This window comes from Elephas maximus, assembly GCF_024166365.1.
Source record: "Elephas maximus indicus isolate mEleMax1 chromosome Y unlocalized genomic scaffold, mEleMax1 primary haplotype SUPER_Y_unloc_1, whole genome shotgun sequence".
NCBI lineage: Eukaryota > Metazoa > Chordata > Mammalia > Proboscidea > Elephantidae > Elephas > Elephas maximus.
Window position 1 is genome coordinate 2,415,707 of NW_026060237.1, and position 72,089 is coordinate 2,487,795.

The 72,089-nt window shown below is 40.4% G+C and overlaps 1 pseudogene; it reads right to left on the reverse strand.

Moving 5' to 3' along the window:
- Positions 1 to 24,694: 24,694 nt before the first annotated feature.
- On the reverse strand, positions 24,695 to 26,083 carry LOC126069890 (lysophosphatidylcholine acyltransferase 1-like; annotated as a pseudogene).
- Positions 26,084 to 72,089: the final 46,006 nt, after the last annotated feature.

Genomic DNA, 72,089 nt, shown 5'->3' on the forward strand with positions numbered 1-72,089 from the left:
GGGCCGCTTGTTCACTGTATTCCTGTGGTTGTAGACAGAACATTCTCTCACCTTCTCTTCCCACCTTGCTCAGAAGAGCAATGATCAGATTAGACCCTATGTTCTCAAGACACTTTTATCAATGCAATTCTTTGTTTCTAAAGAAATTTTTCATCAAATAACAATAGAATTAAGTTAATTATTTTTTAATGCAAGTTTGGATTAAAATTTCAAAGTTTCCTGCTGGAACAACCTAAAGGCTTGTGGTTCAAGCCCACCCAGCAGTACTGTGGAATAAAGACCCGGCACTCTGCTTCCAAGAAGACTACAGCCAAGAAAACACTGTGGGAAAGTTCTACTCTGCAACACATGGGGTCGCCATGAGTCAGAATCAACTGACAACTGTTTTTGTTTTTTTAGGTGACATAGGTGGAATTCCTGGGTGATATACATATATAAATGTAAAAGGAGCCCTGGTGGCACAGTGGGTAAAGCACTCAACTGCTAACTGAAACGTCAGCAGTTTGAAAGCACCAGCAGCTCATTGGGAGAAAGGCGCGGCCATCTGCTTCAGTAAAGATTTATATCCTTGGAAATCCTCTGAGGTCACTATGAGTTAGAACCAACTCAACAGCAGTGTTTTTTTTTATATGTATGTATGTATATATAAAAATGTATGTACCTGTATGTGTTTCGTTGTTGTTAGGTGCCATTGAGTCAGTTCGAACTCACAGTGACCCTATAGGAAAGAGTGGAACTGCCCCATAGGGTTTCCAAGGAGTAGCCAGTGGATGTGAACCACCCACCTTTTGGTTAGCAGCTGAATGCTTAACCGTGGACCCACCAGGGCTCCATATATATGACATGTGTATGCTTGGCTGCTAACCAAAAGGTCGGCAGTTCGAATCCACTGGCCACTCCTTGAAAGCACTATGGGGCATTTCTACTCTGTCTTATGAGTGAGAATTGATGCAACAGCAACGGGTTTGGCTTTTTTTGTGTGTTTATATTTACACAGAGAGAGAGAGAAGTTTATATGTATACACATAGATTTATTTCTACATAATATTTACATATATAAATAATACATATCTGTGTGTGTGTATATATATATCTAAAAAAACAAAACACAAAGTGCTGCTGTCAAGTTGATTCCAATTTATAATGTCCCTACAGGACAGAGTAGAACTTCCCTATAGGGTTTCCAGGGCTGTAATCTTTCTTCAGCTGAGCAGCTGGTGGTTTCGTACTGACTTTTCAGTTAGCAGTCGAGTGCTTTAACCACTGCATCACCAGGGCTCCTCATATACATCCATCCATACATAAATACGTATACTCAGATTTAGGACTGGAGTTTCAAAAACCAGGTCAACACACCAGAAACAGACTCATTTTCAAGGCAGCGAGCCTGAAAGCCAGTTATTCAGGGTTAAGTGATGATTAGGTCAGTTAGAACAGGTTTCTTCCCACGTATTTCCTGGAAAACCTTGCTTTAGTAAGATATTTCAAATACCCTGAAAGCGTTTGATTCAAATATGTGGATACTGAGGTTAAAAGAAATTTGTACCTGCCTCCTGTGTATTACAACTTCCAATTCTCACATTTATTAAAGCAGCCATATTGCTTTTTGTGGATTGATCTTAAAAGAACCAAAAACTCCAAACCAGTGGCTGCCGTGTCAAAGCCAACCCACAAGTACCCTACGTGTGCAGAGCGCAGCCCACCAGGGTTTCCAACATCTGGGACATTTTGGAAGTAGATTGCCAGGACTTCTCACCTCTGGCTGGGCTCGAACCACCAACCTTTGGTTAGTAATTGAACACTTTAACTGTTTGCTTCCCTCAGAGGCTCTATGACATTATAAGAAACAGCTACAAATTTAAATTTAAAAAAAAATCACATACTGTATTTACTATTTCATATATGGAGTTTGACAGCCATGGTGGAGCAATGGTTAAGTGCTCAGCTGCTAATCAAAAAGTTGTTGGCTGGAAGGTATTATGCTGAGCGAACTCAGTCAGAGGCAAAAGGACAAATATTGTATAAGACCACTATTATAAGATCTTGAGAAATAGTATAAACTGAGAAGAACACATATTTTGTGGTTACGAGGGGGGGAGGGAGGGAGGGAGGGAGAGTTTTTTTTTACTGATTAATTAGCTGAAAAGAACTGCTTTAGGTGAAGAGAAGGACAACACTCAATACATGGAAGGTCAGCTCAACTGGACTGGACTGGACCAAAAGCAAAGAAGCTTCTGGGATAAACTGAATACTTCAAAGGTCAGCGGAGCAAGGGCGGGGGTTTGGGAACCATGGTTTAAGGGGACTTCTAAGTCAATAGGCAAAGTAATTCTATTATGAAAACATTCTGCATCCCATTTTGAAATGTGGCATCTGAGGTCTTAAATGCTAACAAGCGGCCATCTAAGATACATCAACTGGTCTCAACCCACCTGGAGCAAAGGAGAATGAAGAACACCAAGGTCACACGACAACTAAGAGCCAAGGAAACAGAGAGGGCCACATGAACCAGAGACCTACATTAACCTGAGAACAGAAGAACTAGCTGGTGCCCGGCCACAATCGATGACTACCCTGACAGGGAGCACAATAGAGAACCACCGAGGGAACAGGAGATCAGTGGGATGCAGACCCCAAATTCTCATAAAAAGACCATACTTAATGATCTGGATGTACCTAGAGGAATCCCGGCAGTCATGGTCCCCAAACCTTCTGTTGGCACAGGACGGGAACCATCCCCGAAGACAATTCATCAGACATGAAAGGGACTGGACAGTGGGTAGGAGAGAGATGCTGATGAAGAGTGAGCTAATTATATCAGGTGGACACTTGAGACTGTGTTGGCATCTCCTGTCTGGAGGGGGCGGGGAGGATAGAGAGAGTTGGAAGCTGGCAAAATTGTCACGAAAGGAGAGACTGGAAGGGCTGACTCATTAGGGGGAGAGCAAGTGGGAGTAAGGAGTAAGATGTATATTAACTTATATGTCACAGACTGACTTGATCTGTAAACGTTCACTTGAAGCTCAATAAAAGTTAATTAAAAAAAAAAGTTGTTGGTTTGAACCTAGCCAGCAGCACTGTGGAATAAAGAGCTGATGATCTACTCCCATGAAGATTACAGCCGGGGAACACCCCTGGGGCACTTCTGCTGTGTAACACGTGGGGTCAGAATTGACTCCACAGCACCCAGCAATATCAAACTACTTTCTGTCTCTATAAAATTGCCTATTCTGGACATTTCATATACGTGGAAACAGACCATATGTGGTATTCTGTGACTGCCTTCCTTCAGTCAATACAATGTTTTCAAGGTTCTTTTACACTGTGTATGTTTCAGTACTGTGATCTTTTTATGGCCAGGTAATACTCTCTTGTATGGCTAGACCACCTTTTGTTTATCCATTTATCCGCTGATGGATGTCTGTGTGGTTTCCCCTTCAACGATGTATTCTATTTATTAGAAATTAGTCTTTGTTGACTTTGAAACCCTGGTGGCACAGTGGTTAAGCACTCAGCTGCTAACCAAAAGGTCTGCGGTTCAAAACCATCAGCAGCTCCATGAGATGAAGATGCGACAGCCTGCTTCCTTAAAGATTTACAGCCTTGGAAACCCCATGGGATCAGTATGAGTCAGAATTGACTCCATGGCAGCCTGTTTGTTTGTTTGTTTGAATTTGGGCTAACTTGAATCGAGGAGTCCCTGAATGGTTCAAAATCTTGGGGCTGCTATCCAAGAGGTTGGAGGTTCAAGTCCATCCAGGGGCACCTCAGAAGAAACGTCTGGTAATCTACTTCCAAAAAGTCAGCGATTGAAAACCCTACGGAGCACCGTTCTACTCAGACACACACACAGAGTGCCATGAGTTGGAATGGGCTCCACGGTAACTGGTTTGGATTTTTATCTGCTTTTAGTGCCATGGCTTTCAGCAGTCCCCAGGGCAAGCAACCCAGAGGGGCTTGGTGGGTCGAAGGCTTTCATGCAACAGAGTGAATTAAGGCCAAGTTCCCATCCATTGGGCCATCAGACTGCTTAGAATCTTCTCACTAAAGGAAGTCACCATCAGAGCCGTGAGAGATAGCGAGTTCTCTGGACGTGGGGCCGGTTAATGCCAAACTGGACCCCCGGGGAAGAACTTGGGGAATGTCGCACCCAGAAGCCAACATCTGGGTAAAGTAGATGTTACAGAAGGCGAAAGTTAACAAAATATGCTGTTACACCTTCATGGATATTGACAAGAATGAAGGTAGGGGGTGGTTTTGAAAATTGCAGTGTGATTGACAATATAGAGAGATTACGGTCGGTGGGTCGGTGGCTCAGCGCTTGGTTGCTAACCAAACATTTGGCAGCCTGAACCCACCAGGTGCTCCGTTGAAGAAAGACGTGGCAGTCTGCTTCCGTAAAGATGACAGCATTGGAAACCCTATGGAGCAGTTGTGCTCTGTCCTGTAGAGTCACTGTGAGTCAGAATTTACTCCCTGGCGATGGGTCCGGTTTGGTCTTTCATGTCTCAAGAAAATAAAAGTTAATCCATTAAGTTCCTGAGTCTCACGGATAGAGGTATTAATGGTGGTTATAGCAAAATAACTCTCGGAAAAGCAACTCATTAATGAAGATGACAGTTTTATTAGTGCAAGTAGTTAAGTGTTTGACTGTTCACCAAAAGGTTGATAGTTTGAACCCACCCAGTGACATCAAGGGGGAAAAGATCTGGTGATCTTCTCCTGTAAAGATTACAGCCTATAAAACCCTGTGGGGCAGTTCTCCTCCATCATATTCACAGTTCCTGTAAGTCGGGACCAACTTGATGGCACCTAAGAACAGCAAAAGTGATTTTTTTTTCTTTCAAAGTTCTCGATTGTTGAGCCTGGCAGTTCTCACCAATAGTTTCCAGGGACCAATTTCTATTTTAAATCCCATCATCTGCCTGAATCTGTCTGCTAGATATTATGTTTTAATTTTACACCTGATTAATCAGAATTTGCCCTTATTTATTTTATCTCATTCCTTTTCATCAACATATCCTGGTTTATTGCAGCTTTTAGAATATCACTTGGTGCTTATCACTGTGTTCCTAACTGCGTATGAACTACAAATGTAATCCTACATAAATGCCTGTTACCTGTTTCATTGGTTAATACAGCGCTTTTAAATTGATGGATCTAACCTAAAAAGCCAGGTGTTATTCCACAATGTTAATGTCATCATTAAAACTATTCTTAAACTCCTTTGGTAGAAATTCTTTTGAAAAGATAATATATAACCTACAAGAAGTAATCAGTCTTATAGGTTTAAAATGTCTAGATTTTAACAAAGACAGTATTTCCCACTTTGCTAATACATGTCACACCTATCAACTGTATGAAGTCCCTAGGTGGTACAAACGATTAACAAGCTCGGCTGCAACCCAGGAGGTTGGCGTCTACCCAGAGGTTCCTTGGAAGAAAGGCCTGGCGACCTACTTCTGAAAAATCAGCCATTGAACACCCTAGGGAGCACAGCTGTGCTCTGACACACGTGGGGGCGCCATGATTGAGGCTGTCTGAGTTAGACCAGAACTCACGGGCTCTGTCTGATATCCCAACTCACTTCCTATTCTGTCTCACTGTGATGCCCACCTCATTCACAGGAGTTGACTCTTCATAAATTTAGTAATTTCCTGGGCTGAAAGCCACTGTCAGAGATTTAAAAACTATATCACGTCATTGAGACAGGAGAGAAAAATATGAGTTGTCTCTCAAAGCAATTTCAATGATATTAAAATGCAGAGACCAGATGGCAGAAGCAAAACACAGGGGATAGTTGACGGCTGGATGGGGAAATGTTGGTACTTACTAACTTTTACTAGTATTTTCCTCCTTTAGCGTCAGGACTTTTTCACTTGTCTCTCAATTGCCCATTAAAAAAAATTCAAACCTAGAGAAAAATAGAATAATACCATGAACACCTGTATGCCCTTCATGGAGATTCACTAATTATTAATATTTTCCCCTTTTTTTTTTCTCCTTTATTAGTTTGTTGTACCTTAGTGCCTTGTATGCTGCTGTGATGCTGGAAGCAATGCCATGGGTGTTTCAAATACCAGCAGGGTCACCCATGGTGGACAGGTTTCAGTGCAGCTGCTGGGCTAAGACTAGGGAGAAAGACCTGGCAACTTACTTCTGAATGTCAGCCAATGAAAAGCCTGTGGATCCCAACAGAACACTGTCCTATACAGTACTGGATGATGAGCCCCTTGGGGTGGAAGCCAATCAGAATACACAGTGGCCACAGCAATGGACTCAAGCCGACCAACAATCATGAAGATGGTGCAGTGTGCATAGGGTTGTCATGAGTCACAGCTGACTAGAGAGCAAGTAACAACACGGAGGTTTGTTTGTGTTCTTTCTTTCTACCCATGCGCAAATACACACACACACGTTGTTGTGAGTGCTGTCCAGAGCCTCTGACTCAATGCAATCCCATGTGACTTAGGAGAACTGCCGCATAGGGCTTCCTAGACTGTAGTCTTTACAACAGCAGATTGCCAGGTCTTTCTCACGCAGAGCCTCTTGTGTGGGTTCGGACTGCTAACCTTTCACTTAGCAGCCAAGGGCTTAACTATTCTACTACCAGAACGCATATATTATATATACATAAATATATATATTTCGTTGTTGTTCTTGTTAGATTCTGTAGAGTTGATTCCAACTCAAAGGGACCCTATGTAGAGCCTAATGAAACACTGCCCAGTTCTGTGCCATCCTCACAATCATTGTTATGCTTGAGCCCATTGTTGCAGCCACTGTGTCAATCAATCTCATTGAGGGGCTTCCTCTTTTTTGCTGCCCCCCTACTTTACCAAGCATGATGTCCTTCTCCAGGGACTAGTCCTTCCTTCCTGATAACATGTCCAAAGTAGTTGGGGCGAAGTCTCACCATCCTCTCTTCTAAGGAGCATTGTGGCTATACTTATTCCAAGACATGTATATATGTGTGTGTGTGTGTGTATATATATATGTACGTATATATATATATGTACGTATATACACATATATAGTGGTATAGGAAACCCTGGTAGTGTAGAGGTTAACAGCTATGGCTGCTAACTAAGAGATTGGAAATTCAAATGCACCAGACACTCCTTGGGAATCCTACCAGGCAGTTCTCCTCTGTCCTATACAGTCCCTAGGAGTCAGAACAGACTTGATGGCAATGGGTTTTATATATACTTTCAAATCATTTAAAAGTAATGCACCAAGACATGTTAAATGCTAAATCCTTCAGGGTGCATCTCCTCAAAGCAAAGACATTCTCCTACACAACCATAGTAAATTTATCACTGTCATGTCTAAGATATTTAAAAATTGACAGCAATAATATCCTCTAATGTAATGTCCCAAATTAAAAATTTTCTGTTGTGTCAAAATTGCCCTTTATAATTGTTTTTTATAAAAACTCCGGCTCTGTTAATGATTGTGCCTGTCTTTTGGTTGTCGTGTCTTTTCATTTCTCTTTTAATGTGAAGTTGTCCCTCTGCCTTTTGGGTTTGTTTGTTTCACAGATTTGACAAGTGTAAAGAGTTCATGCTGGTTATTGCATAGAGTGCCCTTCACCCTGAATTTGTTTAATGGCTTTCTCATGATTAGATTCCGTTTAAGCTTTTTGGAAAGGACATTACGTAGGTGATTTTGAACACATCATTTCAGAAGTCAGATAATGTTACTTTCTGCCTTTGCTAATTGATTATTTTTAATCTACCCAAAGCAAACCCATTGCCAAGGAATGTGTTCTGACTCAACAGGTATGTATATATTCATAGAGCTCTGGTGGCACGATGGTTAAGTGCTCCACTGCTAACTGACAGGTTGGTGGTTAGAACCCATCCTGTGGCTCTGCTGGAGAAAGATCTGGGGATCTGCTCCTGTAAAGATTAAAGATTACCGCCTAGAAAACCCTACAGGGCAGTTCTTCTCTGTCACATGGGATCACCCTGAGTCAACACGGACTAGATTCTGCCTAAGAATAACAACATGTATATATTCACCACACGAAAAGGGATACTGGAAAAAGTAGGCTCCAATAAAACCACTTGTTCTTTTTTCCTTTTTTTATTGTGCTTTAGAAGAGTATTTATAGAACAACGTATCTTCTCATTAAACGATTAGTACACGTATTGTTTTGTGACATTGGTTACCGACCCCATGACATGTCAACACTCTCCCATTTTCGAACTTGGTTTCCCTATTGCCAGCTTTCCTGTCCCCTCCTGCCTTCTAGTCCTTGCCCCAGGGCTGGTGTGCCCCTTTAGTCTTGCTTTGTTTTATGGGCCTGTCCATTCTTTGGGTGAAGGGTGAACCTCAGGAGTGATTTCATTACTGAGCTGAAAGGGTATCTGGGGGCCCTACTCTTAGTGTTTCTCCAGCCTCTGTCAGGCTAGTAAATCTGGTCCTTTTTTTGAGCTAGAATTTTGTTTTAGCACTGATGGGGCAGTGGTTAAGGATTTGGCTGCCAACCAAAAAGTTGGTAGTTTGAATCCACCAGCTGCTCCTTGTAACCACCATCGGGCAGTTCTACTCGAACCTATAGCATTACTCTGTATCAGGGTCAACTCAAGGGCAATGGTTTTTTTTTTTCCTTTGTATAGTATACCCCTTTGCTTTTTCTGTGTTATTTGATTTTTCCAGTGGAATTCTGGTAGTGCGATTTTTCATTCTTTGTTGGAGGTCACCTTCATTTTAAAATCAAATAATCAAAGAAGTTCTCAGTACTTTCGTTTTAATGAAAAATACTATTTGTTAAGTCACAAGATCAGAATTAGCTTTTGATATTTAACCCATGGGTATTCATCTGTATCGACTATAAAAAACAAGCAGTTGTCATGGTGTCAGATCTAACCTATGTGTGTCAGAGTAGAACTGTGCTCCATAGGGTTTTCAATGGCTGATTTTTTCAGAAGTAGATCTCCAGGCCTTTCTTCCAAGGCACATGTGGGTGGACTCGAAATTCCAACCTTTAGGCTAGCAGCCAAGCATGTTGACTGTTTGCACCACCCAGGGACTCCCATATATATCCAAAAAACCAAACCTGTTGCCCTCGAGTCTATTCTGACTCATATACCGTGTTATTAATGGCTGTACCTGTCCAGCTTTGAATCATTCCTGGAACCAAAACCCATCTTTGGCTGTGGGGGAAATGCATTCTTGTACTGTCTCTAAGCCTTTTGATTCCCACAGTTTGTCTCCACGGTGGACTTTTTTCAATGTATTTCGATTGGAATTTTTCATCATTTTAGTCTTTATGTTTGTGTACATAAGAATGTTTCATCAAGTAAGATAAAAATTCCTCCATGATCTGAAATGAAACTTTTTCATTTGCTGATTCAAAGATTTCAATGCTTCAGAATAGATTTCTTTATTCCTATACCATTAGTAGTGAATGGTTTTGCACAAAAGTAAAATTTTCTATTGACTGAAATATACCCTCTAAAACCAAAACCTACTGTCAAGTGGATTCTGACTCATAGCAGCCCTATAGGACAGAGTAAAACTGCTCCATAGGGTTTCCAAGGAGTGGCTGTAGGATTCGAACTGCTGACCCTTTGGTTAATAGCCATAGCTCTTAACGACTACACCACCAGGGTTTCCTTTAGAGACTTTTTTTTTTTGGTCATGGAGTCAACTCCAAGTAGAACTGCATTGCATAGAGTTTTTAAATGGCTGAGTTTTTGGAAGCATCTTGCCAGGCCTTTCTTCCAAGGTACCTCCGGGCAGACTCCAACCTCCAAACTTGATTAGCAGCAGATCATGTTAACCATTTTGACCATCCCGGGACTCCTTAAAGTTCTTAAGGAAACATTCAGCTGTGTTTTTGATAATTTCTCCCAATATTATCTTTATCTAAAACAAAATTTGCTATACTCTTAACATTCAAATCGGTGTATGCCTCCAACCTAACCTCTGATTGCGCTCAACACAGACCTTGGATCCAGCCACTCTGACCGGTTTCCAGAACCTTCCATATGCTTTGGGTTTTCCGGCCCCCCCTATTTAATGCCTATGTTCCTTACACCCCACTCTTCATCTGTTACATGGAATCATCTAGGTATTGATGCCTCCCTATCTTTCACTGAGTGTCAGTTCAAATAGTGACACCTCCACAACCCACCTGTTATGGATGGAATTGTGTCCCCCCATAATGTGTGTCAACTTGGCTGGGCCATGATTCCCAGTTTTATGTCATTGCCCACCATTTTGTCATCTGATGTGATTTTTCTATGTGTTGTAAATCCCGCCTCTGTGATGGTAATGAGGTGGAATAGGCGACAGTTACCTTAATGAAGCAGGACTCAATCTACAAGATTGGATTGTGTCTTTAGCCAATGTCTTTTGAGATATTAAAGAGAGAAATGAGCAGAGAGACATAGGGACCTCATACAACCGAGAAGGCAATGCCCAGGAGAAGAGCACATCGTTTGGACCTGAAGTTCTTGCATGGAGAAGCTCCTAGTCCAGGGAAAGTTTGATGACAAGGTCCTTCCTACAGAGAAGAGAAGAGAAAGCCTTGCCCTGGAGCTGGCACCATGAATTTGGACTTCTAGCCTACAAAAGTGTGAGAAAATAAATTTCTCTTTGTTAGATCCATCCACTTGTGGCATTTCTGTTACAGCAGTACTAGATGACTAAGGCACCACCCAGCTGACAGCCTATCTCTTGTGCTTGGTATTTGTGTGTCTGTGTATGTGTGTGCAGTGTACATGTCCACCATATACGTGTGCACACACAGACATGCACACACACACACGTATTTTCCTCTCTACCTTGAAGGCATGTGGTATAGTGCAAGGCACGTGGATTCTGGAGTTAGGCAAACCTGACCTGAATCATGACTTTGTTACCATGTGGTTAACTACGACCTTCACCTCTTTTGCTTTCTCGTCTCTGTAACATTGGGTCTCTATAACTGACATTAAGGGGGCAGTGTTGGGTCAGTGGTAGACTCCTCACCTTCCATGTGGGAGACTGGGGGTCCATTCCCAGCCAATGCACCTCATGTGCACCCACCACCCATCTGTCAGTGGAAGCTTGTATACTGCTGTGATCCTGAACAGGTTTCAGCGGAGCTTCTAGAGTGACTGACTAGTAAGAAAGGCCTGGCAATCTATTCTGAAAATCAGCCATTGAGAACCTTGTAGATCACAACAGTCTGACCTCCACCTATCTTAGTCATCTTGTGCTGCTATAACAGAAATAACACAAGGGAGTGGCTTTAACAAAGAGAGATTTTTTTTCTTCACGGTAATATAGGCTTAAAGTCCAAATTCACTGTGTCAGCTCCAGGGGAAAGCTTTCTCTCTCTGTGGGCCTTCTCATCAATCTTCCCCCAGACTACGAGCTTCTTGGTACAGGGACCTGGGTCCAAAGGATCTCTTCTGCTCTCAGCACTGCTTTTCTTGGTGGTATGTGGTCCCCCTGTCTGTCTGCTTGCTTCTCTCTTTCATATTGCAAGAAAGTGCCTCAAGACACAATCCAACCTTGTAGACTGAGTCCTGCCTCACCAACACAACTACCACCCATCTTCCCTCGTTAACATCATAGAGGCAGGATTTACAACACGTAGGAAAATCACAGAATACCTGGACTCATGGCCCAGCCCAATTGATACACACATTTTTGGGGGGACATAATTCAATCCATGACACCAACCAAGCGTTGGGATGACACAGGATCAGGTGGTGTTTCCTTCCATTGTGCACGGGGTCACCATGAGTCTAGGCTAACTCCATAGCTGCTAACAACAGCTCTCATGACTCATATAGAAACTATAGGGGTGAGCGGAACTGCCTCATAAGGTTTCCTAGGCTGTACTCATTACGGAAGCAGATTGCCATATCTTTCTCTTGCAGAGCAGCAGGTGGGTCAGAACCGCCGACCTTTTGGTTTAGCAGCCAAGCACCTAACCATTGTGCCACCAGAGCTTCTTAACAACATTACCTTCCTAATATGGTTGCTGTTGAATACATACCATGTGTAAGGGAAGTCTCAGTGCACAAAGCATGGGCCATCCCAGTTCTTCCTCTTTCAGGGAATAAGCTGCACCTTTCCTGTGTTTTGCACCATGCTATATAGATAGAAGGAGCTCAATTATATGTTGTTGTTGCACTCATTGATTTTAAAATTATGCCTCATCAAATTTCAAATTGCATGAAATGAAATATCAGTCTCATTTCCTTCGTTGATAGTGAGACTCAAGTTTACAGAACACATTAGACTGTTTACGCCATCTTTTCTTTTTAAAATAGTTTATTTTACTTTTGCTGTTGTTGAGAATACACACAGCAGAACTTCCACCAATTCAACAGTTTCAGCACATGCCATTCAGTGACATCGATGACATTCTTTGAGTGGTGCAGCCATTCTCGCCCTCCTTTTCTGAGTTGTTGTTCTTGCCCCACTAACATAAACTTACTAAGCTTCCTATCCAACCTTTCTAGTTGCTGTGGTCAATGTGACCCCATATAAAAAAGAAAATCTGTTGCTGTTCAGTTGATTCCAACTCGTAGCCACCTTATAGCATGGAGTAGAACTGCCCCATAGGGTTTCCAAGGAACAGCTGGTGGGTTCAAACTGCTGACCTTTTGGCTAGTAGCTGAGTACTTAACCTCCACGCTACCAGGGCTCCATCTAGACAGTTCTTAAAAGAGCATAACACTCAAGGCAGACAGTCTTTACTAGTTAACTACTGTTTGTTTGCTTTTTTAAATATGATTTAATTTTTTTGTTGTTAATGAGAATATACACAGAAAAACATAGACCAATTCAACGGTTGCTACAAGCACAATTCAGTGATTTTTTTATGTTCTTCAAGTTGTGCAGCCACTCTCACCCTCCTCTTCTGAGTTGTTCCTCCCCGTTAACACAAACTCACTGCCACCTAAGCTTCCTATCTCATCTTTGAGCAGTTGCTGTTGTCAGTTTGATTCCGTACACAGAGCTCTCTAAAAGAACACAAGGCTCAAGACAGACATTCTTTACGAATTAAGCTATTCTTAGTTTAAAGAAGATTTCAGTGGATATTTTTGTTTAAGACTTGAACATGATCTCACGCCAACAGTTTCGGGGGTTCTTACACCAACCTTTGACATTCCCTATAACAATGCATTAAATCATTTCAAGCCCAAAATGTGTCATTTCTTCTTTTCCGTAACCAGCCCTGGAATTGCTCATTCATTCTTAGCATGCTTGAGATCACTCTGAGTCCCATCTCCTCCCTGGCTACTCCCCTCCCCGTTTGTCCTTAAGGCACATTGTTCCTTTAAGTAAAAGCTTCTCAAGTGAGGAAAGAGGAGCTGGTTCCTCTGCCAAGGAAACCCCCTGGCTGCTAGAAAAGCTGTCAGAGTCTCCCAAGTGCGTGCAAATAAATTAATTCACTTTAAGGGTATAGAAGAGGGTCTGGGAGGCTTGTTTTTTCACCAGTCCTGAGAGGCCCTTAATTTGAGCTCACTGAATTGAGCATTGGATCTTGTAAGTGGTGAAGTGCAGCTCAACCTCGGGGCTTTTCTGAACAAGTAACTCTTCTACAGAAACTACAGGTAATTGGAAGGAATGGATTTCGCCTGATTGCCTCTTTGGCCCTGAAAGCAGGGGAAGCCCCCGAGAAGGCATTCTGCTCCTTGCCCCAAAAGGCACCCAGAACATAATGGGAGTGACAGGCTACACAGATCCATTATGGACGCACTGCCAGGGTGCAGCCCCACAAAAACTCCGCAGAGACATTGTGTTTTTGAAGGCACTTTTTAAATTTGCAGTTCGTTTGTGCATCAAGGCAAGGAGGAGACAGCCGTGGGGATGCACAACTGGTATCTGTTCCTTTCTGCAACTCGCAGCGAGTAAGGCTTGTCGCTGCTAAGAGGGGCGGAGGGGTGGCTGGAGGTGTTCCAGACCTGCATGCATAGGCCATCCACCAGGGAAGGGTCCAAGAGGGAGAGGACGGCCTACTGGGAGGGGTGGCTATCGAAGCCTTGCCCCTGGTTACATCGGGGACTGCGGTCCCTGTCCCTGCGCCTCTGTGGCCCTGCGGGGGACATGGAGGGTAATGCGGAGAAGCCCGGTGAACCACGCGGCGCTGCCCGGTGAACCACGCGGCGCTGCCCGGTGAACCACGCGGCGCCGGTGCTGATCAGAGGCGTTATGTATTCTGCCATGGCGGGGCTCCCGGTCAGCTGTTAGGTTTGCTTCCTCGCAGCATCTCGTGTGCAGTGCATAGGGATCACCAGAGCATGGCTGCAGGGATTGGTCCCAGGGCAAAGTGGAGCCACAGCGGCACGGCTGGAAGCTCCTGCGAACCTGGGGCAGGGAAACAGGGGGTCTCCGCGACTGAGCCACTTCCAGGGCCGAGGCCCAGTCTGTGGTGGATCCACACCCAGGATTTCCAGGCATCGTAGGCGAGAATACTCAGGAAAACATACTGATCTTAGTTCCACGGTGCTTTTGTCTTTGTTTTCTTTTTGTCTCTCTCTTCCAAATCCCATTGTGAATACCCCTGCTCTCCTGAGAAATGACAAGAACACACCCCATGACCCGATCACTGTCTTTGCCCCAGGGTAAAGCCTGGAGACCTCTTCTAACGCAGTGTCACAACTGGGGTGTGGGAAGCCATACCCACAAGGTACTGGCCGTGATGGTGTCCCCAAGGAGCCCACCCTTCACCCTTCCATCTGCACACCCAGTGCTCCTGAGCTGAGGCCTGGCCACCACACAGCTCCTCTGCATTTACCCAGCATCGCCCTTTGGAGAATAGATGCAAAGGAATCCTACGGTACGTAACGTAGGTGGACGGTTTACCCTTCCTGGGCACCTTCTTCTGGGCAGTCATTCTGCCTGTCTGGGAATCCCCCCGGGGTGTCCAGTGTAGAACTCCTGCCATCCACCACCTTTTTGCACTAACAAACGGCCTCTGGTGTGGTTCAAGCAGGGTGAGCTTAGTATCCCACTTCTGGCTCTTACAAATTAGGCTGCTATTACACTTTTGTAGGTGGACTTGTGCAAAAAGAGAGCTCCAGCTCTTGATAAAAGCCCGGAGCTGCACTTGTCTGCTGATGTGGTGGTAGAACAATCGTTGCTTTGAGAAATGCTCAGACCTTTTCCACAGTGGCTCCGCCAGCCATTGGATCTGTTAATCTTAACACCCTCACTCCTTAAATTATGACACTATCTTCTGGGTGGACCAAACCATTAAACATATGACTGCTAACAGAAAGACTGACAGTATGAGTCCAGATAGAGGCCCCTCAAGGGAAAGTTCTGGCTATCTACTTCCCAAAGGGCACAGACTTAAAAAACAAAAAACCAGTGGAGTACATTACTACTCTGCAATATCTGGGGTTGCTATGAGTCAGATTCAACACGATGGCAACTGGTCAGTAGTTGTTCCACGTACAATGACTTCCTCTCCCTTGAATATAAATGTTGACCTCCTGGCTGAAAGCACCATTCCTAATTCTTACTGAGATGTAGCATGATTTCCTTATCCCTTGTATAGTGGTGCTGGATTCCTGGCTGAAATCCAAGGCCTAATTCTCAACAGGATATTGACATCAACTTTGATAAAAGAACCCTTCCCTTCCCTCTCTTTAATACAGATGCCACTATGGGGCATGGCTCTGTAACAACCATGCCCCATTACTTCATAGGGTGTTGATTTAGCCTCTTGGCTCTATGAATCATGAACTTCTCTATTAGCAGATTCTGGCTGTAACACTCACGTCATATTCCTTGTTAAAAAATGTGTGCATGTATCAAGCTCTGTGAACGCTGACCTCTTGTCTACCTGAAGAGGATGCTAGCTTTCTAACCATACTGCCTTTGACTATTTCGTTACCAGAATATGGGTCAAGCTCCTGGCTCTATGAAACCTGAACTTTTTTGTTATTCTTTTTCTTCTTGGATATGGTTGCTAACTTCCTTTTTGTAACAATCATGGCATAATCCTTACTATTATGTCAATATTTAGTAAAGACATAGATATCATTTTAAGTCTATGGATGTTCCCTTTCTAGCTTTGTTAAAAATGACCTTTTTCTCACTAGTACATACATTAAGGTTCTTCTCTATGAATCCTGCCTTCATGTTTCTCTGGGTATAAATGCTAATTTCCAGCCCTCACAACCCATAAGTCTTTTTTTAAGTAGGTATTAATGCAAATTTCCTCTCATGGACTCTGACCATCTTTAATCATGAATATGAATACTATCTATCTGGCTGTACTTACTCTGGCCCGCTTTTCCCTTGGCTATGGATGCATTTTTATGGCTCAGGGAACCCTGACCTTCAGTCTCCCAACATGTGAGTTTCTTGACTCTAACAACCACAGCCTCTTTAATACTCAGATACAGTTTCAGGTTTTTACTCAGATTTGCATCTATCATTTGATTGCTTCTTCCCTGGGTGTTGATTATGGATCCAAGTAAAATGAAATCCTTGATAACTTCAATCTTCTCTCCATTTATCATGATGTTGTTTATTGGCACATTTGGAAGGATTTTTTCTTCATGTTGAGGTATAACCCATACTGAAGTCTAAGTGTTTCGAATCCTCTTCACTTTCAGCAAAATAGTGTCATCTGCATATCACAGGTTATTAATGAATCTTCCTCTAATCCTGATGCACTGTTCTTTTTCATGTCATCCAGCTTCTCAGGTTCTTTGTTCAGCTTACGCATTGAATGAATATAGTGGAAAAATACAATCCTGACACATACTTTTCCTGAGTTTATACCACACAGTATTCCCTTGTTCTTTTGAATGACTGTGTCTTGATCTATGTACAGGTTCCTCATGAGCACAATAAACTGTTCTGAAGTTCGCAATGTTATCCATAATTTTTTTATGATCTACACAGTTGAATGTTTTTGCATAGTTAATAAAACACAGGTAAATATCTTTCTAGTATTCTCTGCTTTCAGCCAGAACCCATCTGACAGCAGCAACGATATCCTGGTTCCACATCCACTTCTGATCCTGGCTTGAATTTCTGGCAGTTCCCTGTCGAAATCTTGCTGCAGCCTGTTTTGAATGATCTTTAGCAAAATTTTACTTGCTGTGATGTTAATGATGTTGTTCTATAATTTCAGAATTCAGTTGGATCATATTTCTTGGGAATAGGCATAAATATGGATTACTTCCAGCCAGTGGACCGGGTAGCTGTCTTCTAAATTTCTTGGCATTGAGGGGTGAACGCTTCCAGTGCTGCATCCATTTGTTGAAACATACCAATTGGTATTCTGTCAATTCCTGGAAGCTTCTTTTTTGCCAATGCCTTCAGTGCAGCTTGGACACCTTTCCTCAGAACCATCAGATGCTAATCATATGATACTTCTCGAAATGGTTGAATATCAACCAGTTCTATTTGGTATAGTGACTCTGTGTATTCCTATCATCTTCTTTTAATGCTTCCTTCATAGTTCACTATTGTCTCCATAGAATGCTTCACTATTGCAACTCAAAGTCGAAATTTTTTCTGGAGTTACTTTAGCTTGAGAAATGTCAGGTGTGTTCTTCTCTTTTGGTATTCTACCTCCAGGCCTTTGAACATGTCATTATATACTTTACTTGGTCTTCTCGAGCTGCCCTTTGAAATCTTCCGTTCAGTTATTTTACTTCATCACATCTTCCTGTTGATTTAGCTACTCCATGTTCAATAGCAAGTTTCAGAGTGTCTTCTAACATCAAATTTTGGTCTTTTATTTCTTTCCTGTCTTTTTAATGACCTCTTGTTTCTTCGTGTATGATATCCTTGATGTCATTCCATAGTTCTTCTGTCTTCAGTCATTGTCATTCAACGTGTCAAATCTACTCTTGAGATTGTCTCTAAATTTATTTAGAATATGCTGAAGGTCTGACTTTATCTCAGGTGGACTTGTTCTAATTTTCTTCAGTGTTAATTTGCTTATGAGCACTTGATGGTCTGTTCCACAGTTGGCCCCTGGATTTCTTCTGGCTGATGATACTGAGCTTTTCCACCATCTCTTTCCACAGATACAGTCAATTTGATTACTGTGTATTCCACCTGGTGAGGTTGCTGTTTATGTTGTTGATAAAAGGTATTTGAGATGAAGAACTATCGATCTTAGCAAATTCTGTCATGCGATCTCCAGCACTGTTTCTATCACCAATGCCATATTTTCCAACTAATTATCCTTTTCTTTGTTTCCAACTTTCACATTAAAATCACTAGTAATTATCAAATCATCCTGATTGCATGTCTGATCAATTTCAGGCTGCAGAAGCTGGTTGAAATCTTCAGTTTCTTCATCTTTGGCCTTACTGGTTTGTGCATAAATTGGAATAACAGCCATATGAACTGACTTGCCTTGTAGGTGTATGGACATTGTCCTATTACTGACACCATGGTCCTTCAGGATAGATCTTGAAATGTTCTTTTTGATGATGAATGCGACACCATTCCTCTTCAATTTGTTGTTCCCAGCATAGTCGACCATATGATTTTCCAATTCAAAATTGCCAACACCAGCCCATTTCAGCTCACTAATGCTAGGATACCAATGTTTAAGTTTCCCATTTCATTTTTGACAATTTCCAATTTTCCTCGAATCATGCTTCATACATTCCACATTCCAATCATTAATGGATTTTTGCATCTGTTTCTTCTCTCATTTTCAGTCGTGGCACATCAGCAAATGAAGGCCTTGAAAGGTTGACTCCATCCATATCATATAAGGTTCACTCAACTTTGAGGAGGCAACTCTTTCCCAGTTGTATTTTGAGTGCCTTCCAACCTAAGAATCTCACCTTTAAGCAATATATCAGACAATATTAATTTGCTATTCATAAGGGTTTTTTTGTGTGTATGTGTGTATGCGCGTATTAAAAGAGAGTTTACAAATCAAGTTAATCTCTCATACAAAAATTTATGTACACCTTGCTATGTACTCCTAGTTGCTCTCCCCCTAATGAGACAGCACAGTCCTCCAGCCTGTATTCCCCATGTCCATTCAGCCAGTTCCTGTTCCCATTGCCTTCTCATACATCCTCCTGACAAGAACTTCCCAAATAGTCTTATGTGTCCACTTGAACCACAAAACTCACTTTTAACCGGTATCATTTTTCTGCCTGAAGAATTGGCTTTGGGAATGGTTCCTGTCTTGGGCTAACAGAAGGTCTGGGGACCATGAGCTCCGGCGTTTCTCTAGTTTCAGTGAGACCATGAACTCTGGTCATTTTACAAGAATTTGAGGTCTGCATCCCAATGTTCTCCTGCTCCACTGGGGATTCTCTGTTGTCTTTCCTGTCAGGGCCATCATCAGTGGTAGTGCGGCACCATGTACTTCTTCCGGTCTCAGGCTGATGGAGTCTCTGATTTATGTAGCTCTTCCTATCTCTTGGGCTCATAATTACCCTATGTCTTTTGTGTTCTTCATCCTCCTTTGCTCCAGGTGGGTTGAGACCAATTGAGGATACATCTTAGGTGGCTGCTTGCTAGTGTTTAAGACCCCAGACCCCCCTCACCAAAGTGGGACCCACAATGTTTTCTTAATGCATTTTTCTGTGCCAATTGACCTAGCTGTCCCCTGAAACCATGCTCCCCAGACCCCCACCCCTGCTACTCTGGCCTTTGAAGCATTTGGTTGTATTCAGGAAACTTGTTTGCTTTTGGGTAAGTCCAGTTGTGCTGACCTCTCCTATATTATGTGTTGTCTTTCCCTTCACATAAAATACTCCTTGTCTACTATATAATTAGTGAATGTCACTCCCCCCACCCTGTAGCCATCAAAGAATATTTTCTTCTCTGTTTAAATTACATCCTGAGTTCTTATAATAGTGGTATCATGCAATATTTATCGTTTTGCAACTGACTAATTTCACTCACCATAATGCCTTCCAGATTTCTCCAAGTTATGAAATGTTTCATGGATTCATCATTGTGTAATACTCCACTGTGAATATACCGTAATTTAATTATCCATTCATCTATTGAGAGGTACCTTGGATGCTTCCATCTTTTTGCTATTGTAAACAGTGCTGCAATGAACACTGGTGTGCATATATCTGTTTGTGTGAAGGCTCTTATTTCTTTAGGATATATTCTGAGAAGCAGAATTGTTGGATCATATGGTAGATCTATTTCTAGCTTTCTAAGGGAGTTCCAAATCAATTTCTAAACTGTCTGTACAGCAGTGCATAACTGTTCCAGTCTCTCCATAACCTCTCCAACATTCATTATCTTGTTTTTTTCTTTTTGGAATAATGCCAGCATTTTTGGAGTCAGATGGTATCTCATTGTAGTTTTGATTTGTATTTCTCTAATGGCTAATGATTGTGAGCATTTCCTCATGTATCTGTTAGCTACCTGATTGTCTTCTTTGGTGAAGGGCCTGTTCATATCACTTGCCCATTTTTTAACTGGATTGTTTGTTTTTTTGTTGTTTAGTTTTTGCAGTATCACATAGGATTTAGCGATCAGACTCTGATCAGTATTGTCCTAGTTGAAATTGTTTTCCCAGTCTGTAGGTAATATTTTTACTCCGTTGGTGAAGTCTTTGGATGATCATAAGTATTTGATTTTTAGGAATTTCGCAGTTACCTAGTTTCTATCCTGGTCTTTGTGCATTGTTACTAATGTTTTGTATACTGTTTATGCCATGTATTGGGGTTCCTAGTGTTGTCTCTATTTTTTCTTCTATGACCTTTATCATTTCAAGTTGTATATTCAGGCCTTGGATCTATTTTGAGCTAGTTTCTGTGCATGTTGAGAGGTATGGGTATTATTTCTTTCTTTCTTTTTTTTTTTTGCAGCTCGATATCCAGATATGTCAGCACCATTTGTTAGAAACACTGTCTTTTCCCCATTTCACAGACTTTGGGGCTTTGTCTGCTAGCAGCTACTCATACCTGGATGGATTTGTATCTGAGTATTCAGTTCTGTTCCATTGTTCTATGTATCTGTTGTTGTATAGTTCCAGGCTATTTTGACTACTGTGGCGATATAATGGGCTTTAAAATCAGGTAGTGGAAGGCCTGCCACTTTGTTCTTCTTTTTCAGTAATGCTTTGTTTATCTGGGGTCTCTTTCAGTTCTATGTGAAGCTGATGATTTGTCTTTCCAACTCATTGAAAAATGTCATTGGAATTTGGGTCAGAATTGAATTGTATCTATAGATAGCTTTTGGTAGAATGGACATTTTTACAATGTTGAGTCTTTCTATGCATGGGCAAGGTATGTTCTTCCACTTATGTAGGTATCTTTTGGTTTCTTGTAGTATTGTCTTGTAGTTTCCTTGTATAGGTCTTTCATGTCTCTGGTAGATTTATTCCTAAGTATCTGATTTTCATGGGGGCTATACTTAGTTGTGCTCATGAGGAATCTGTACATTGATCAAGAGGCAGTAGTTTGAACAGAATGAGAGGATAATTCACGGTTTAAAGTCAGAAAATGTGTTCTTCAGCATTGTATCCTTTCACCATACCTATTCAATCTGTATGCTGAACAAATAATCTGAGAAGCTGAACTGTAAGAAGAAGAATGGGGTATCAGGATTGCAGGAAGACTCTTTAACAACCTGTGTCGTGCAGATGACATATCCTTGCTTGCTGAAAGTGAAGAGGACATGAATCACATACTGATGAAGATCAAAGACCGCAGCCTTCAGTATGGATTACCTGTCAGCATAAAGAAAACAAAAAGCTTCACAACTGGATGAATAAATGAAGAAAAGACTGAAGTTGTAAATGAATTCATTTTACTTGGATCCAAAATCAACACCCAGGGAAGCAACAGTCAGGAAACCAAAAGATGCATTGCTTTGGGCAAGTTAGTTGCAAGAGATCTCTTTAAACTGTTAGGAAAAAAAATTCACCTTGAGGGCTAAGTTCTGCTGACCCAAGTGATGGTGTTTTCAATAACCTCATATGCATGCGAAAGCAGGACGATGAATAAAGAAGGCCAAAGAATAATTGAGGCCTTTACATTGTGCTATTCCCAAAGTATATTGAATATGCCATGGACTGCCAAAAAAAAAATGAACAAATCTGTCTTGGAAGAAGTACAACCAGAATGCTCCTTGGAAGCAAGGATGAGGAGACTGTGTCATGTTGTCAGGAGGGATCAGTCCCTGGAGAAGAACATCAGGCTTGATAAAGTAGAGGGCCAGCAAAAAGGAGGAAGACCCTCAACGAGATGGATTGACACACTGGCTTCAACAATGGGCTCAATCATAGCAAAAATTGTGAGGACGGTGCAGGACCAGGCAGTGTTTAGTTCTGTTGTACATGGGGTCACTTTGGGTAGGAGCTGATTCAAGGGTACCTAACAAGGACAACAACACATGGGGCCAAATTGACAACAGTAACTTGAAGGATTATATTGGAAAATTAAGGAAGACTGAGTTTGTTTTAATGGGGGAGGAAAAGTCAGGAAAAGTGGGTGAATGGTTGCCCAACTGGAATGTAATCAATGTCACTCAATTGTATATAAGAACCAGTGGTTTAGCACTCAGCTGATAACTGTAAGGTTGGTGGTCGAAGCGTACTAGCAGCTACACAGGATAAAGATGTGGCACTCTGCTTCCGTAAAGATGGCAGCTTTGAGACCCTATGGGGCAGTCCTTCTTGGCCATATCGGATAGTTATGAGTTGGAATCCACTTGGCAGTAATGTTTTTGAATTGTACACGCAGAAACTATTGAATTGCTGTATATTTTGCTGTGTATATTCTCAAAAGCAACATAATGACATAAAAAGAAAAAAGGCTTGGAGGGGTTACAGAATGAAAGAATAAAGCAACTCTCAACACCAAGTAGGACAAATGCATAGAAGGGCAAAGACTTGTCCAGAGCTAACACTAAACGTGCTCAAACTCAGCAATATAAAGGAACGCATGAGAACAACAACAATAGGAAAGAATGCGAATTCACAGTGACAAAATTGATAGAAGCTCTGAGTAAGTACAGATATTGAACTTACTAGAAAAATAAAGGAACTCTTAAATCCTTAGAAACATGGACAAAGAACTAAAGGAACAAATAAAAAAAAAATCTATGTATGTACTCAATGAGAATACTAGAAAAGTGATAGAAAATATAAAAGGGAGCTTTTGGGAGCTAAAAAGTAAAATTACTGAAGTGAAAACTTTAATAGGGAGTCTCAAAAGAAGATTTGAGTAGGCAGAAAAAGGAATCGATACACTTTTAATGACAGAAAATTAAAATTTTCCACTCATAGAAAAAAAAGCCAAAGTAAGTAGAAAGAATGCAATGCAGTGGTTATGGGTTTGGCTAAAGAGTGGACGTTCTGTAATTTGAACCCACCATCTGCTCTGCAAGAGCAGGATTGCAGTCTGCTTCCATAAAGATTTACATCTTTGGAAATCCTATGGGGCTGTTATACTCTGTCCTGTATGTTCAGAATGAATAGAAATTAGCTTCATAGCAACTATTTTTTGTTTGTGTGTTTAAATTTCTTATGGATCAACATCAAGTATACCAAAATATGAATTATGGGAGATAGGCCATTAAAGGAACAAAAGAAAATTTGAAGAAATAATGACCAAAAACATCATATTTTAAGGGAGAAAAGAACATACACATTTAAGAAAATCAACACACTTTCAGTAACCTCAAAGGGAACCATACTGAAACTCAGTATATTCAAATTGTGGAAACTCAGAGGGGGAATTTTGACTGCAGCATGGGAGAAACAACTTGCCATGAAAAAGAGATTCTCAATAAGTTTAAAAGCTGAATTTATATCAGGGCCCATGCAGGTAAATTGCAGGTGTACATTTGAGATGGTGTATGTTTTGTCATGTGTATTTTTACTCCAGACAAAACAAACAAAATTCAAAAAAATTGGAAATGAACAGTCAGCAAGATGACACATTTAAAGTCCTCAAAGAAAGAAAACAAATTCTGTCCATCGAGAATTCTCTCCAGAAAAAAAATTCCTTCAAGGTTGAAAGAAGCATTTCTATAATTCCAGATAATCAAAAACTGAGGTAATTCATTATCAGTCAACCTGTCCTACAGTAAATGTTCATGTGGTGCTTACGGCACAAACCAAAAGACGCCAGACAGTAATTCAAAGTTGTAAGAAGAAATAGGAACATAAATGTTCTTCAAAAATGTGCAGATATGTACTTTTGCTATGCAACTTCTCTTTATTTTCTATAAAATCTAAAAGGTAAATGGAGAAAAGAAGAATTATGCATGTATGCTAATTGGTACATATTGTGCAATGATACAATCTGTGATAATACAAAAAGAGGAAGGAAATGTATAAAATCAAAACTATTGCCATTGAGTTGATTCGGAATCATAGCTATACTGCAGGATAGTATAGAAATGTCCCATAGGGTTTCCAAGGCTGTATATCTTTACAGAAGCAGACTGCCACATCTTTTTCCCATAGAACAGCTGGTGGATCCAAACCATCAGCCTTTATGTTAGCGGCCAAGTGCTTAACCACCATACCACCTGGGCTCCTTACACACCCCAGGTTTTCTAAAACCTAGGTCTGGAGACAATAAATGTACCAAATGTGGGGAGAAAGAAAACCAGATGCTATCACATGCAAATGAGGAGCTGTAGCCCCACAGAGGGCATGGAAACAGAGCCAGGGAGGTCTGATCTCTCAAGAATTTTCCATTCTAGTCCACTTTCCTATGGAGAGGCTTTCCCCCTGGGGTCAGTGCTTTCCAGGATGAAGTCAGTACAGAGGCAATTCAGGGTTGGAGTCTGCAAAGTTTTCAAACCATGTCTGGACAGGATAAAGATATTCTTCTGCAAAGTCTGGGTACATCTGCAAATCTCTGGAAATTGGCAAATGACATCTTCATCGATGGTGCTGCAAACATCCATCACTGGAAACTCTGCCAATCCCAAGGCCATCTTCAGAGTACAGGACAGGTCCTTCTTGTTTATACATACATATTCCTGCAATGGCTACATACTGAATGCCAGCTTGATGGTGTGCAGAGTCTTGGATGGTCATAGATGATGGAAAAGGGGGTCACATATTCTTGCAGGTCCATATTACCGCTGTTGCTCTTGTCAAATAGTGAGACATGTCCACCAGCATGTTGGAAACAGGGACTACCATGTACACTGCAAACGCCAACACTTCAATCTTCTCACCCTGTCTCAGCTTAGAGTTTTTGGAGTATTCACCTAGATCTTTTTCAAGGTTTTCTGGCTTTAACCCAAGACCCCTGACAAACCTGGCAAACTCTACACAGCAAATGCCCCAGTGGAGACAGAGCTATCCTTCTCTCAGGGCCACCTGTCAGTCTTCACACACCTAATCTGCGATGGAGACATCTGGAGCCTCTGCCATGACGATGCACCTCACATTGCTGGTGTACAGTGCCAGCTTCATTGTCTCCTCCTCTGAAGGGTGGTACACCAGAATAGACTCAATTTCCACCTGATTGTGGAAATGACACAGTGTGAGCCATGGAATTTCCAGTGCTGCAGGTCCTTGCCATGTCTACATTATAGAATCCAGCTTATCTGGGTATTGTAAAACCATGATGGACAGGAACTGTGGGGATACAGGCTTGAAGGTAATGAAGCATGTCCTGTTGGTTCAAGTGCCTTCTGGAAAAATCATGTCTTTATCTCTCCCACTGTTTTCCTGCTTGAATCCTGATCTGGTCAGGACAAAAACACTGGCCAGATGTAGTTGATCAAAGTTCTCTTCATTGGGATGTCCCTGGTCTCTGCCTTCATCACGACAGATGACATGGTTGTGGTCACAGGAATGGCGTGAAAGAATGAGAAGTGTGGTGCTGTGCAGTAGCTGGCACCCCTGGATCAAACCTGTTTGTGCATGAACTGCACTTCAGCACCCTAAAGAAGGCCCAGATTGCCTTCATAACACTGACCCTCATCCCCATGCAACTCTGGTTTGCCAACTTAACGATGCTAGTCACCTCGCCTTTCGAGTTTGTAGCTTCACTGGGATCTGCTGAGAAAGAACCAGAACAGCTGGTGGCTTTGTGGCAGAAAGCGTGGACTTCCTGCACAGGGTCATCATGAAGGCCATGTGCTTTGCCCACAGCTTCCAACCCGTGGTGTTGAAGGAGCAGTAGGCCATCCTGACCCAGAGGCCACCCTCGTTGTACTTTGACGCCACCCCCACATAAATATATAGGAGCAAATTTTTTGTATACTACCTTACACTTTGTCTTGTGGTGAGTTTTGTGTTGCTGTGATGCTTAAAGCTATGCCAGTGGTATTTCAAATACCTGCAGGGTCTCCCATTGTGGACAGATTTCAGTGGATCTTCCAGTCTAGGAAGAAGGAGTAGGCAGTCTAATTCTCACAAGATTGACCAGTGGAAACCTTATAAAGAGCAGTGGAACATTGTCTGATGTAGTGTTGCCCCCCTTTTGGAAGGCATTAAAAATTCCTCTAGGGAAAAACAGCCTCTTCAAAGTAGCGTCGACCTAAATGACATGAATGGAGTAAGCTTTTGGGACCTTCTTTTGCTGATGAGACAAGACTCAGGATGACAATAAATTGCTGCAAACATCCATTAATAAAAGGAACATATAATATGTGAAGTACAAATCTAGAAAAATTGGAAGTCGTCAAAATGAAGTGAAGCACATAAAGATCCACATCTTAGGAATTAATGAGCTGAAATGGACTGGTATTGCCCATTTTCAATGGGGAGATCATGTGGCCTACTGTGCGGGAATTACGAATTGAAAAGGAATGGTGTGATGCTCATCATAAAACAACATTTCAAGGTCCATCCTGAAATACAACACTGTCAGTGAAATGATACTATCTCTACACCTACATGGAAGATGGTTAATAGAACTGTTTTCAAATTTGGGCACCGACTACTAATGCTAAAGATGAATACATTGGAGGCTTGTACCAACTGCTGCAGTCTGAAAGTGATCAAACATGCAACCAAGATGCATTGACATTAATGGTGATTAGTATGTAAAAGTTGCAACAAAGAAGGATCAGTAGTTGGAAAATACAGTTTTGGCAGTAGAATGATGCTGAAGATCAGGACATAATTTTGCTAAACTAATGACTTAGTCATTGCATATACCTTTTTCAACAACATAAACGGTGACTATATACATGAACCCAACAGCTAGAATTTCTGAACTCGAAGATAAATCACTTGGCACTAATGTATTGGGAGAAAAATCAGATAAAAGAATTAAAAAAAATGAAGAAACCTTAAGAACCATGTGGGACTCTATCAAGACAAATAACCTATGAGTGATTGGGGTACCGGAACAGGGAGGGATAACAGAAAATACAGAGAAAATTGTTGAAGATTTGTTGGCAGAAAACTTCCCTGGTATTGTGAAAGAGGAGAAGGTATCTATCAAAGATGCTCATCGAGCTCCACATAAGGTAGATGTTAAAAGAAAGTCACCAAGACATATTATAATCAAACTTGCCAAAACTAAAGATAAAGAGAGAATTATAGGAGCAGCAAGGGATAAACGAAAAGTCACCCACAAAGGAGAACCAACAAGAATAAGCTAGGGCGACTTGGCAGAAACCATGCAGGCAAGAAGGCAATGGGATGACATATTTAAAAAATTGAAGGAAAAAAATTGCTGGCCGAGAATCATATATCCAGCAAAAATGTCACTTAATTATGAAGGTGAAATTAAGACATTTCCAGATAAACACAAGTTGAGGGAATTCATAAAAACCAAACCAAAACTACAAGAAATACTAAAGGGAGTTCTTTGTTAGAAAATCAATAATGTGAGGTATCAACCCAAGACTGATGCACTGGGCAGAGCAACCAGAAGTCAACCCAGACAGGGAAATCCAAAAAACAAAGAAGATTATTTAAAAAAAAAAAAACCCTCAAAACAGGGTAACAGCAATGTTATTATATAAAAGACGGCAACATTAAAATCATAAACAGAGACTAAGAAATGTAATCATACACCTTCCATACAGAGAGGAAGATACAGTGATAGAAAGAAATAAAAGTTAGTTTTTATTTTAGAAAAATAAGAGTAAATAATAAGGTAACCACAAAGGAGGCAAACTACCCTACTCATCAAAATAAAACACAAGGGAAAAATACAGACTCAGCAGAAATAAAATCAACAACAACAAATAGGAGGAAAGGACAATATATAACGAAAATCTACTCAGCACATAAAATCAAGTGGGAAAAAGAAACTGTCAACACACAAAAAAAGATATCAAAATGATAGAACTAAATTCATACTTATCCATAATTACCATGAATGTAAATGGACTAAATGTGCCAATAAAGAGACAGAGAGTGGCAGAATTGATTAAAAAACAAGATCCGTCCCTATGCTCCCTACGAGAGACACACCTTAGACTTACAGACACAAACAACCTAAAACACAAAGGATGGAAAAAATATACCAAGCAAACAACAATCAAAAAAGAGCAGGAGTGGCAATATTAATTTCTAACAAAATAGACTTTAAAGTTAAATCCATCACAAAGGATAAGGAAGGACACTATATAATGATTAGAGGGACAATACACCAAGAAGATATAACCATATTAAATATTTATGCACCCAATGACAGGGCAGCAAGATACATAAAACAAACTCTATTAGCATTGAAAAATGAGACAGACGGCTCCACAATAATAGTAGGAGACTTCAACACACTACTTTCGGTGAAGAACAGGACATCCAGAAAGAAGCTCAATAAAGACACGGAAGATCTAAATGCCAAAATCAACCAACTTCACCATGTAGACATATACAGAACACTCCACCCAACAGCAACCAACTATACTCTCTTTTCTAGTGCACATGGAACATTGTCTAGAATAGACCACATATTAGGTCATAAAGCAAGCCTCAGCAGAATTCAAAACACTGAAATATTACAAAGCATCTTCTGTGACCATAAGGCCATAAAAGTGGAAATCAATAACAGGAAAAGGAGGGAAAAGAAATCAAACACTCGGGAAACTGAACAATACCCTGCTCAAAAAAACTGGATTTTTTTTTGACATTAAGGTTGAAATAAAGAAATAAAGAGATTCCAATGAGAATGAAAACACTTCCTATCAGAACCTTTGGGACATAGCAAAAGTGGTGCTCAGAGGCCAATTTATATCAATAAATGGACACATCCAAAAAGAAGAAAGGGCCCAAATCGAAGAATTATCCCTACAACTTGAACAAATAGAAAGAGAGCAACAAAAGAAAGCCACAGGCACCAGATGAAAACAAATGATAAAAATTCAAGCTGAACTAAATGAAATAGAAAACAGAAAAACAATTCAAAGAATTAACAAGACCAAAAGCTGTTTTTTTTAAAAAAAACTCAACAAAATTGATAAACCACTGGCCAAACTGACAAAAGAAAAACAAGAGAGGAAGCAAATAACCCAAATAAGAAATGAGATGGGTGACATTACAACAGACCCAACTGAAATTAAAAATAATCATTTCAGATTACTCTGAAAAACTATACTCCACAAATTTGAAATCCTAGAAGAAATGGATGAATTCCTAGAAACACACTACCTACCTAAACACAAACAGAGGTAAAACAATTAAATAGACTTATAACAAAAGGGAAGATTGAAAAGGTAATCAAAAAACTCCCGGGCCAAGATGGCGGAGTAGGTGGACGCTACCGCGGATCCCTCTTGCAACAAAGACTCGGAAAAACAAGTAAATCGATCACATACATAACAATCTACGAACCCTGAACAACAAACACAGATTTAGAGACGGAGAACGAACAAATACGGGGAGGCAGCGATTGTTTTCAGAGCCTGGAGCCAGCGTACCAGTCAGGCGGCTTCATTAACATCCGAATAGCCTGAGCCAGAGGGAGAACTCTGATAGGGATCTGACTGCATTTTTTTTTTTAGCGGATTTTCTGGAAAAACTAGTTTCCCAGTGATGGCTCGGAGACAGCAGTCCATATCAAACCACAAAAAGAAGCAGACCATGACACCTTCTCCAACCCCCCAAACAAAAGAATCAAAATCTTTCCCAAATGAAGATACAATCCTGGAATTATCAGATACAGAATATAAAAAACTAATTTACAGAATGCTTCAAGACATCACAAACGAAATGGGGCAAACTGCAGAAAAAGCCAAGGAACACACTGATAAAACTGCTGAAGAACTCAAAAAGATTATTCGAGAACATAGTGGAAAAATTAATAAGTTGCAAGAATCCATAGAGAGATAGTGTGTAGAAATCCAAAAGATTAACAATAAAATTACAGAATTAGACAACGCAATAGGAAGTCAGAGAAGCAGACTCGAGCAATTAGAATGTAGACTGGGACTTCTGGAGGACCAGGGAATCAACACCAACATAGCTGAAAAAAAAATCAGATAAAAGAATTAAAAAAAAAAAAGAAGAAACCCTAAGAATCATGTGGGACTCTATCAAAAAGGATAAATTGAGTGTGATTGGAGTCCCAGAACAGAGTGGGGGGACAGAAAACACAGAGAAAATAGTTGAAGAACGCCTGACACAAAACTTCCCTGACATCATGAAAGATGAAAGGATATCTATCCAAGATGCTCATCGAATCCCATTTAAGATTGATCCAAAAAGAAAAACACCAGGACATATTACCATCAAACTCACTAAAACCAAAGATAAACAGAAAATTTTAAAAGCAGCCAGGGAGAAAAGAAAGGTTTCCTTCAAGGGAGAATCAATAAGAATAAGTTCAGACTACTCAGCAGAAACCATGCAGGCAAGAAGGGAATGGGACGACATATACAGAGCACTGAAGGAGAGATACTGCCTGCCAAGGATCATATATCCAGCAAAACTCTCTCTGAAATATGAAGGCAAAATTAAGATATTTAGAGATAAACACAAGTTTAGAGAATTTGCAAAAACCAAACCAAAGCTACAAGAAATACTAAAGGATATTGTTTGATCACAAAACCAATAATATCAGATACCAGCACAATACAAGGTCACAAAACAGAACATCCTGATATCAACTCAAATAGGGAAATCACAAAAACAAACAAATTAAGATTAATTAAAAAATAAATAAAATAATACACATAACAGGGAACCATGGAAGTCAATAGGTAAAAGATCACAAAAATCAAAAAGAGGGACTAAATATAGGAGGCATTGAACTGCCAGATGGAGAGTGATACAAGGCAATATAGAACGATACAAGTTAGGTTTTTACTTAGAAAAATAGGGGTAAATAATAAGGTAACCACAAAAAGGTATAACAACTCCATAACTCAAGATAAAAGCCCAGAAAAATGTAATGACTCAACTAACATAAAGTCAAACACTATGAAAATGAGGATCTCACAATTTACTAAGAAAAACGTCTCAGCAAAAAAAAGTATGTGGAAAAATGAAATTGCCAACAACACACATGAAAAGGCATCAAAATGACAGCACTAAAAACTTATTTATCTATAATTACGCTGAATGTAAATGGACTAAATGCACCAATAAAGAGACAGAGAGTCACGGACTGGATAAAGAAACACGATCCATCTATATGCTGCCTACAAGAGACACACCTTAGACTTAGAGACACAAACAAACTAAAACTCAAAGGATGGAAAAAATATATCAAGCAAACAATAAGCAAAAAAGAGCAAGAGTAGCAATATTAATTTCTGACAAAATAGACTTTAGACTTAAATCCACCACAAAGGATAAAGAAGGACACTATATAATGATAAAAGGGACAATTGATCAGGAAGACATAACCATATTAAATATTTATGCACCCAATGACAGGGCTGCAAGATACATAAATCAAATTTTAACAGAATTGAATAGTGAGATAAACACCTCCACAATTAGAGTAGGAGACTTCAACACACCACTTTCGGAGAAGGACAGGACATCCAGTAAGAAGCTCAATAGAGACACGGAAGACCTACTTACAACAATCAACCAACTTGACATCATTGACTTATACAGAACTCTCCACCCAACTGCTGCAAAGTATGCTTTCTTTTCTAGCACACATGGAACATTCTCTAGAATAGACCACATATTAGGTCATAGAACAAACCTTTGCAGAGTCCAAAATATCGAAATATTACAAAGCATCTTCTCAGACCACAAGGCAATAAAACTAGAAATCAATAACAGAAAAACTAGGGAAAAGAAATTAAATACTTGGAAAATGAACAATACCCTCCTGAAAAAAGACTGGGTTATAGAAGACATCAAGGAGGGAATAAGGAAATTCATAGAATGCAACGAGAATGAAAATACTTCCTATCAAAACCTCTGGGACACAGCAAAAGCAGTGCTCAGAGGCCAATTTATATCGATAAATGCACACATACAAAAAGAAGAAAGAGCCAAAATCAGAGAACTGTCGTGACAACTTGAACAAATAGAAAGTGAGCAACAAAAGAACCCATCAGGCACCAGAAGAAAACAAATAATAAAAATTAGAGCTGAACTAAATGAATTAGAGAACAGGAAAACAATTGAAAGGATTAACAAAGCCTAAAACTGGTTCTTTGAAAAAATTAACAAAATTGATAAACCATTGGCTAGACTGACTAAAGAAATACAGGAAAGGAAACAAATAACCCGAATAAGAAATGAAAAGGACCACATCACAACAGAACCAAATGAAATTAAAAGAATCATTTCAGATTACTACAAAAAATTGTACTCTAACGAATTTGAAAACCTAGAAGAAACGGATGAATTCTTGGAAAAACACTACCTACCTAAACTAACACATTCAGAAGTAGAACAACTAAATAGACCCATAACAAAAAAAGAGATTGAAACGGTAATCAAAAAACTTCCAACAAAAAAAGTCCTGGCCCAGAGGATTTCACTGCAGAGTTCTACCAAACTTTCAGAGAAGAGTTAACCCCAATACTACTGAAGGTATTTCAAAGCATAGAAAATGACGGAATACTACCCAACTTATTCTATGAAGCCACCATCTCCCTGATACCAAAACCAGGTAAAGACATTACGAAAAAAGAAAATTATAGACCTATATCCCTCATGAACATAGATGCAAAAATCCTCAACAAAATTCTAGCCAATAGAATCCAACAACACATCAAAAAAATAATTCACCATGATCAAGTGGAATTTATACCAGGTATGCAAGGCTGGTTTAATATCAGAAAAACCATTAATGTAATCCATCACATAAATAAAACAAAAGATAAAAACCACATGATCTTATCAATTGATGCAGAAAAGGCATTTGACAAAGTCCAACACCCATTTATGATAAAAACTCTTACCAAAATAGGAATTGAAGGAAAATTCCTCAACATGATAAAGGGCATCTATGCAAAGCCAACAGCCAATATCTCTCTAAATGGAGAGAACCTGAAAGCATTTCCCTTGAGAATGGGAACCAGACAAGGATGCCCTTTATCAACGCTCTTATTCAACATTGTACTTGAAGCCCTAGTCAGGGCAATTAGGCTAGACAAAGAAATAAAGGGCATCTGGACTGGCAAGGAGGAACTAAAGTTATCACTATTTGCAGATGACATGATCTTATACACAGAAAACCCTAAGGAATGATCCAGAAAACTACTGAAACTAATAGAAGAGTTTGGCAGAGTCTCAGGTTATAAAATAAACATACAAAAATCACTTGGATTCCTCTACATCAACAAAAAGAACACCGAAGAGGAAATAACCAAATCAATACCATTCACAGTAGCCCCCAAGAAGATAAAATACTTAGGAATAAATCTTACCAAGGATGTAAAAGACCTATACAAAGAAAAAGACAAAGCTCTACTACAAGAAATTCAAAAGGACATACTTAAGTGGAAAAACATGCCTTGCTCATGCATAGGAAGACTTAACATAGTAAAAATGTCTATTCTACCAAAAGCCATCTATACATATAACGCACTTGCGATCGAGAAACAAATCACCAATTTCATATGGAAGGGAAGGAAGCCCCAGATAAGCAAAGCATTACTGAAAAAGAAGAAAGTGGGTGGCCTCACTCTACCTGATTTCAGAACCTATTATACAGCCACAGTAGTCAAAACAGCCTGGTATTGGTACAACAACAGGCACATAGACCAATGGAACAGAATTGAGAACCCAGATATAAATCCATCCACGTATGAGCAGCTGATATTTGACAAAGGACCAGTGTCAGTTAACTGGGGAAAAGACAGTCTTTTTAACAAATGGTGCTGGCATAACTGGATATCCATTTGCAAAAGAATGAAACAGGACCCATATCTCACACCATGCACAAAAACTAACTCCAAGTAGATCAAAGACCTAAACATAAAGAATAAAATGATAAAGATCATGGAAGAAAAATAGGGAAAACCTTAGGAGCCCTAATACAAGGCATGAACAGTATACAGAACATTGCCAAAAATGACGAAGACAAACCAGATAACTGGGAGCTCCTAAAAATCAAACACCTATGCTCATCTAAAGACTTCACCAAAAGAGTAAAAAGACCACCTACAGACTGGGAAAGAATTTTCAGCTATGACATCTCTGACCAGCGCCTGATCTGTAAAATCTATATGATTCTGTCAAAACTCAACCACAAAAAGACAAACAACCCAATCAAGAAGTGGGCAAAGAATATGAACACACACTTCACTAAAGAAGATATTCAGGCAGCTAACAGATACATGAGAAAATGCTCTCGATCATTAGCCATTAGAGAAATGTAAATTAAAACTACGATGAGATTCCGTCTCACTCCAACAAGGCTGGCATTAATCCAAAAAACACGAAACAATAAATGTTGGAGAGGCTGTGGAGAGATTGGAACTCTTATACACTGCTGGTGGGAATGTCAAATAGTACAACCACTTTGGAAATCTATCTGGCGTTATCTTAAACAGTTAGAAGTAGAACTACCATACAACCCAGAAATCCCACTCCTCGGAACATACTCTAGAGATACAAGAGCCTTCACACAAACAGATATATGCACACCCATGTTTATTGCAGCTCTGTCTACAATAGCAAAAAGCTGGAAGCAACCAAGGTGTCCATCAATGGATGAATGGGTAAATAAATTGTGGTATATTCACATAATGGAATACTACGCATCGATAAAGAACAGTGACGAATCTGTGAAACATTTCACAGCATGGAGAAACCTGGAAGGCATTATGCTGAGTGAAATTAGTCAGAGGCAAAAGGACAGATATTGTATAAGACCACTATTATAAGATCTTGAGAAATAGTAAAAACTGAGAAGAACACATACTTTTGTGGTTACGAAGGGGGGAGGGAGGGAGTGAGGGAGGGATGGAGAGGGGTTTTTTATTGATTAATCAGTAGATAAGAACTGCTTTGGGTGAAGGGAAAGACAGCACTCAATACATGGAAGGTCAGCTCAGTTGGACTGGACCAAAAGCAAAGAAGTTTCCGGGATAAAATGAATGCTTCAAAGGTCAGCGGAGCAGGGGCGGGGGTCTGGGGAACATGGTTTGAGGGGACTTCTAAGTCAATTGGCAAAATAATTCTATTATGAAAACATTCTGCATCCCATTTTGAAATGTGGCGTCTGGGGTCTTAAATGCTAACAAGCGGCCATCTAAGATGCATCAATTGGTCTCAACCCACCTGGAGCAAAGGAAAATGAAGAACACCAAGGCCACACGACAACTAAGAGCCCAAGAGACAGAAAGGGCCACATGAACCAGAGACCTACATCACCCTGAGACCAGAAGAACTAGTTGGTGCCCGGCCACAATCGATGACTGCCCTGACAGGGAGCGCAACAGAGAACTCCTGAGGGAACAGATCAGTGGGATGCAGACCCCAAATTCTCATAAAAAGACTATACTTAATGGTCTGACTGAGACTAGAGGAATCCCGGTGGCAATGCTCCCCAGACCTTCTGTTGGCACAGGACAGGAACCATCCCTGAAGACAACTCATCAGACATGAAAGGGACTGGTCAGCGGGTGGGAGAGAGATGCTGATGAAGAGTGAGCTAATTATATCAGGTGGACACTTGAGAGTGTGTTGGCAACTCTTGTCTGGAGGGGGGATGGGAGGATAGAGAGAGAGGGAAGCTGGCAAAATTGTCACGAAAGGACAGCCTGAAAGGGCTGACTCAAGAGGGGGAGAACAAGTGGGAGTATGGAGTAAGATGTATGTAAAATTATATGTGACAGACTGATTGGATTTGTAAACGTTCACTTGAAGCTTAATAAAAGTTAATAAAAAAAAAACTCCTAACAAAGAAAAGCCCTGGTCTGAGTGGCTTCAGTGCAGTGTTCCACCAAATTTTCAGAGAAGAGTTAACAGCACTACTACTAAAGGTATTTCAGAGCATAGAAAAGGACAGACTACCCCCAAACTCATTCTATGAAACCATATATCCCTGAAACCAAAACCAGGTAAAGATACCACAGGAAAAAAAAATTATAGACCTATATCCCTCATGAATGTAGATGCAAAAATCCTCAACAAAATTCTAGCGCATAGAATTCAACAACATATCAAAAAAAATAATTCACCATGACCAAGTGGCATTCATACCAGGTATGCAGGGATGGTTCAACATGAGAGAAACAATTAATGTAACCCACCGCATAAATAAAACAAAAGACAAGAATCACATGATTTTATCAATCCATGCAGAAAAGGCATTTGACAAAGTTCAACACTCATTCATGATAAAAACTCTCAGCAAAATAGGAATAGAAGGAAAATTCCTCAACATAATAGAAAGGCATTTTTACAAAGCCAACACCCAAAATCACCTTAAATGGAGAGAGCCTGAAAACATTCCCACTGAGGTTGGCAACCAGACAAGGATACCCTTTATCAGCACTCTTACTTAACATTGAGCCGGAAGTCCTAGCCAAAGCAATTAGGCTAGATAAAGAAAAAAAGGGCATCCAGATTGCAAGGAAGAAGTAAATGTATCTCTGTTTGCAGAGGACATGATCTTATACACAGAAAACCCTAAGGAATCCTCCAGAAAACTACTGAAATAGAAGAGTTCAGCAGAGTATCAGGATACAAGATAAACGTATGAAAATCGGTTGGATTCCTCTACACTGACAAAAAGAACATCGAAGAGGAAATTGCCAAATTAATGCCATTTAGAGTAGCCCCCAAGAAGGCACAATATTAGGAGTAAATCTTACCACAGATGTAAAAGACTTATACAAAGAAAACTAGAGTACACTTCTGCAAGAAACCAAAAGAGACTTAGATAAGTGGAAGAACATACCTTGCTCGTGGATAGGAAGACTTAACATTATAAAAATCTCTATTTTACCAAAAGCCATCTATACATTTAAAGCAATTCCAATCCAAATCCCAACGACATTCTTTAATGAGATGGAGAAACAAATCACCAATTTCATATGGAAGGGAAAGAGACCCCAGATAAGTAGGGCATTACTGAAAAAGAAGAACAAAGTGGGAGGCCTTACTTTACCTGATTTTAGAACCTATTATACCACCAGAGTAGTCAAAACAGCGTGGTACCGGTAAAAAAACAAATACATGGACCAATGGAACAGAATTGAGAATCCAAACATAAATCCACCCACATATCAGCAGCTGATATTTGACAAAGCCCCCAAAACAGTTAAATGGGGAAAAGACAGTCTTTTTAACAAATGGTGCTGGCATAACTGGATACCCATCTGCAAAAAAATGAAACAAGACCCATACCTCCCTCCATCCACAAAAACTAACTCGAAATGTATTAAAGAACTAAATATAAAATCTGAATGATAAAGATCATGGAATAAAAAATAGGGACAACATTAGGATCCCTAATACATGCCATAAAGAGCATACAAAACATTATAAAGAATGTAGAAGAAAAACTAGATAAGTGGGAGCTCCTAAAAATCAAATGCTTATGCTAATCCAAAGACTTCACCAAAAGAGTAAAAAGACTACCTACAGACTGGGAATAAGTTTTTAGCTATGACATTTCTGATTAGCACCTGATCTCTAAAATCGACCTGATACTGCAAAAATTCAACTGCAAAAGACAATTCAATTTAAAAATGGGCAAAAGATATGAATAGACACTTCACTAAAGAAGACATTCAGGTAGCTAACAGATATACGAGGAAATGTTCGCAATCCTTTAGCCATTTGAGAAATGCAGATTAAAACTACAATGAGATTTCATCTCACTCCAACAAGGCTGTCATTAATCCAAAAAACAATAACTGTTGGAGAGGCTGTGGAGTGATTGGTACACTTCTGCACAGCTGGTGGGAATGTCAAATGGTATAAGGAATTTGGAAATCGATATGGTGCTTCCTTAAAAAGGTAGAAATAGAGCTACCATAGGATCTAGCAATCCCAGTCCTTGGAATATATCCTAGAGCAATAACAGCCTTTACACGAACAGATATATGCACACCCATGTTTATTGCAGCACTGTTTACAATAGCAAAAACATGGAAGCAACCAAGGTGCCCATCAAAGGATGAATGGTTAAATGTGGGATATTCACACAATGGAACACAGTGAGGAATCTGTGAAACATTTCATAACATGAAGGAACCTGGAAGGCATTATGCTGAGTGAAATGAGTCAGTTGCAAAAAGCCAAATATTGTATAAGACCACTATTCTAAGAACTTGAGAAATAGTTTAAACTGAGAAGAAAACATTCTTTTGTGGTTACTTCGGAGAGGGGGGAAGGAGGGAGGATGGGAGAGGGCTATGCACTAATTAGACAGTAGATAAGAACTACTTTAGGTGAAGCAAAAGACAGCACACAATACAGGAGAGGTTAGCACAATTGGACTAAACCAAAAGCAAAGAAGTTTCCTGAATAAACTGAATGCTTCAAAGGCCATTGTAGCAGAGGCAGGGTTCTGGTGACCATGGTTTCAGGGGACATCTAAGTCAATTGGCATAATAAAATCTATTAACAAAACATTCTGCATCCCACTTTGAAGAGTGACAACTGAGGTCTTAAATGCTAGCAAGCAGCCATCTAAGATGCATCAATTGGTCTCAACCCACCTGGATCAAAGGAGAATGAAGAACACCAAGGACACAAAGAGACAGAAAAGACCACCTGAACCAGCGACTATATCATCCTGAGACGAGAAGAACTAGATGGTGCCTGGCTACAACCGATGACTGCCCTGATGGGGAACACAACAGAGAACCCCTGTGGGAGCAGGAGAGCAGTGGGATGCAGACCCCAAATCCTCATAAGACCAAAATTAATAGTATGAGACTGGAAGGACTCCAGTGGTCATGGCCCCCAGACCTTCTGTTGTCCCAGGACAGGAACCATTCCTGAAGCCAACTCTTCAGACATGGATTGGACTGGAAATGGGTTGGAGAGGGATGCTGGTAAGGAGTGAGCTTCTTGGATCAGGTGGACACTTGAGACTATGTCGGCATCTCCTGCCTGGAGGGGAGATGAGGGGGTGGAGGGGGTTAGAAGCTGGCAGAAAGGACACTAAAAGAGAGAATGGAGGGAGGAAGCAGGCTGTCTCATTAGGGGAAGAGTAATTGGGAGTGTGTAGCAAGGTGTATATGGGTTTTTGTGTGAGAAACTGACTTGATTTGTAAACTTTCACTTAAAGCACAATAAAAATTATTAAAAAAAAAAAGAATTACTCTCTGTCAGGTCTGGGCAACTGCAGTGTATGCCTTTCCCATCTTGTTAAACCTTTCCATGTCTGTATATTCAGTATCTAGGTCTCAGTCTGAGTCTTCCATTTTACTCCTGCCCTGGGTATTGTTTCATTTGGAGATGCCACCAACAGCCTTCTTAAAATGGCCATACAGGCTGGTTTGATGAGCAGAGCGTGGAAGGTCTACAAATACCCTTCCCACTGTCCCTGCTACCACTCGCTCCTAATTTGATAATCAGTCTAGTTCTCCAGCCCTTCCTTGGGGACAGTTCTGAGATCGCAGAATTCATCAATCTTGTTTTTTCCTCTCATTGTTGTAGGGGGTCGTGAGTGTACTATATTAATTCTGCCTACTCACTGGAATTCCTCTTTCTGACCCTTCTTATGTCACCTTTTTGTTATTCAGCATCTACTTCATTGCCATAAATTTTGATTGTCTTTCAGATTTCTGACAAATTGCTTCTACCAGTTTGTTTCTTGGAATTTTTGTTCAGGGAAGGAATGTGAAGCACTTATGCTAACTCCTCCTCAATTAAATTAAACTAGTAGTTATCAGATGTGGGAGGTTTTCAGCATGCATATTCGTTTATAGAGGAGATAAAGCTTAAAAGGTTTGTAGGTATTCTATGAGCAAGAACCTATGGGATTGAAGAAAGAAGCTGAAGCTACACTGCAGGTGTTGGTCAAAAACATAGGAACTGACAGAATACCCATGCAGATGCTTCAACAAATGAATGTGGTATTGGAAGTGCTCACAGCAACCCGGCCAATCTACTGGATGAGATCCATATTTGATACCATTCGAAAGAAAGGTGATCCAACAGAGTGCAGAAATTATCAAACGATATCATTAATATCACATGCAGGTAAAATTTTGCTGAAGATAATTAAAAATGGTTGTAGTAGTATATCAAAAGGGAACATCCATAAATTCAAGTTGGATTCAGAAGAGGACACAGAAAAAGTATTATCATTGCTGATGTCAGATGGGTCATGGCTGAAAGCAGAGAATACAGGAAAGATATCTACATGTGTTTTATTGACTGTGCAAAGGCATTCAATTTTGTGGATCATAACAAATTATGGATCACATTGTGAAGTATGGGGATTTTAGAACACTTAATTTTGCTGATACGGAACCTGTACATAGACCACAAATCAGCTGCTCAAGCAGAACAAGGGAATACTGTGTGCTTTAAAATCAGGAAATGTATGCATTGGGGTTATATGCTTTCACCATACATACTCAATTTGTATGCTGATCAAATAATGTGAGAAGCTGGACTATCTCAAGAAAAATGTGCCATCAGGATTGCAGGAAGACTCATTAATAATCTGAGAGAGGCAGATGATACCGCCTGGCTTACTGAAGGCGAAGTGGGCTTGAAGCACTTACTGATAAAGATCAAAGACTACAGCCTTCAGTATGAATTACACCCCAACATACAGAAAAGAAAAATCCTTACAAATGGGACAACAAGCAGCATCATGATAAACAGAGGAAAGGTGGAAGTTGTCAAGGATTTCATTTTACTTGGATACACCATCGGTGCCAGCAGTCAATAAATCAAATGATGTATTTCACTGGGCAAATCTTCTGCATAAAGACCTCTTTAAAGTGTTGAATAGCTTAGATGTTACTTTGAGGACTAAAGTGCACCTGACCCAAGCCATGATGTTTTCAATCACCTCATAAGCATTCAAAAGCTGGACAATGAATAACGAAGTCTGAAGAAGAACTGATGCCTTTGAGTTTACAATGTTGGGGAAGGTTATTGAATACACTACAAACTGCCAGAAGAACGAACAAATCTGTCTCGGGAGAAGTGCAGCCAGACTGTTCCTTGAAGGCAAGGATGGAAAGACTTCATCTCACACAGTTTGGACATGTTATCTGGGGGGAGGAACATCATGCTTGGTAGAGGGTCAGCAAGAAAGAAGAAGGCCTCTGACCAGATGGATTAGCGCAGTGTCTGCAAACAATGGATTCAAACATAGCAGCCATTGTGAGGATGGTGCAGGGACAGGCAGTGTCTCATTCTGCTGTACACAGAGTCGCTATGAGTCAGAGTGGACTAAATGGCACCAAACAGTGACAACAAAGATGATAGTGTGCATACATACCCTGTTATATAATCTTCAATGAGTATTACAATCATACAGCAGGAAAACTTATCCAAGGGAAAACAAGAGGCCAAAGTTCATACCAGCAGGAGCCTGCATTAATATCATAGCAAGAAACAGGTCATGGTTGTTGCAGCCAGGAAATTAGCATCTACATCCAGCTGAAGAGGAACTCAAGATATGTATACTTGGAAACTAAATCCACATCCCAATAGGAACCCTGGTGGCACAGTGTTTAAGAGTTACAGCTGCTAACCAGAAGATCGGCAGTTCAAATCCACCAGACACTCCTTTGAAAACCATGTGGCAGTTCTACTCCTTCCTACAGAGTTGCTGTGCATCAGAATCCACTCGATGGCAATGAGTAATGGGCAGTAGGAAATATGGCATATTTATTACAGTCAAGAGGTTAGCATGCATGCCCAAAGAAAAACATGGTGGGGTAAAAGAAGGTCTTAGACTAAATATTTACCTACAAAATAATAATAATACTAATGTCAAGGTTGTTACACCCATAAAGTTTGTGCTCACAGCCAGTGAAATAAGAGGTCAGAATTAATAAAACCTGGAACTCATCCATATCCTAACATAAAGTAGGGCACAATGTTACAACCTCCATATACAAGGAGAAAGGAGGTTAGGGTTCAAGGAATCATGAGCCTGAAATCATATTTTAGTAAGAGGTACATCATACTTCTTAAAGCCAGGAAGCTACATTCACATACTATTTAAGAGAAGATCAGGGTTCATAAAGCCCTGGTCTGACTCAGATTGTGCTAAGAATCATGTTACGTTTCCTATAAGCAGATAAGTAGCAACCATGTTCACAGACAAAAACAGATTAGGATTCATAAAGCTAACAGCCTACATCCATGTTCTAGTAAAAATAGCTCATGGCTCTCATGGCCAGGAAGCTAGAATCCCTATCCTATGAAACGTAAAGACACAGTTTAAAGAATCCAAATCTGAGTAAAAACCTGAAAGTGGACCTGAGTATTAAAGAGGCCGTGGTTGTTAAAGTCAAGAAACTCACATGTTGGGAGACTGAAGGTCAGGGTTCCCTGAGCCAGAAAAATGCATCCATAGCCAAGGGAAAAGGAGGCCAGAGTAGGTACAGCCAGATAGGTAGTATTCATATTCATGATTAAAGATGGTCAGAGTCCATATGAAAGGAAATTTGCATTAATACCCTACTTAAAAAAAGACACACAGCTTGTGAGGGCTGGAAATTAGCATCTATACCCAGAGAAACGTGAAGGCAGGATTCATAGAGAAGAATGTTTATGTATGTACTAGTGAGAAAAAGGTCATTTTTAACAAAGCTAGAGGGCAACATCCATAGACTTAAAATAATGTCTATGCCTTTACTAAGATATTGACATAATAGTAAGGATTATGGCATGATTGTTACAAAAAGGAAGTTAGCAACCATATCCAAGGGGAAAAAAGAATAACAAAAAAGATCAGATTTCATAGAGCCAGAATCTTAACCCAGATTCTGGCTATGAAATAGTCAAAGGCAGTATGGTTAGAAAGCTAGCATCCTATTCAAGTAGACAACAGGTCAGGGTTCATAGAGCTTGATACATGCACACATTTTTTAATAAGAAATATGATGTGTTACAGCCATAATCTGCTAATAGAGAAGTTCATGATTCATAGTCAAGGGGTGTAGTATACGAAAGGAAAAAAAAAAAAAACCCATTGCCCTTGACTTGATCCCTACTCAGAGTCATGCTATAGGTTAGAGAAGAACTGCCCCATAGTGGTTAGAAGAAGCAGCTGGTGGATTCAAACTACCAACTTTTTGGTTGGCAGCCAAATGCTTAACCACTGCCGCATTAGCGCTAAAACAAAATTCTAGCTCAAAAAAAAAAAAAAGGACCAGATATACTGGCCTGATAGAGACTGGAGAAACCTTTAGACTATGGCCTGCACACACCCTTTCAGCTCAGTAATGAAATCACTCCTGAGGTTCACCCTTCAGCCAAAGAATGGACAGGCCCATAAAACAAAACAAGACTAAAGGGGCGCACCAGCCCTGGGGCAAGGACTAGAAGGCAGGAGGGGACAGGAAAGCTGGCAATAGGGAACCCAAGTTCGAAAATGGAAGAGTGTTAACATGTCATGGAGTCAGTAACCAATGTCACAAAACAATACATGTACTAATTGTTTAATGAGAAGCTAGTTTGTTCTATAAACACTCATCTAAAGTACAATAAAAAAAGGAAAAAAGAACAAGTGTTTTTATTGGAGCCTGCTTTTTCCAATATCCCTTTTCCTATGGCAAATATATATGTGTTGTTATTGTTAGGCGCGGTTCAGTCCATGTTGACTTATGGTGACCCCATGTGACAGAGAAGAACTGCCCTGTAGGGTTTTCTAGGCTGTGATCTTTACAGGAGCAGATCCCCAGATCTTTGTCCAGCAGAGCCACAGGATGGGTTTGAACCACCAAACTGTCAGTTAGCAGTGGAGTGGTTAACCATCGTGCCACCAGAGCTCTTTGAATATAGGCATACCTGTTGAGTCAGAATCCATTCCACAGCAATGGGTTTGGTTTGGGTAGATTAAAGAGAATCATTTAGCAAAGGCAGAAATTAACATTATCTGACTTCTGAAATGATGTGCTCAAAATCACCCACGCAATGTCCTTTCCAAAAAGCTTAAATGGAATCTAATCATGAGAAAACCATTAAACAAATTCAGGGTGAAGGGCACTCTATGCAATAGCCAGCATGAACTCTTTACACTTGTCAAATCTGTGAAACAAACAAACCCAAAAGGCAGAGGGACAACTCCAGGTTAAAAGAGAATAAAAAGACGTGACAACCAAAAGACAGGCACAATCATTAATGGAGCCGGAGTTTAAAAAAAACAAGTGTAACGGGGAATTTTGACACAACAGAAAATTTTTAACATGAGATGGTACATTAGAGGACATTATTGTGTCAATTTTTAAATGTCTTAGACGTGACAGTGATAATTTTACTATGTTTATATAGGACGATGTCTTTGTTTTGAGGGGATGCTCCCTGAAGAATTTAGTATTTAACATGTCTTGGTGCCTTACTTTTAAATGATTCAGAAATATATATATAACCCACTGCGGTTGAGTCTATTTCGACTCTTAGTGACCCTATAGGAAAGAGCAGAACTGCCCCGTAGAATTCCCAAGGAGTGCCTGGTGGATTTGACTGGCAACCTTTTAACTAGCAGCCATAACTGTTAACCTTTACAATACCAGGGTTTCCTATATCACTATATATATGTGTATGTATGTACATATAAATATCTATATACACATATATAGATATACATACATACATATATATATATATACATACATGTCTTGGAATAAGTATAGCCACAATGCTCCTTAGAAGAGAGGATGGTGAGACTTCGTCTCAAGTACTTTTTTCATTATGTGGTTGTCCACCATTTTGTCATCTGATATGATTTTCCTATGTGTTATAAATTCTACCTCTATGATGTTAATCCCCCATGTCTCTGACTGTTTGTCATACTGTGTGGGCTTGTGTGTTGCTGTGATGCTGGAAGCTATGCCACCGGTATTCAGATACCAGCAGGGTCGCCCATGGAGGACAGGTTTCAACTGAGCTTCCAGAATAAGACTAGGAAGAAGGACCCGGCAGTCTACTTCTGAAATGCATTAGCCAGTGAAAACCTTATGAATAGCAGTGGAACATTGTCTGATATAGTGCTGGAAGATGAGCCCCCCAGGTTGGAAGGCACTCAAAATATGACTGAGGAAGAGCTGCCTCCTCAAAGTAGAGCTGACCTTAATGACACAGATGGAGTAAAGCTTTCAGGACCTTCATTTGCTGATGCGGCACTACTCAAAATGAGAAGAAACAGCTGCAAACATCCATTAATAATCGGAACCTGGAATGTAGAAGTATGAATCTAGGAAAATTGGAAATCATCAAAAATGAAACGGAACGCATAAACATCGATATCCTAGGTATTAGTGAGCTGAAATGGACTGGTATTGGAGCCTGAGTTTATATAAAAAACAATTATAAAGGTCAATTTTCACACAACAGAAAATTTTTAATATGGGACGGTACATTAGAGGACATTATAGTGTCAATTTTTAAATATCTTTTAAATGACAGTAATAATTTTACTAGGGTTATGTAAGAGAATGTCTTCGTTATGAGGAGATGCACCCTGAAGGATTTAGTATTTAACATGTCTTATTGCATTACTTTTAAATGATTCTAAAGCGTATACAAAAACCATTGGCATCAAGTCTATTCCAACTCCTAGTGACCCTATAGGACAGAGCAGAACTGCCCTGTAGGATTCCCATGGAGTGTCTGATGGATTTGTACTGCCAACCTTTTAGTTAGCAGCTGTAGCTGTTAACCTCAACACCACCAGGGTTTCCTATACCACTATATATATTTGTATTTATGTACGCATATATATATATATATATATATAATACATATATACACATATATATACATGTCTTGGCATAAGTATAGCCACAATGCTCTTTAGAAGAGAGGATGGTGAGACTTCGTCCCAAGTACTTTGGACATGTTATCAGGAAGGACTAGTCCCTGGAGAAGGACATCATGCTTGGTAAAGTAGAGGGGCAGTGAAAAACAGGGAGCCCCTCAATTAGATGGATTGACACAGTGGCTGCAACAATGGGCTCAAGCATAATGACAACTGTGAGGATGGCACAGGACGAGAAAGTGTTTCATTGTTCTACAGAGTGTCCCTTTGAGTTGGAATCAACTCTACAGCACCTAACAGGAACAACAATGAAATATATATGTATATATGATATATGGCTGTGATAGTGCAGTAGTTAAGGCCTTGGCTGCTAAGTGAAAGGTTAGCAGTCAGAACCCACACAAGAGGCTCTGCGTGAGAAAGACCTGGCAATCTGCTGCTGTAAAGACTACAGCCTAGGAAGCCCTATGTGGCAGTTCTGCTAAGTCACAGGGGATTGCTATGAGTTAGAGAATCTGGACAGCGCTCGCAACAACAATGTGTGTGTGTATTTGTGCATGGGGAGAGAGAAAGAACACAAGCAAACCTCCGTGTTGTTGCTTGCTGTCTAGTCAGCTCTGACTCGTGACAACCCTATGCATACTACCTGGTCCTGCACCATCTTCATGATTGTTGGTTGGCTTGAGTCCATTGTTGTGGCCACTGTGTATTCTGATTGGCTTCCACCCCAAGGGACTCATCATCCAGTACTGTATAGGACAGTGTTCTGTTGGGATCCACAGGGTTTTCATTGGCTGACATTCAGAAGTAAGTTGCCAGGTCTTTCTTTCTAGTCTTAGCCCAGCAGCTGCACTGAAACCTGTCCACCATGGGTGACCCTGCTGGTATTTGAAACACCCATGGCATTGCTTCCAGCATCACAGCAACATGCAAGGCACTACACTACAACAAACTAATAAAGGAGACAAAAAATGGTAAAATGTTAATAATTAGTGAATCTCCATGAAGGGTATAAAGGTGTTTATGGTATTATTCTGTTTTTCTCCAGGTTTGAATTTTTTTTTAATGTGCATTTGAGAGACAAGTGAAACAGTCCTTACGCTAAAGGAGGAAAATACTAGTCTCTGCATTTTAATATCATTGAAATTGTTTTGAAAGACAAAACTCATTTTTTTTTCCTGTGTCAATGATGTGATATAGTTTTTAAATCTCTGACAGCTGGCTCTCAGCCCAGGAAATTACTAAATTTATGCAGAGCCACCTCCTGTGAATGAGGTGGGGATCACAGTGAGACAGAATAGGAAGTGAGTTGGAATATCAGACAAAGCCCGTGAGTTCTGGTCTAACTCAGACAGCCCCAATCATGGCGCCCCCATGTGTGTCAGAGCACAGCTGTGCTTCCTAGGGTGTTCAATGGCTGATTTTTCAGAAGTAGGTCGCCAGGCCTTTCTTCCAAGGAACCTCTGGGTAGACGCCAACCTCCTGGGTTGCAGCCCAGTTCATTAATCATTTGTACCACCTAGGGACTCCATACAGTGTATAGGCGTGACATATATTAGCCAAGTGGGAAATACTGTCTTTGTTAAAATCTAGACATTTTAAAGCCATAAGACTGATTCTTTTTTGTACATTATATACTATCCTTTCAAAACAATTTTAACCAAAGGAGTTTAAGAAATAGTTTGAGTGGTGACATTAATGTTGTGGAATAACACTTGGATTCGTAGGTTAGATCCATCAATTTAAAAGCGCTGTATTAACCAATGAAACAGGTAACAGGCATGTATGCAGGATTACATTTGTATGTTCATATGCAGTTAGGGACACAGTGATAAAAGCATCAAGTTATATTCTAAAAGCTGCAATAAAGCGGAATATGTTCAGGAAAAGGAATGAGATAAAATAAATAAGGGCAAATTCTGATTCATCAGGTGTAAATTGAAAGTGTAATTGCTAGCAGACAGATTCAGGCAGATGATGGGATTTAAAGTAGAAATTGGTACGTGGCAACTACTGGTGAGAAGTAGCAGGCTCAACAATCAAGAACTTTGAAAGAAAAAAAAAAAAAACACTTTTACTGTTGTAAGGTGCCATCAAGTTGGTCCCGACTTAAAGGAACTATAAATACGACAGAGGAGAACTGACCCATAGGGTTTCATAGGCTGTAATCTTTACGGGAGGAGATCACCAGATCTTTTCCCCCTTGATGGTACTGGGTAGGTTCAAACTATCAAGGTTTTGGTGAACAGCCAAACACTTAACTACTTGCACTAATAAAACTGTCATCTTCATTAATGAGTTGCTTTTCCGAGAGTTATTTTGCTGTAACCACCATTAATACCTCTATCCGTGAGGCTCAGGAACTTAATGGATACACTTTTATTTTCTTGAGATATGAAAGGTCAAACCAGACCCATTGCCAGGGAGTAAATTCTGACTCGTACAGGACACAGTACAACTGCTCCATAGGGTTTCCAATGCTGTCATCTTTACAGAAGCAGACTGCCACATCTTTCTTCCACGGAGCACCTGGTGGGTTCAGACCGCCAAATGTTTGCTTAGCAACCAAGCACTGAGCCACCGACCCACCAACTGTAATCTCTCTATGTTGTCAGTCGCATTGTAATTTTCAAAACTACTCCCCCAACCTTCACTCTTGTCAATATCCATGAAGGTGTAACAGCATATTTTGTTAACTTTCCCCTTCTGTATCACCTTGCTTTACCCAGATGCTGCTTCTGGGTGTGACATTTCCCAAGTTTTTCTCCCTGGGGTCCAGTTTGGTGTTAACTGGTCCCCATGACCAGAGAACTTGCTGGCTCCCATGGCTCTGATGGCGGCTTCCTTTAATGAGAAGATTCTAACCAGTGTGATGGTCCAATGGATGGAAACCTGGCCTTAATTTACTCATTGCATCAAAGCCTTCCACCCACCAAGCCCCTCTGGGTTGCTTGCCCTAGGGACTGCTGAAAGCCATGGCACTAAAAGCAGGTAAAAATCCAAACCAGTTACTGTGGAGCCCATTCCAACTCATGGCACTCCCTGTGTGTGTCTGAGTAGAATGGTGTTCCATAGGGTTTTCAATGGCTGAATTTTTAGAAGTTGGCCTCTCTTCTGAGGCGCACCTTGGTGGACTGAAACCTCCAACCTTTTGGATAGCAGCCCCACGATTTTGAACCATTCGGGGACTCCTCGATTCAAGTCAGCCCAAATCAAACAAACAAACAAACAAACTCACTGCCATGGAGTCAATTCTGACTCATACTGATCCCATGGGGTTTCCAAGGCTGTAAATCTTTAAGGAAGCAGGCTGTCACATCTTCCTCTCATGGAGCTGCTGATGGTTTTGAACCGCAGACCTTTTGGTTAGCAGCTGAGCACTTAACCACTGTGCACCAGGGCTTCAATGTCAACAAAGAGTAATTTCTACTAAATAAAATACATCATTGAAGGGGAAACCATGCAGACGTCTATCAGGGGATAAATAGATAAACAAAATGTGGTGTAGCCATACAACAGAGTATTACCTGGCCATAAAAAGATCACAGTACTGAAACATACACAGTGTAAAAGAACCTTGAAAACATTGTATTGACTGAAGGAAGGCAGTCACAGAATACCACATATGGTCTGTTTCCACGTATATGAAATGTCCAGAATAGGCAAGTTTATAGAAGCAGAAAGTAGTTTGTTATTGCTGGGTGCTGTGGAGTCAGTTCTGACCCCATGTGTTATACAGCAGAAGTGCCCCGGGGGTGTTCCCCGGCTGTAATCTTTATGGGAGCAGATCAGCAGGTATTTCTCCCACAGTGCTGCTGGCTGGGTTCAAACTAACAACCTTTTTATTAGCAGCTGAGCACTTAACCATCGCTCCGCCAGGGCTCCCAAACTCAATATATGAAATAGTAAATGCAGTATGTGATTTTTTTTTAATTTAAATTTGTAGCTGTTTCTTATAATGTCATAGAGCTTCTGAGTGTGGCAAAGAGTTAAAGTGTTCAATTACTAACCAAAAGGTTGGTGGTTTGAGCCCAGCCAGAGGTGAGAAGTCCTGGCAATCTACTTCCAAAATGTCACAGACATTGGAAACCCTAGTGAGCTGTGCTCTGCGTGTGTGGGGTCATTGTGGGTTGGCATTGATGTGGCAGCCACTGGTTTGGGGTTTTTGATTCTTTTAAGACCAATCCACGAAAAGCAATATGGCTGCTTTAATAAATGTGAGATTTGGAAGTTGGAATACACGAGAGGCAGATACAAACTTAACTTCAGTATCCACAGATTTGAATGAAAGGCTTTCAGGGTATTTGAAATATCTTACTAAAGCAAGACTTTCCAGGAAGTACATGGGGAGAAAGCTGTTCTAACTGACCTAATCATCACTTAACCCTGAATAACTGGCTTTCAGGCTCGCTGTCTTGAAAATGAGTCTGTTTCTGGTGTGTTGACCTGGTTTCTGAAACTCCAGTCCTAAATCTGAGTATACGTATTTATGAGTGGATGGATGTATATGAGGAGCTCTGGTGATGCAGTGGTTAAAGCACTCGGCTGCTAACTGAAAAGTTGGTACGAAACCACCAGCTGCTCAGCTGAAGAAAGATTACAGCCTTGGAAACCCTATAGGGACGTTCTACTCTGTCCTGTAGGGACATTGTAAATTGGAATCAACTTGACAGCAGCACGTTGTGTGTGTGTGTGTGTGTGTGGTTTTTTTTTGATACATATGTATACACTGATATACATTTATTTATATATGTAAATATTATGTAGAAATAAATCTATGTGTATACATATAAACTTCTGTGTGTGTGTACATATAAACAAACAAAAAAAGCCAAACCTATTGCTATTGAGTCAATTCTCACTCATAAGGCAGAACAGAACTGCCCCATAGGGCTTCCAAGGAGTGGCCAGTGGATTTGAAGTGCAGACCTTTTGGTTAGGAGCCAAGCATGTGCATATCCATATACATGGAGCCCTGGGTGGGGCCATGGTTAAGCATTCAGCTGCTAACCAAAAGGTGGGCGGTTCACATCCACCAGCTACTCCTTGGAAGCCCTATGGGGCACTTCTACTCTGTCCTACAAGGCCACTATGAGTTCGAACTGACTCAATGGCACCTAACAACAACACATACATATACATAAATTGATTTTTATATATACATACATATACAAAAAAGAAAAAACCCACTGTTGTTAAGTCGATTCTAACTCATAGTGACTTCAGAGGGTTTCCAAGGATGTAAATCTTTACTGAAGCAGACTGCCGTGCATTTCTCCCAAGGAGCTGCTGGTGCTTTCAAACTGCTGACCTTTCAGTTAGCAGTTGAGTGCTTTAACCACTGTGCCACCAGGGCTCCTTATACATATTCGTATATATATATATACACACACACATATAATATACATACATATAAATGTATACCCTGTTGTATCACCCAGAAACTCCACCTATGTCACCTAAAAAAACAAAAACAAAAAGAGTTGTCAGTTGATTCTGACTCTTGGCAACTCCATGTGTTGTAGAGTAGAGCTGCCCCACAGTGTTTTCTTGGCTGTAACCTTCTTGGAAGCAGAGTGCTGGGCCTTTATTTCACAGCACTGCTGAGTGGGCTTGAACCGCAAACCTTTAGGTTGTGCCAGCAGGAAATTTTGAAACTTTAATCCAAACATGTATATATAAAAACTTAACATAATTCTATTGTTATTTGATGAAAATTTCTGTAGAAACAAAGAATGTCATTGATAAAAGCATCTTGAGAATGTAGGGTCTATTCTGATCATTGTTCTTCTGAGCAAGGTAGACAGAGAAGAAGTGAGAATGTTCTGTCTACAACCACAGGAATACAGTGAACAAGTGGCCCTCTCGGTTGGCCAGGGAGGCGGGGGCCATGATTATGTTTAAGTCTGTATGAGAACTGTCTCTTTTTTTACTTTCCTCTTTTCTCAAAAAGTCTCCTAGACATGCCATTCCTAATGGCAAGATTTTTATTTCACCTCTCGGGAACACGGCCTGTAACTGTGAAGCCCGTGATGACACAAAATCTAGCCAAACAGGTTTAGCAGTAGAAGATATGCTTTTCTTTATTTTTGCTGTAGGATTTTTCTACAGAAAATTGAATTTGCTCACTTAGAATTAAAATGACCCTGCTGGCCAGGCCTTTCTTCCTAGTCTGTCTTAGTCTGGAAGTTCTGCCGAAATCTATCCACCATAGGTGGCCCAGCTGATATTTAAAATACTAGTGGCAGAGGTTCCTGCATCTCCATAACACTCAAGCCACTACAGTAGGACAAAATGACAGATGCGTAGGGGACTGTTCTTTACACGCAACCTTCTTCAAAGTATAATAACTATTGACGAAACTTCCAGCATTTCCTTTGTTATTCTCTCTGGGTGGTTTTGTTCTTCCCCTTGGCATGTTCTTGGGAACCTCCTGCTCTCTTCTGTACACCCATTACATGATCCCCCTTCCAGGACACCTTTCTGACCGTCCCCGGAAGATGTAGCACCATTGTGGATGGCATGCCTCTATTCCAGGTAGCATGCACTGTACTTTTGGAAAGGCTAGCTCCCCTACTAGACTGTTACCCCTTCCTGTTTATTTCCATACAGTCTTCTAGTGCATCCCAGAATATGGTAGGTGCTAAGTCAAAGTTTGTAGAATGAGAAATTATTAATACAAATTAAATAGCAGACTAATGATAAATCGTGCTGTTGAATGTCGGTAGTGAAAACCTTACATAATTATTATGCTTCGGAACCCTGGTGGCGTAGTGGTTAAAACCTTTGGCGGCTAACCAGAAGGTCAGCAGTTCAAATCCCCCAGGTGCTCCTTGGAAACTCTGTGGGGCATTTCTACTCTGTTTCTTAAGGTCTCTGTGAGTTGGAACTGACTTAACAGCAATGAGTCTGGTTTCTTTTTGGTTAGCAATGAAGGACCTCTGGTGGCATAAGAATTAAGCACTCGGCTGCTAACAGAAGGATTGGCAGTTCAAACTTACCCTGTGGCTCCAAGGGAGAAAGGCCTGGCTATCCGCTCCTGTGAACATGGTTGTTATTCAGTGCTGGCGAGGCACTTCCAACTCATAGCAACCCTATGTGCAACAGAAAGAAACACTGCCTGGTCCTGCACCATCCTCACAATCATTGTTATGCTTGAACCCATTGTTGTATCCACTGTGTCAGCCCATCTCACTGACAGCCTTCCTCTCTTTCACTGAACTTCTACCTTACTGAACATTATGTCCTTCTCCAGGCACTGCCACCTCCTGATAACATGTCCAAAGGAAAGATGACAGCCTAGGAAGCCCTACAGGGTAGTTGTATTCTGTCACATGGGGTTCCTGTGAGTTGGAACCAACTTCAAAATACCCAATAACAACAGCTAAGCAGTGAACCAAAAGTTGAGCAATTTTCTTTAGGGCTAAAGGATTCTGTTGACAACAAAAGGAGAAAAATACAATGAACTTTAAATATTGATGGGGTGTTAACTGGCTGAGCCTAAGTAGGCAGAAGAGGACTGGCTGAGGGAAACGCAAGGCAACCCCAGAGGGGAGTAAAAATCAACCCTCCAGTCTGTAGAGGTAGAGCTAATTTTCTGTAAGTGACTTACAATAGCCATGGTAAGCACAAAGAGCATCCACTAGGGTCTTGGACCTTTGAGGATGGCGAGATTTACAACATGCTCTAAGATGAAGGCTCTGTAGGTAGATTAGGTCTGGAAATTGTCCTTGGATGTCACCCTAGCTGGTTTTGAGTTGGGTCTTCAACAAAAGTAGTATTTTATCCAGAAGAGTTGCTTACAATGGCAATAAAAACCATTTGAAATAACTCCAGGTTGGTTCTCTAAGTTGGCCTTTTGTAACCTTCCTATCTGCTTAAAGTTTCAGGAGGAAATATTGACATTTCCAGCATTGAAAGAAGAGAACCTCAGCTCCCGCAATAGTTTACTAATTAATTCGTTACTTCAAGGGTTTCAGAGGAGTCCCTGGGTGGTGTAAATTGTTAAATTCTTGACTAGGGGTCAAAATATTGGTGGTTCAAACCAACCCAGAGGTGCCTTGGAAGAAAGACCTGACAATCTGCTCTAAAAGGTCACAGCCATTGAATACCCTCTGGAGCCCAGTTCTTTGCCATGATTCAGATTGATCCGATGGCAACTAACAACATAAAGGGCTTCATTAACTGTTCATGCTGGGTATTATTATTCTCTATTGCTGTCATAACAAATTACCACCCACTTAGTGGCTCAAAGTGAGTCCTTTGGTGGAGCAAATGGTTAACCATTCAGCTGGTAACACAAAGGTGGGGAATTCAAGCCTACTCAGAGGTGCCGTGAAATAACGGCTTGGTGATCTACTTCTGAAAAACCAGCCATTGAAAACTCTATGGAGCACAGTTCTACTCTGACACACATGGGGAGCCATGAGTCAGAATCCACTGGAAGGCAATGACTTTTGATATTTTTTTTGATTCGTGGTGGGTATAGAGTCTCTGGATGGTTTAAACAGCTAAGGAATTTGGATGCTAAACCAAAGGTTGGAGATTTGAGTCCACCCAGAGGAACCTAGAAAAAAGGACTGGTAATCTACTTCTGAAAAATCAGCCACTGAAAACCCTATAGAGCCCAGTTCTACTCTGACACACGTGGGGTCAACCATGAATCAGGCTCGACTCCAGGGCAATGGTTTGGTTTCTGTTTTTAGAGGTTATCTTAGTTATCTAGTGTTGCTATAACAGAAATACAAGAAGATGACTTTCACAAAGCGAAGTTTATTCTCTCACAGTCTAGTACAGTATAAGTTCAAATTCAAGGCATCAGCTCCAGGGGAAGGTTTTCTCTCTGTGTAGGCTCTGGGGGAAGGTCCTTCTCATCAATGTTCTCCTGATCTAGGAGCTTCTCATCACAGAAACCCCAGGTCCAGAGGATGCACTCTGCTCCCATCTCTGCTTTCTTGGTGGTGTGAGGTCCCCCTGTCTCTCTGCTCACTTTTCTCTTTTATGTCTTAAAGGAGATCGACTCAAGACACAACCTCATCTTGTAGACTGAGTCCAGCCTCATTATGGTAACTGCCTCTAATCCTGCCTCATTAATATCATAAAGGTAGGATTTACAACACATGGGAGAATCACATCAGATGACAAAATGGTGGACAATCACATAACACTGGGAATCATGGCCTAGCCAAGTTGACACATATTTTGGGGGAGCACCACAACCAACACCCATGGAAGCAGCAGTCCAGAAATCAAATGATCAAATGACGCATCGCACTGGGCAAATCTGCTACAAAAGATCTCTTAAAAGTGTTAAAAACCAAAGACGTCACTTTGACGACTAAGCTTCGCCTGATCCAAGCCATAGTATTTCAATATATTATCATACATAACTATCATAAATACATACTCTCGTGTTTGCATTTTGTTGACAATGTTTTCACCTTCTCTTTTAGAATCACTTTTTTGTGTCTGGTTTTCAGCAATACTTTCTAAGGCATCTAGAGTCTTAGTGTAGGATTTCACAATTGCACTTGTTGCTACAATATGTGCATTCCAATAAGTATTAGAAAGATGTTTTAATCCTCACTTGTTGCCTAAATACGTTTTAAAAACTGCCCATCGGTGAGTAGAGGCGGCAAAAAATGTGTAGGGTAACTGAACTGTAGAAAAAACTCAACTGTTTCTGGACAACAATCTACTGAGCTATGTGCTACAAGATTAAGTGAATGAATAGCATGTGGCATGAAAATGGCATATTCATTATGTTCTAAAACTTTCTATTGCATGTCTTTATAACACCCTAACATACTGGTGGCAATGTCATAAGACTGGCCTGTGCACTTAGAAAAATTGATTTTGTAAACTTTGCATACATAGTGAAGTACTTGGTTTGCAACTCCTTCACTGGTATGAATTTTTAAACTAGTAATTGTGACTAATCACTCAACAGGGTTTTCCATCTGCTGTAGATATGTATCTTAAAACGATACTTAGCTGCTTTGTATGAGAAAGGTCAGGAGTGGACTCTACAGATAAACTGAAAGATTGAGCTATATTTATTTTGCTGAAAACTTTATCACTTATTTATTATTATTTATTTTGATCAAACTTTATTACTTATTAAGTTTCTTAATTTCTCAGACATTTTTGTAGACATACGATGGGTTGCTTTCTGTGTTATCATTTTTTGAGATGTGACCTGCTAAAAATGGAACAAACTGAGCAACAAGTTCAAGTAAACCCCCAAAATTTCCATTTTGTGGTAACCCAAATACTTCATTTCCTCCTCAAAACTCTAGTCTACGTTCAGTGATTGTTAGAATGACGGCAATAATGCATTGCACAATGAGTTTCCAATATTGACAATCTTCATTAATTTGTGTTTCTAGTCCATGAGTTAAACCAAAACAATATCTTCAGTTTAAATATGACAACATACAATCTCTTTGAATTGAACTGATTTCATGTTTATCAATCACATTTGAGTTGTGCCAGTTGCTAAATCCACCCTTAGCAAATGAAGATTTAAATGATTTAGGACTGAATAGCTGTCAATCAAAACAATATGCAGAGCCCACTGATGGAGAAGACGGTAGCCACTCCCTGTCATAATTTCCACCACTAGTTTTGCACTCTAGAAATATCTTCCGGCTACAGAATTTTGTTTGTCTACCATCCAGAAAATTTTGACATGAATTTTCAAATGGTCCACTGTGATGCTGACAATCACTTGGCCTTCTTTCAATCTGATAATTTACATCATTAGAAGAAAAGTTATTCCCCAGAGTAGGACCTGTGTTTCTGTTAGTTACAAGGTCTGAAGATACAATTTCAGATGCGAAGATCATTTCACTTTCTACACAATTCTTATTTTTTAACTACCTCAAGAAATTGATGCAGAATTTGGAACAAATTCTGTTATATTCACATTGCTATTCATAATTTCAGAAATATTGGTGCTAGTACAATGATCTGTACCCACTAAACTCGAGTGTTCAAGGGAAGAAGTCTCTTCTGATTCATTACTTTTTAAAAAGGAGGTTAATTCTGGAATTGTCTTTAGGGATTCACAAATCCTTTTTATTTTTTTTAATTTTTATTGAGCTTCAAGTGAACGTTTACAAATCAAGTCAGTCTGTCTCATATAAGTTTATATACACCTTATTCCATACTCCCACTTGCTCTCCCCCTAATGAGTCAGCCATTCCAGTCTCTCCTTTCCTGACAATTTTGCCAGCTTCCAACACTTTCTACCCTCCCATTCCCCCTCCAGAGAGGAGATGCCTACACAGTCTCAAGTGTCCACCTGATACAAGTAGCTCACTCTTCATCAGCATCTCTCTCCTAACCACTGTCCAGTCCCTTCCTTGTCTGATGAGTTGTCTTCAGGCATGGTTCCCTTCCTGGGCCAACAGAAGGTTTGGGGACCATGACTGCCGGGATTCCTCTAGTCTCAGTCAGACCATTAAGTATGGTCTTTTTATGAGAATTTGGGGTCTGCATCCCTCTGATCTCGTGCTGCCTCAGGGGTTCTCTGTTGTGCTCCCTGTCGGGGCAGTCATTGGTTATGGCCAGGCACCAACTAGTTCTTCTGGTCTCAGGATGATGTAACTCTCTGGTTCATGTGGCCCTTTCTGTCTCTTGGGCTCATAGTTATCTTGTGACCTTGGTGTTCTTCATTCTCCTTTGATCCAGGTGGGTTGAGACCAATTGATGCATCTTAGATGGCCGCTTGTTAGCATTTAAGACCCCAGATGCCACATTTCAAAGTGGGATGCAGAATGTTTTCATAATAGAATTATTTTGCCAATTGACTTAGAAGTCCCCTTAAACCATTGTCCCCAAACCCCTGCCCTTGCTCCGCTGACCTTTGAAGCATTCATTTTATCCCGGAACCTTCTTTGCTTTTGGTCCAGTCCAGTTGAGCTGACCTTCCATGTATTGAGTATTGTCCTTCCCTTCACCTAATGTAGATTTTATCTACTAACTAATCAGTAAAAAACCCTCTCCCACCCTCCCTCCCCACCTCATAACCACAAAAGTATGTGTTCTCAGTTTATACTATTTCTCAAGATCTTATAATAGTGGTCTTATACAATATTTGTCCTTTCGCCTCTGACTAATTTCACTCAGCATAATGCCTTCCAGGTTCCTCCATGTTATGAAATATTTCACAGTTTCCTCACTGTTCTTTATCGATGCGTAGTATTCCATTCCACAATTTATTTAACCATTCAGCCATTAATGCACACCTTGGTTACTTCCAGCTTTTTGCTATTGTAAACAGAGCTGCAATAAACATGGGTGTGCATATATCAGTTTGTGTGAAGGCTCTTATTTCTCCAGGGTATACTCCAAGGAGTGGGATTTCTGGGTTGTATGGTAGTTCTATTTCTAACTTTTTAAGAAAACGCCAGATAGATTTCCAAAGTGGTTGTACCATTTGACATTCCCACCAGCAGTGAATAAGAGTTCCAATCTCTCCGCAGCCTCTCCAACATTTATGATTTTGTGTTTTTTGGATTAATGCCAGCCTTGTTGGAATGAGATGAAATCTCATCGTAGTTTTAATTTGCATTTCTCTAATGGCTAATGATCGAGAGCATCTTCTCATGTATCTGTTAGCTGCCTGAATATCTTCTTTAGTGAAGTGCATGTTCATATCCTTTGCCCACTTTTTGAATGGGTTGTCTTTTTGTGGTTGAGTTTTGAGAGAATCATATAGATTTTAGAGATCAGGCGCTGGTCGCAGATGTCATAGCTGAAAATTCTTTCCAAGTCTGTAGGTGGTCTTTTTACTCTTTTGGTGAAGTCTTTAGATGAGCATAGGTGTTTGATTTTTAGGAGCTCCCAGTTATCTGCTTTCTCTTCGTCATTTTTGGCAATGTTTTGTATTCTGTTTATGCCTTGTATTAGGGCTCCTAACATTGTCCCTATTCTTTCTTCCATGATCTTTATCACTTTAGTCTTTATGTTTAGGTCTCTGAACCACTTTGAGTTAGTTTTTGTGCATGCTGTGAGGTATGGGTCCTGTTTCATTTTTTTGCAAATGGATATCCAGTTGTGCCAGCACCATTTGTTAAAAAGACTATCTTTTCCCCAATTAACTGACACTGGGCCTTTGTCAAATATCAGCTGCTCATATGTGGATCGATTTATATCTGGGTTCTCAATTGTGTTCCATTGGTCTATGTGCCTGTTGTTCTACCAGTACCAGGCTGTTTTGACTACTGTGGCTGTATAATATGTTCTGAAATCAGGTAGAGTGAGGCCTCCCACTTTCTTCTTCTTTTTTAGTAATGCTTTACTTATCTGGGGCTTCTTTCCCTTCCATTTGAAGTTGGTGATTTGTTTCTCCATCACATTAAAAAATGTCATTGGAATTTGGATCAGAAGTGCATTGTATGTATAGATGGCTTTTGGTAGAATAGACATTTTTACTATGTTAAGTCTTCCTATCCATAAGCAAGGTATGTTTTTCCTCTTAAGTAGCTCCTTTTTAGTTTCTTGTAGTAGTACTTTGTAGTTTTCTTTATATACGTCTTTTACATCTTTGTTAAGATATATTCCTAAGTATTTTATCTTCTTGGGGGCTACTGTGAATGGTATTGATTTGGTGATTTCCTCTTCGATGTTCTTTTTGTTGATGTAGAGGAATCCAAGTGATTTTTGTATGTTTATTTTATAACCTGAGACTCTGCCAAACTCTTCTATTAGTTTTAGTAGTTTTCTGGAGGATTCCTTAGGGTTTTCTGTGTATAAGATCATGTCATCTGCAAATAGAGATAATTTTACTTCCTCCTTGCCAATCTGGATGCCCTTTATTTCTTTGTCTAGCCTAATTGCTCTGGCTAGGACCTCTAGCACAATGTTGAGTAAGAGCGGTGATAAAGGGCATACTTGTCTGGTTCCCGTTCTCAAGGGAAATACTTTCAGGCTCTCTCCATTTAGAGTGATGTTGGCTGTTGACTTTGTATAGATGCCCTTTATTGTGTTGAGGACTTTTCCTTCAATTCCTATTTTGGTGAGAGTTTTTATCATAAATGGGTGTTGGACTTTGTCAAATGCATCAATTGATACGATCATGTGGTTTTTGTCTTTCGTTTTATTTACATGGTGGATTACATTAATGGTTTTTCAAATATGAAACCAGCCTTGCATAACTGGTATAAACTCCACTTGGTCATGGTGGATTATTTTTTTGATATGTAGTTGAATTCTATTGGCTAGAATTTTGTTGAGGATTTTTGCATCTATGTTCATGAGAGGTATAGGTCTGTAATTTTCTTTTTTTGTCATGTCTTTACCTAGTTTTGGTATCAGGGAGATGGTGGCTTCATAGAATGAGTTAGGTAGTATTCCATCATTTTCTATGCTTTGAAATACCTTTAGTAGTAGTGGTGTTAACTCTTTTCTGAAGGTTTGGTAGAACTCTGCAGTAAAGCCATCTGGGCCAGGGCTTTTTTAATTTTTCTTGGGAGTTTTTTGATTGCCGTTTCAATCTCTTTTTTTGTTATGGGTCTATTTAGTTGTTCTTCTTCTGATTGTGTTAGCTTAAGTAGGTAGTGTTTCTCCAGGAATTCATCTATTTCTTCTAGGTTTGCGAATTTGTTAGAGGACAATTTTTCGTAATAGTCTGAAATGATTCTTTTAATTTCAGTTGGGTCTGTTGTGATGTGGCCCATCTCATTTCTTATTCGGGTTATTTGTTTCCTTTCCTGTATTTTTAGTCAGTCTGGCCAATGGTTTATCAATTTTGTTAATTTTTTCAAAGAACCAGCTTTTGGCTTTGTTAATTCTTTCAATTGTTTTTCTGTTCTCTAATCCATTTAGTTCAGCTCTAAGTTTTCATTTTTTGTTTCTTCTGGTGCCTGATGGATTCTTTTGTTGCTCACTTTCTATTTGTTCAAGTTGTAAGGACAGTTCTCTGATTTTGGCTCTTTCTTCTTTTTGTATGTGTGCATTTATCGATATAAATTGACCTCTGAGCACTGCTTTTGCTGTGTCCCAGAGGTTTTGATAGGAAGTATTTTCATTCCCATTGCATTCTATTAATTTCTTTATTCCCTCCTTAATGTCTTCTATAACCCAGTCTTTTTTTCAGGAGGGTATTGTTAATTTTCCAAGTATTTGATTTCTTTTCCCTAGTTTTTCTGTTATTGATTTCCACTCTTATGGCCTTGTGGTCTGAGAAGATGCTTTGTAATATTTCGATGTTTTGCATTCTGCAAAGGTTTGTTTTATGACCTAATATGTGGTCTATTCTAGAGAATGTTCCATGTGCACTAGAAAAAAAAAAGTATACTTTGCAGCAGTTGGGTGGAGAGTTCTGTATAAATCAATGAGGTCAGGTTCGTTGATTGTAGTACTTAGGTCTTCCGTGTCTCTATTGAGCTTCTTAACGGATGTCCTGTCCTTTTCTGAAAGTGGTGTGTTGAAGTCTCCTACTATAATTGTGGAGGTGCCTATCTCACTTTTCAGTTCTGTTAAAATTTGTTTTTTGTATCTTGAAACCCTGTCATTGGGTGCATAAATATTTAATATGGTTATATCTTCCTGGTCAATTGTCCCTTTAATCATTATGTAGTGTCCTTCTTTATCCTTTGTGGTGGATTTAACTTTAATGTCTATTGTGTCAGAAATTAATATTGCTACTCTTGCTCTTTTTTGCTTATTGTTTGCTCGATCTATTTTTTTCTATCCTTTGAGTTTTAGTTTGTTTGTGTCTCTAAGTCTAAGGTGTGTCTCTTGTAGGCAGCATATAGACGGATCGTGTTTCTTTATCCAGTCTGAGACTCTCTGTCTCTTTATTGGTGCACTTAGTCCATTTACATTCAGCGAAATTATAGATAAGTATGTGTTTAGTGTTGCCATTTTGATGCCTTTTTATGTGTGTTGTTGACAATTTCAATTTTTCCACTTACTTTTTTGTGCTGAGACGTTTTTGTTTGTAAATTGTATGTTCCTCATTTTCATAGTAGTTGACTTTATGTTTGCTGAGTCGTTATGTGTTTCTTGGTTTTTATTTTGAGTTATGGAGCTGTTATACCTCTTTGTGGTTATCTTAATATTTACCCCTATTTTTCTAAGTAAGAACCTAACCTGTATTGTCCTATATCGCCTTGTATCCCTCTCCATATGACAATTCTATACCACCTGTATTTAGTCCCTCTTTTTGATTATTGTGTTCCTTTACGTATTGACTTCAATGATTCCCTGTTTTGAGCATTTTTTTTTTAATTAATCTTAATTTGTTTTTGTGATTTCCCTATTTGAGTTGATATCAGGATGTTCTGTTCTGTGACCTTGTGTTGTGCTGGTATCTGATATTATTGGTTCTCTGACCAATTTCCTTTAGTATTTCTTGTAGCTTTGGTTTGGTTTTTACAAATTCTCTAAGCTTGTGTTTATCTGTAAATATCTTCATTTTGCCTTCGTATTTCAGGGAGAGTTTTGATGGATATATCATCCTTGGCTGGCAGTTTTTCTCCTTCAGTGCTCTGTATATGTTGTCCCATTGCCTTCTTGCCTGCATGTTTTTTGCTGAGTAGTCTGAACTTACTGATTCTCCCTTGTAGGAGACCTTTCTTTTACCCCTGGCTGCTTTTAAAATTTTCTCTTTATCTTTGGTTTTGGCAAGTTTGATGATAATATGTCTTAGTGTTTTTCTTTTTGGATCAATCTTAAATGGGGTTCGATGAGCATCTTGGATAGATATCCTTTCATCTTTCATGAAGTCAGGGAAGTTTTCTGTCAGCAGATCTTCAACTATTCTCTCTGTGTTTTCTGATATCCCTCCCTGTTCTGGGAATCCAATCACACTCAAGTTATCCTTCTTGATAGAGTCCCACATGATTCTTAGGGTTTCTTCATTTTTTTAATTCTTTTATCTGATTTTTTTTTCAGCTATATTGGTGTTAATTCCCTGGTGCTCCAGATTTCCCACGCTACATTCTAATTGCTCGAGTCTGCTCCTCTGACTTCCTATTGCATTATCTAACTCTGTAATTTTATTGTTTATCTTTTGGGTTTCTGAATGCTGTCTCTCTATGGATTCTTGCAACTTATTAATTTTTGCACTATGTTCTTGAATAATCTTTTTGAGTTCTTCAACTGCTTTATCAGTGTGTTCCTTGGCTTTTCCTGTAGCTTCCCTTATTTCATTTGTGAGTTCATCCCTGATGTCTTGAAGCATTCTGTAAATTAGTTTTTTTATATTCTGTATCTGGTAATTCCAGGATTGTATCTTCATTTGGGAAAGATTTTGATTCTTTAGTTTGGGGGGTTGTAGAAGCAGTCATGGTCTGCTTCTTTATGTGGTTTGATATCGACTGCTGTCTCCAAGCCATCACTAAGATATTGTAGTGATTTATTCTATATTTGCTCACTGAGTCTTATCCTGTTTTGTTTTCTTTCAATATACGTAGATAGGCTACTAGATTGCGCTGTGTTTATTGTTGTAGCCCTTGACTCACTTATGACCTGTTACCAGCTGGTTTGAGCTCTTAGCGGCTATATATGCCTGAGTCCAATCAGTATTCTTGAGTTGAATCTGATTTTGGGTCATCAAGTGTGTGATGCAGACTGTCACGTAACCACCTAGAGAAGTAGTGGTGATAGTTGTGTGCACCAGATTCTAGTAGCAGCTGGGGTTCACACTCCAGGGGGTCAGGATGCTGACAGCCTTCCCCCAAGTTTCAGTGAGGTAGGTGTGTCTCTATTCCTAAAGTACCTTGGTGGGTGGGCTCTACAGCTGTACGTTAGGCCCCCAATGCAAATACCTCTACAGATTGGTAGGTGTCACCCTCCTTAGACACCTAAGACAGGAGGCTAGGTGGTCTGGGGGTAGCTTCAGCCCTCAGTTCCCTGTTGTGGATCAGTGAGGGTTCTGTTGAATAGGCAGAGATATCAGACCTGGGAAACTTGTCTTTCCAGTAAATCCGCTAAAACAAATGCAGTCAGATCCCTATCAGCAGTGCCTTTGCATTATAATAGGCACCTTGTTTCCTGTAGGGATGAAAGCCCAAGACTGTGGATCACATATGCTTGACTGGAGCTGGTTCTGTGTTTTTAGTCCAATTAGGGAAGGATTTTTGGTCCCTGGGTTTTTTGTAGTTGCTTCTCTCAGGCCAGAAGAATGGGTTAGGAAAAGACCAAGAAAAAAAACAATGGAAAAGAAAAACTGCAGAGCAGTTCTCCCTCTGGCTCAGGAAATTCCAATGTTAATGAAGCCACCTTGGAAGGGGAGGGGAGGGTTCAGAAAAACAGGAGGGAGTAGCAACCCGGAATATAGACAAAGTTACTTATCTTGCTTGGGATGACTGTTTTATCTGAGATTCCCAAGGGGTGCATCGCCTGTGTGCGCTGGCTTGGTAGAGATTGCCCCTGAGGGTCAGGCCCACGTCCCATGCTTGCGCTGTCTCAGAAGCCGCAGTTAGTTCCTCCGCTCCCAGTCCAAAGCCCAGCGTCAAGGTTCCCCAGCTGGGACGCTGCACTCCCGGCTCCAAAACCAGTTGCTGCCTCCCGGTGACTTCTCCTCCTGTCAGCCGCATCACTGCGCTGCCTCTGTGTACTGGCTGGGCTTCCCCTGAGGTCAGTTCAGGGGGCTGGGGCTGCGCTCTGTGTATGCACCATCACAGGATGTTGTGCTCAGCTCCCCTGTGCCCAGTCCAAAGCCCCGTGCCAAGGTTCCCTGGCTGGGACACTGCACTCCCCGCTCCAAAACCAGTCGCTGCCTCCCGGAGACTTCTTCTCCGGCCGGCAGCATTGCCGCGCCGCCCACGGGGACTGGCTGGACCCCCTCCTGAGGTCAGTTCAGGGGGGTAGGTCCGTGCCCCGTGTTTGCCCCGTCACAGAATGCCGTGCTCAGCTCCCCTGCACCCAGTCCAAAGCCCGGCACCAAGGTTTCCTGACTGGGACGCTGGCTCCAGGCTCGGAAAACAGTCGCTGCTTCCCCATAGTTGTTCGTTCTCGGTCTCTGTCACTCAGGTCAACTCTTTAAATGTGTGTTTGTTGGTCAGGGTTCGTAGATTGTCATGTATGTGATTGATTCACTCGTTTTTCCAAGTCTTTGTTGCAAGAGGGATCCAAGGTAGTGTTCACCTAGTCAGCCATCTTGGCCCCCTCCTCCTCCTTTTCTTTTTATCTTCTGCAGGTTTTCATTTTTTGCACTCCAGTTAGTTGCTGACACATAATATTACATGGTATATCCACATTATGGCACTTTAAAAAAAATTTGGTTCTACCACTGTTGTTAGGTATGTCGAATAGGTTCTGACTCATAGGGACCCTAAATACAACAGAACGAAACACTGCCCAATCCTGTGCCATCCTCACAGTCATTGTGTGCTTGAGCCCATTGTTGTAGCCTCTGTGTCAATCCATCTCTTTGAGGGTCTTCCTCTTTTTTGCTTACCCTGTACTTTACCAAGCAAGATATGCTTCTTCAGGGACTGATTCCTCCCAATAACATGTCCATAGTCAATAATTTAAATAATTGAAAATAAATAAAATTTATTAAATCAGTATAATATACAAAGTAAAATTTACATTTGAATTTGGACATTAATACAAAACTTTATGTTTGAAAATTAGTAAGTAAAAAAGAAATTTGATTTGGACCATGTGATTTTGTTCTTCAAGTCTGAGATATTCAAAAGGAATAGCATTTACAAGGTAGTGAGAAATAATTTCATTAGTTTGTCCTAAGATGTTTTTCAGCAGGCCCTTCATAGACCACCACGTGTATTTTTCATCTTGAAATACTTAAAAACTTGTACACTCACTTTCCATTCTTCGATGCTACATCTTCAATGTTAATTGCACTATCGCTGATATACGTCAATGGCGAGAGCAATCCCAAAGAGCGTGACAAAAATGCAAGGGTATGCTCAATCTTAAGACGTGTTTTGGCTCTCTTTGCACAGGGCTAGACGAGACACGTCACAAGTTACGGTGAATGTGAAGTATTTTTACTTGACTGGTCTAAAATGAAAAGGAAAATATAATTCTTATCATAAGCAAAATTTGTAAAATGTATATTTTATTTCCTTGCAGAATTCTTCAACACCCATGATGGATATAGCAATAGCAGCATCTCTCAACTGGCAAGTTTGTTTTGCAAAGTCATAACGATATCAGTTTCTTAAAAGAAAGACAGTCCTGGGAAAATGGAAAATAAAATACATTTATATACTTTTTATTATCTAAATGCTCCTTAATTTCCTCAAGAAATCTTCCATTTTCCTTAAAGACATATGTAAATATTCTGTAAAATATGATTGTAAAGTTCTGATAACTGCCCTTTGTTGCTTTCGTGGAAGACAAATTTAGAAACACACTCATTGTCGCAAAACAGAAACATGTTTTGTATGGTAAATAAAACAACAAATTTTGCATCTACTCTTAATGGGTCTGATGGAGCCCTGGTGGTGCAGCAGTTAAGAGCTTTCTGATACGAAAAGATCAGCAGTTCAGATCCACCAGCTGCTCCTTGGAAACCCTATGGGGCAGTTCTACTCTGTCCTGTAGGGTTGGTATGAGTTGGAATCAACTCAAAGGTATCACATTTTGGAATGGGCCAAATACCATGGTTATTAGCGTATATAGAGTAATACCAAGCACTGTATCCTGTACAACAGACAATAAAAAATGAAACTCCCTTGATACATAAATTAAAATTTTCCTTGTTAGATAAATTTTAATATTTCCAGTATTTTTTTCACTTTTACTGTGTTAGTATTATATTAAATTATTACCCATGTTGGTATTATATTAAATGTATGCTAGATTGCATCCATGTGTATAACAAACATATTTTAAAGTTATGAATGTTACTGTTTACAAAACTTAGGACATAAGTTTATACATAAATGTTATGCAATTAAAAAGTAACTTGATTGAATTCATTGCAATGGTCCACTTACTTGAGTTCTCTCACTTTTGTGCATCATGTGGTACTGCAGTTCCCATTGGTTATTTAGCCAGACTCACACATGGGTACACCCTGCGTTTGTATCATGGCAAAGAGCATTGCTGGCCCTCCTGGCTGGAGTTACTGGATCAGCAGACATGGATGTCCAAGATGGTTCTCTCAAAATGGATCAAAGATCTGTTATCTGTAACATAATCCATCCATGCCCAGGAATGGCTTATGTTGGATTCAGTTGCATATTGGGTGAATGTAGCAAGAGTTAGACTCGACAGCCACCCTCACCTCTTGTGTATTAGAATGAAACAGTAGATTGCCCCAAGAGACCTGCCAAGATAAGGAGTTTCAATTACACTGGAGTGAACTGAGTAGCCAACAAAAGTGTAGAAATGGTAGGTACCTCATAGCTTAAACAACTCGGGCTGGGGGCTCCTTCATGACCCTGTGTGGGCTTTATTTCTGGCCATTACATTCTCACACACTGGAGGTGGTATCAATTTCATTTAGTGCCCTTCCAGTCCCCTTCCACTGTGGCACTAGATTTTCCTTGTGTCCTGTCTGCGCGGCATCTGTGTCCCTGTTTTGTTAATGCGCTAAGCACGTGTTTACCTTGCTTATTGGATAATCTGTTCCTGAAGAACAGAAATTTATTTTCTCACGTACTGGAGGCTAGAAATATGAATTTGGGGACAAGTTCTAGGAAAAGTCTCTCTCCCTCTCTCTCTCTTTTGGCTCTGGGGGAAGATTCTTGTCTCTTCAGCTTCAGTTCCTTCGTTCCTAGGCCATCTCCTTGTGACATGGATCTTTCCCCTTCTGTGTTGGCTGGTTTCTGTGTCTGTGCTGAAGTGATTATGTTCAGGACACACCCGACACTGACACTGCCTCATTAACATAACAAAGAAAACCCTACTGCCAAGAGGGTCTCAACCACATGTATGGGGGTTAGGATTCAAACACATATTTTAGAATCCATACAACTTGGCATACATGGAATTCACCTAAACATTATTATTATTATTATTTTCAAGCAGGCTAAATTCCAGTTTATTAGCCAAGTCAGTGCCAGCTGGTAGAGACCCCATATACTGCCTGATACATTTAGCTACATGTGTCTGTTTGAGCTTAAATTCAGATTTGTTAAACAAAACTTAAAATTCAGCTCCTCAGGTATTGTTGTTGTAGTTAGGTGCCATCCAGTCGGTTCTGACGCACAGCGACCCCATGCACAGCAGAATGAAACACTGCCTGCTCCTGCACCATCCTTACAATCATTGTTATGCTTCAGCTCATTGTTGCAGCCACTGTGTCAATCCACCTCTTTGAGGGTCGTCCTCTTTTCCGCTAACCCTGTCCTCTGCCAAGCATAATGTCCTTGTCTAGGGGGCTGATCCCTCCTGACAACATGTCTAAAGGACGTAAGATGCAGTCTTGCCACCCTTGCCTCAAAGGAGCATTCTGGCCATGCTTCTTTCAAGGCAGACTTGTTTGTTCTTTTGGCAGGCCATGGTATAGTCAATATTCTTTGCCAACACCACAATTCAAAGGCATCAACTCTTCTTCAGTCTTTCTTATTCATTGCCCAGCTTTCACATGCATATGATGCAATTGAAAATACCATGGCATGGCTCAGGTGCACCTTAGTCTTCAGGGTGACATACTGGCTCTTCAACACTTTGAAGTGGTCCTTTGCAGCAGATTTGCCCTATGCAATGCATGTTTTGATTTCTTGACTGCTGCTTCCATGGCTGTTGATTGTGGATCCAAGTACAATGAAATCCCTGATAACTTCAATCTTTTCTCCGTTTATCATGATGTTGCTCATTGGTCCTGTTGTGAGGATTTTTGTTTTCTTTATGTTGAGGTGTGATCCATACTGAAGGCTGTAGCCTTTGATCTTCATCAGTAAGTGCTTCAATTCCTCTTCACATTCAGCAAACAAGGTTGTGTCATCAGCATAATGCAGGTTTTTGATGAGTCTTCTTCATATAGTCCAGCTTCTTGGATTATTCATTCAGCATACAGATTGAATAGGTATGGTGAAAGAATACAACCCTGATGCACACCTTTCCTGATTTCAAACCAATCAGCATCCCCTTGTTCTGTCCGAACAACTGCCTCTTGATCTATGGAAAGGTTCCTCATGAGTGCAATTAAGTGTTCTGGAATTCCCATTGTTCTCAGTGTTATCCATAGTTTGTTATGACCCACACAGTCGAATGCCTTTGCATAGTCAATAAAACACAGGTAAACATCTTTCTGGTATTCTCTGCTTTCAGCCAGGACTCATCTGACATCAGCAATGATATCCCTGGTTCCACATCCTCTTCTGAAACCAGCCTGAATTTCTGGCAGTTCCCTGTTGATATACTGCTGCAGCCATTTTTGAATGATCTTCAGCAAAATTTTGTGTGTGGCATTAATGAATTTTATGATACAATGAATTTTGCAAGACCAACGACTCCTCAATTGCAAATATCTTCTTTCACCAACATAAACAGCGTACACCTGGACCTCACCAGATGGAACACACAGAAATTAAATTGACTACATCTGTGGAAAGAGACGATGGAAAAGCTCAATATCATCAGTCAGAACAAGGCCAGAGGCCAACTGTTGAACAGACCAACAATTGCTCATATGTAAGTTCACGATGAAACTGAAGGAAATCAGAGCAAGTCCACGAGAGCCAAAATATAGCCTTGAGTATATCCCACCTGAATTTAGAGACCATCTCAAAAATATATTTGACGCACTGAACACTAGTGACCAAAGACAAGACGAGTTGTGGAATGACATCAAGGACATCATCCACAAGGAAAGGAAGAGGTCACTGAAAAGAAAGGAAAGAAAGAAAAGACCAAGATGAATGTCAGAGGAGACTCTGAAACTTGCTCTTGAGCGTCCAGCATCTAAAGCAAAAGGAAGAATTGATGAAATAAAAGAACTTAACAGAAGATTTCAAAGGGCATCTTGAGAAGACAGAACAAAGTATTGTAAGGACATGAGCAAAGAGCTGGAGATGGAAAACCAAAAGGGAAGAACACGCTCAGCGTTTCTCAAGCTGAAAGAACTGAGGAAAAAATTCAAGCTTTAAGTTGCGATAGTGAAGGATTCCATAGCGAAAATATTAAACAACGCAGGAAGCAACAAAAGAAGATGGAAGGAATACACAGTCTTTATACTAAAAAGAATTAGTCGATGTTCAACTATTCCAAGATGTGGCATATGAACAGGAACCGATGGTACTGAAAGAAGAAGCCCAAGCTGCTCTGAAGGCATTGGCAAAAAACAAGGCTCCAGGAATTGATGGAATATCAATTGAGATGTTTCAACAAACAGATGCAACACTGGAGGTGCTCACTCATCTATGCCAAGAAATATGGAAGACAGCTTCCTGGCCAACTGACTGGAAGAGTTCCATATTTATACATATTCCCAAGAAAGGTGATCCAACCGAATGTGGAAATTATAGAGCAATATCGTTAATACCCTCAGGTATACTAGCCACCTTTCCAAAGTTCAACAGCCACACACACCAAATGGTTTTGATATTGGAGAGCACAGGTATAGAACACTTCCATCATTCCAGTTGTTCTATGGGACAGCACCAGTCTAGACAGTAATCTTATGATTTTTCCATGATGGAGCTCCCTCAAGATCATGTAACCTGATAAAGGGTATTATAATATGGATGCTGATTCTTAATACAGTGATATTTATGATAGTATATTTACAAAGGAATAATTATTAAACATCGGGCTGAAGAAATGAAGACAGCCATTTGCATTTAGGATTTCAAGGAACAAGGAAAGGAAATTGCTAGACAACATATGTGTCTGCTTAGTGCATTTGGTAAAGCTCGCTGATAGGGTTCCAGAAACGTAATGCTCGCTTTTATTCCTTCCTGATGGATTGTACCCAGTGGGCTGTCCAACTCTTGGCTTCTGGTTCATTGTTTCCACAACCCATTCTTTCTTCAAAACAAAGCTCAAATGAGAGATGGCGAACTGTGAGAATTAACTCCTGACGTTGATACAGTCGCCGTTTTACATAAAACAAAACAAAACCCATAATTTGGAGTTTATTACCATAGCCTTGGGCTTAGATGTATTTGCCAGATGGAAAGGAGTTGTGAGTCCCTATGGCAACCCTGGTGGTATGGTGGTTAAATGCTACCACTGCTAACCAAAGGGACGGCAGTTCAAATCCGCCACACCCTCCTTCGAAACTCTGTGGAGCAGTTCTACTCTGTGATATAGGGTTGCTATGAGTCAGAATCAACTCGATGGCACTGGGTTGGGTGACACCCTATAAAACCTATTGCTGTTGGCTCAGATTTATAGTGACACCACGTGACAGAGTAGTACTGCCCCATTGGGTTTTCTAGGCTGTAGTCTTTATGGAGGAGCCCTGGTCGTGCAGTGGTTAAGAGCTTGGTTGCTAACCAAAAGGTCAGCAGTTTGAATCTACCAGCTGCCCCTTGGAAACTCTATGGGGCCGTTCTATTTTGTCCTGTAGTATCACTATGGGTCAGAATTGACTTGACTTGGAGGCAACCATTTTTTTTTTTAATTTTTACTGAAGCAGATCTCTGTGGCTTTTCTCCCGTGTAGCCACTGGTGGGCTCGAACCTCCAACGTATTGGTTAATAATTGAGTGCTTAACCACGGTGTCCCCAGGGCTGCTTGAGACTCTATAAAACCCTACATGTTAATTTATTTATGGATACGATTAAATGTTTCAGTGCATTTAACCCAACCAAGGTTCCAGAACAGTTTCTAAATTTGGGAGGTAAAGCAACTGACATATTTGTGTAAGTCCTGATGGATTTATGGTGACATTATATGGATTCTTGTTGTTGGGTGCATCCAGTCAATTCCAACTCATAGCGACCCCATGTGTTACAGAGTAGAACTGCTGCATAGAGTTTCCTAGGAGGAAGTCTTTACAGGAGCAGATGTCCAGGCCTTTCT